Consider the following 72,089-nt stretch of genomic DNA (forward strand, 5'->3'; position numbering starts at 1 on the left):
TAAACCCACCGCCACCGCTGTGATGCACTGCCTCCGGACTTCCATTGCCAGCAAAGCACCCATTTCTGCGCTGCTGGGATTCCCCTGAGCTCCCCTCCATGGGAAACGCCACCTCTGGACTTCTGTGTTTTTGCGATGTTGCAGGGGAATCCCAGCAGCGCAAAAACAGGCGCTTCGCTGGCAACGGAAGTCCGGAAGTGGGGTTTCCCAGCGAGGGGAGCCTCAGGGAAATTGCAGCATCGCAAAAACACAGAAGTCCAGAGGTGGGGTTTCCCATGGAGGGGAGCCTCAGGGGAATCCCAGCAGTGTAAAAACGGGTGCTTCGGCTGGCAAAAGGGGTGAATTTTGGGCTTGCACGCATTAATTGCTTTTCCATTGATTCCTATGGGAAATATTGTTTCGTCTTACAAACTTTTCACCTTAAGAACCTCGTCCCAGAACCAATTAAGTTTGTAAGACAAGGTATCACTGTACTGTGTTTTCCCCAAAATAAGACATCTTCCAAAAACAAGCCCTCCCCCAAAATATTTAAACCTATGTGCAGTCGGGCCCCGTCATTTCATCTGGTTAGAGTTAGGAAATCAGGTAAGTCTTGCTCCATGTGCCTCAACATTATAAGACTTCCCCCAAAATAAGGCCAAGCACTTATTTTGGGATTCAATAAAATATAAGACAGGGTCTTGTTTTGGGGAAAACACAGTAATGATTTTTGAACCAATCATGTCAGATAGGTCATAGGTTAGAATCATAGATTCAGTGATGGGCTGCCAAAATTTTCACTACAACACTGTGGGCGTGGCTTACTTTGTCGGCATGGCTTGCTGGCCATGTGACCGGGCAGGTATGGCTTGCCAGGCATGTGGATGAGGTGGGAGTGGCTTGACAATCATGTGATCAGGGGGTGGCTTAAAGGTTATGTGACTGGGTGGGAGTGGCTTACCGACCAAGGTAAGTTTTCAAATAGGTGCTTGGACTCTTTTTCAGTTGATTAAGTCACATTAATTGAATAGCCACAAAAAGGATAAATGATAGACAGCATTATTTGTTGAGGGGCACAGTGACATTTTAAGGTTTTGTACTGAACCCACAAGGTTCAGTATGATAACAGATTAGGCAAGTAGCTCAATTTTCTTTAACTGCTATAAAAGTTCAGTTCTAGATATTGACTAAAATGATCAAAGCGTTTATGGGTAAAAACATACTATTTCATTATTTCTAATTTTAAAAGTAATTAGGGATCATACTAAGGTACTAGAGAAGGATGGGCAATAAAAAAATCTATTAAGTATTCAATAAAATACTGCATAAACTTATTACCTTCACTGGGCCCCCACCATGGAGGCAGCAGCCCATCACTGCATAGATTGTAACATAACTCCATGGTTAACAAATGCATATCTGCAGGTTTCTATTCAATACTGCAATAGCATTTGCAATAATGCCATATGAGATCGGAAAAGAAAATTAAGTTGACAAAGAGAATTTGACCATCTCTTATGAGGGAAATCATTTCCGTTCTGTAATCAAGGGTTAACCAAAGGCTGACCATTTCAATAGCTACTTCTGTTCAGTTTTCTCAAAAGACACCTTACAAAATAATACTATAGAGGGATATAGCATTGCTTCCAGCTGTACGGATTCAGCTCCAGTGATCTTAGAAGCCGATGTCTTAGAAGAACTTGAATGATTAAAGATAAATAAGGCAATGGGTCCAGATGGCATCCACCCCAGAGTTCTTAAAGAACTCAGATCTATCATTGCTACCTCCCTGACTGATTTGTTTAACCAATCCTTGTTAACAGGAGAAGTTCCTGAGGATTGGAGAATGGCCAATGTTGTGCCTACCCACAAGAAGGGCAGTAGAGAAGAAGCTGGTAACTACAGGCCAGTTAGCTTGACATCAGTGGTAGTTAAAATGATGGAGACTCTACTCAAAAAGAGGATAAATCAGCACCTAAAAAACAATAACTTATTGGACCTAAATCAGCATGGCTTTACTGAAGGCAAATCAGACTAACCTCATTGATTTCTTTGACTATGTCACAAAGGTGTTGGATGAAGGTGGTGCCGTGGATATTGCCTACCTGGACTTCAGCAAAGCCTTTGATACGGTTCCACATAAAGAGCTGATAGATAAATTAGTGAAGATTGGACTTAATCCCTGGATAGCTCAATGGATTTGCAGCTGGCTGAAGCGTAGATATCAGAGAGTTATTGTTAATGGCGAGTATTCTGAGCAGAGTCAGGTTACAAGCGGTGTGCCACAAGGGTCTGTTCTGGGTCCTATTCTTTTTAATATGTTTGTGAGTGACATAGGGGAAGGTTTGGTAGGGAAGGTTTGCCTATTTGCCGATGACTCTAAAGTGTGCAATAGGGTTGATATTCCTGGAGGCGTCTGTAATATGGTAAATGATTTAGCTTTACTAGATAAATGGTCAAAGCAATGGAAACTGCATTTTAATGTTTCCAAATGTAAAATAATGCACTTGGGGAAAAGGAATCCTCAATCTGAGTATTGTATTGGCAGTTCTGTGTTAGCAAATACTTCAGAAGAAAAGGATTTAGGGGTAGTGATTTCTGACAGTCTCAAAATGGGTGAACAGTGCAGTCAGGCGGTAGGGAAAGCAAGTAGGATGCTTGGCTGCATAGCTAGAGGTATAACAAGCAGGAAGAGGGAGATTATGATCCCGCTATATAGAATGCTGGTGAGACCACATTCAGTTCTGGAGACCTCACCTACAAAAAGATATTGACAAAATTGAATGGGTCCAAAGACGGGCTACAAGAATGGTGGAAGGTCTTAAGCATAAAACGTATCAGGAAAGACTTCATGAACTCAATCTATATAGTCTGGAGGACAGAAGGAAAAGGGGGGACATGATTGAAACATTTAAATATATTAAAGTGTTAAATAATGTCCAGGAGGGAAGTGTTTTTAATAGGAAAGTGAACACAAGAACAAGGGGACACAATCTGAAGTTAGTTGGGGGAAAGATCAAAAGCAACATGAGAAAATATTATTTTACTGAAAGAGTAGTAGATCCTTGGAACAAACTTCCAGCAGACATGGTTGATAAATCCACAGTAACTGAATTTAAACATGCCTGGGATAAACATATATCCATCCTAAGATAAAATACAGAAAATAGTATAAGGGCAGACTAGATGGACCATGAGGTCTTTTTCTGCCGTCAGTCTTCTATGTTTCTATCATTTTATTTCTCAGGACTGAAGGCAAATATTCGTGTTGCATGATTGTTTATTCTTCCAAGCTTTCATCTTGCAATGTTGCAGCCCATCCTCAGGAAACTTTTGTCTCCCCAAAAGGTGGGCACAGATTTAGCCCATGTCTGAAAGCTTGGAAAAACAAATCTACAATACCGGTGACTGACTCAGATTGGATCCCACATTTTATTACTATTTTCTCTTTTAGTTTTTCCATATCGGAAATTTATTAGCAACAACAAATTATCGTCTCAAAGTCAAAATTTAGGACAGGTATTGGTTGGTCTTATTGTTGAACTCAAGTTTTTGATGTCCTTGAAAGTGGCACAAAATGACGGGTTTTAGTGTAATTATCTGTTAGAGTAATATTATGGCTTAGAGTTTTCAGTCAAAATATTGAAGCTGTATAAGAGAATAATAGCTATGTATAAGAAACTGAAAAACAAAAGTTTAAGGTTTGTCACCTAGAATTATATAACTCAGAGAATGGACTTGTGTTTTGTGGAAATTATAAGCCTGGAAACCTGAATCTGTGGTTTGGCTGTAATCATTTTTAAAAAATTTAATATTGAAAAAGTGTAAAGTGGAACACATAGTCAGAACATTAACTAAGCTATTTTTTTCCTCACAGTTAGAACAACTTGCTTCTAGAAGTTGTGAATGCTTCAACACTGGAAGTTTTTAAGAAGCGATTGGACAGCCATTTGTCTGAAATGATATAGCGCAATGATGGTGAACCTTTTTTTCCTTGGATGCTGAAAGAACGTGGCCGCGCTCTATCAATGCCTGGGGATAGCAGTAACAGCTTCCCTACCCCACTGGAGGCCCTCTGGAGGCCGGAAAAGGCATGTTTCCCAACTTCTGGTGGGCCCAGTAGGCTTGTGTTTTGCCCTCCCTAGGTTCCAAGGGTAAAAATGCCTTCCCCATCTCCTCAGAGGCTCCCTGAAAGCCAAAAATGCCCTCCCAGAGCCTCTGTGTGAGCCAAAAATCATGCATGTTGGAGCTGAGCTAGGGCAACAGCTTGTGTGCCAACAGATATGGTTCACCATAACTGACATAGGGTTTCCTACCTAAGCAGCGAATTGAACTAGAATATTTCCTCCTCTTCCTCCTCCTTCTATTCTGTTCTGTTCTGTTCTGTTCTGTTCTATTCTATTCTACTCTACTCTACTCTATTCTATTCTATTCTATTCTATGGGTTAGCATCAGAGTTAAGTCTACAGTAGAGTTCCGGGGATACCTTTTGTACTTAACTATGTTTCTTTGGCATCTAGAGAAAATGCTACATGAATCCCATTCTTATTAAATAAGCTATAACCCTAGATAGACAATAGGGAAAAAAAGAACTAGAAAGTTTAAAAGTAGGAACTTCTCTTTTCCAAGTACAGTCCTTGACATTCTACTTAGAAGTACTTTGCCTTGACTTTTATTGTCATTCCTCTCCAGTTTAAAGGTAAAGTCTATTTTAAACTTGGCTCTGACCCTAGTGACTTAATTGATATGACCATGAACTTTTTTTTTATTCTTTTCCTTTTGGAAGAAGTCCTGAAGTCTCTACTCCAAAAATAAACTAGAATTGACTCTTCTTAACTTCCAAGCCCAGATAAGGTCAGACTTATGCTAGCTGTATAGAAATGGACAGTGAAGGTCAGAAATTGATGGTAAAGACTAGCTGATAAGAAGAAAGACTTTACAGGCCTTTGGGAAAGGTCTGTATAAAAATTGAAAACTCACATGAATTGAATTATGGAATGGCACGCCAATAACAAAAACACTGACAGTAAAGGAAGTTACACGTACAGTGATACCTCGTCTTACAAACGCCTCGTCATACAAACTTTTCGAGATACAAGCCTGGGGTTTAAGAATTTTTTGCCTCTTCTTACAAACTATTTTCACCTTACAAACCCACCACCACCACTGGGATGCCCCGCCTCTGGACTTCCATTGCCAGCAAAGCACCTGTTTTTGCGCTGCTGGGATTCCCCTTAGGCTCCCTTCCCTAGTAAACCCCACCTCTGGAATTCCATGTTTTTATGATGCTGCAGGGGAATACCAGCAGGGGAATCCCAGCAGCACAAAAACAGGTGCTTTGCTGGCAACCGAAGTCCAGAGGTGGGATTTCCCAGCGAGGGGAGCCTCAGTGAAATTGCAGCATCGCAAAAACACAGAGGTGCGGAGGTGGGGTTTCGAGGACTTCGGTGTTTTTGCGATGCTGCGATTTCACTGATGCTCCCTTCGCTGGGAAACCCCAGCTCCGGATTTCTACAGCATCGCAAAACCACAGAAGTCTGGAGGTGGGGTTTCCCATGGAGAGGAGCCTCAGGGAATCCTAGCAGCTCAAAAACTGATGCTTTGGCTGGCAAAAGGGGTGAATTTTGGGCTTGCACGCATTAATCGCTTTTCCATTGAATCCTATGGGAAACATTGTTTCGTATTACAAACTTTTCACCTTAAGAACCTCGTCCCGGAACCAATTAAGTTTGTAAGACAAGGTATCACTGTATTTGGATGGGCTAGAAGCAAACAATATTTGACATAAGCAAGTTAAAAACAAGTTCTCAGTATATTAAATGAATTAGAACAGTTTTAAAACTATAGAGGAATTTTATAACAAGATGTATAAAAGCTGTAATGGCACAGTAGTTAGAATGTAGTGTTTGCATGTTAATTCTGCCCACTTCCAACAGTTCAATCCTGAGCAGTTCAAGGTTGATTTAGCCTTCCATTATTTCCAAGGTCAATAAAATGAGGACCCAGATTATTGGGGGGCAATAATACTCGGTTGTCTCTGTAACATGTCAGGTATTATTGCTTGGATGTAAATTGAACTACACGCATTAGATTACAAGACCTACAATGTATCATGCACTGCAGCTTTTGAAAAATGGCAGAGACAATTTATATTTGCCAAGAAAAAAACAGGGTTTTGTGGTTTGTTACAGGTGAAATAAACCATGAAAGATGAAATCAGAGGTCTCAACAATTACATAAACGTGAGCCAAGAGAGGATGTTAATAAACGTCTGCAAATGAAATATTCTGGTAGTGTATAAAACTGAATAGTTACAACAGTGAATGAAAATTTGAAAAGAGAAACCAACTTGCACGATCAATATCTGAAAATAATTGAAAGAGAAACGAATAGTGGCAAAACTTAAATTGGAGCCTGCAAGATGCAGGCAGAAATAATGATATTTATAGCACAAGAATAAGCACCACAACAAATACTACAAGAATAAATAAATAAAAAAATTAAAACTGGAAATAATAACAAATGCAAATTATGCCACAAGAAAAGCAAGACTGGTGGACATGAAATGTAATTGGTGGAGATAGCAAAATTACTGAGCAGATGCTAAGGCATGATCAAAAGATAAAAATAACAGCCGAAGAGCCAAAAAGAAACTTTTAAAAAGACATAAAATATTGAGATTTAACCATTTAGATACAGAAATTATGAAACAAGCTGTTCTGTCGGGCTCTCTGGTAGAATCCTCCCAAAAATTCACAGATACAAATTTCAGACACACACACGTTTGAAAATTCAAAAAAAAGTTCTTTATAACGAAAATTCACTTAAACTAAGCCCTCTTTTGATATAGCAAAGAGCACTCGTCTCCAAACAAACTGTTAATTTGTACAAGTTCCTTATCAGTTCTGTGACACTTAGCTTGCAGCTGTGAGGCAATTCATAGTCCTTCTTCTTTCACAAAGTGAAACACACTTTGCTCTGGTTTAGTTTCAAAGTGGGGAAAAATCAGCACACAAAGGTCAAAGTCAGTAAAGCAGGAACGAAACACAATGATCAGATAATCATCCACAATGGCCAAACCCACAGGCTGCTATTTATATCAGCCTCACTAATTACCACAGCCCCACCCAACCACAGGTGGCCTCATTTTATTTGATAATAATCTCTCAGTTGTTATTGCCTATGCATCGCTCTGCGCATGTGTGGCTTTATCATTAACTCTTGTTCCGAATCCAAAGAGGAGCTAGATAATTGATCTCCTTCTGAGCTGTCTGCCACACTCTCCTCCTCCCTGTCACTCATGTCTTCTTGGTCAGAGGAGCCTTCATCATCAGATTCCACCGGGAGCAAAACAGGCCTGCGGCATGTGGATGTCTCCCCCACATCCACAGTCCTTGGGGCAGGAGCTGGGCCAGAGCTAACCACAACAATTATCAGGCCATTATGAACTATAACCATAAAAATATGTAGATTTTACCTTAAGCATTGGGTTAAGGAAAAAGCTTATTGATTCTAAATTAGGAGGAGGAGCAGGAGAAGGTAGATTTTACAGAAATGTTTAAAGATTAGAAAGAAAAATAAAACAAAGCAAATAAATAAGTAAATAACCATGTTTTCCATTCATTAAAGAGAGAATTGGTGCAAGGGGATGAAAGGAGAATAGAAACAGGAATATTTTCTAAGATGAAGACATTTTCAACAACCCCCATTGCATTCCATTGATGAATGAAGAGGCTAAAACTGTGACTAGAAACATTTAACAGCAACTGATAGGTCTCTGTGTCATATCTGTCAAATTGTCGTCTCAAGATCAACATGGCTAATATTCACCCTGTCTCCAAGTAAAATTCTTCTTTTCAGGAAGAATCTTCTGGCTTGAGATATCAGTGAAAAATAATCTAAATCCAGATGTATTTTTTCCTGGCTCGGTTAAATATTCTAGCCCTCAGATCTCCATGGTGGATAGAAAGCCAGCTCCACCAGTGTTTAGGATTAGTGATGGGCAAACTGAACCCGCACAATTCGGGTCCATACCGAATTTTGCGGTGTTCGGTATGCTGAACACGAACCCGATTTTTTTTCAAACTTTGGGCATAGTTCGGCATTGGAATCCAGGAAGTGATCACCTTGGCATCCTTAGCAACCTGCCAGTGACGTCAAAGCTTTGCCCCTGGAATCTCTTTGTGGGAGGGATTCCCCGTTCGGGTTCAACTTCGGGTTCGGTTTGGGTTCGGCCGAATTTTCCGTAAAGTTCGTCCGAACTTGCCGAACCCAAACACCATTGGGTTCGCCCATCACTATTTAGGAGATATTGAGACTGAGTTAGAGGCTATGCTCAAAGTCCTGTGCTATTAGATGCACATTCTACAACATCTGGGTACATATAATGCTAGTTTATTGATCTCAGATCACTGCAACTACTTATTTAGCTAAAAATGATTGAATACGCAATTGGCTATGAAAAGGAGGAAGTTAACTGTAGTCTACCTCGTGGCACATACTCCCGGATGCTCTTAATATTCATAATAATTTTCAGGCCTAAATATTGAAATATTTCCTTTAATTCAAGGTTGGGTTTATCTTACTTTCCTTACCAGTTTGAAGGTGCGCATTTGTAGAAGGTTAATTGCAAGCCACTTTCAAGCAGTGATGATCAGGGAAATAGTTTGGGGATGTGACAAGCCAGGTTTCACTACCTTTTTTGCCAATTGTGGCCAAATTTCCGTCACCTGTTTGCACAAACTGGTCTGAACCGATAGCAACCCATCACTGCTTTAATTCTACAAACAAAAAGCACTGCAGGTAATCAGTGTGAAACTGTTCAACCTCATACTTCCTCTCAAACTATCCTGAAGCACTCATATAGTTTCTTTAGATAGACTCCTATTACTAGAATTCTTAAAATATTCCTTAATAATTGTACTCAGCACAGTTAATGATTTTGTTTCTGCAGACATTAGTTCAGTAGATGTTAGTTCAGTTATTTCAGTAGCAACCAGTAAGTTAAATTCTTCCTCAATGGTGTGCAGCTTACTATTTATCATTTGTTGCCTGCAAAGTATAAACCCGGGTAGTTCTTGTTTTCTTTAAAAAGTAATCTACTTTCAATTTATTTATTTGTTTGTTTGTTTGTTTGTCAAATTTTTAAGCCCCCCCCCCCTCCATAAAATATCCCTGAGTTTCATCAAATGAAATTCTGGTCTTTCACCTGATTTTTCATCAGTGTCAAAATGCAGTCTGCACTGTTGCCATGAGCCCACTGGTTACAGCACAAGTACATAAGGATGAAATTTGTGAAATGCCATTACATACTGTTATTATTGCCCCATCTTCCCATGCATCCATGGTAGATCTACTTTATCGATTTACCTTTGTATTTTTTCCGATGAAAAAACTTGCAGCCTCTTCCTTGATAGCTATCTAGGCTTTTCTAAAACAAACAAACAAAAGCCAGCAATATTATTTCTTGTCTTACCTACAGACGTTTAAGCCAGTACACACAATAATTCCCACCTTCACAATAGGAAGGGACTGGACTAGCGGCAGGGTAAGGTACAGTTCTATGAACCGGTAGTAGCAGTGGCAGGAGGTGTCCACAAACCAATAGTGATGGACTGGACTTAAATTGAGTGATTAAAACCAAAGTTATATCCACAGAGCTTCTCAGCATTTGCTCCAGAACCAGATATATTTCTTTTCTCTTTCCCATTTTCCTGTGATATTTCCTATATTAGCAGGGCTGCAATACCAACAGGTAGCAAAGTTTCTCTTTCATTGATGCACTTCTCTACTGTGTTCTGTGTAGATATCAGCTGTTAGGAATCATAGTTAATTTACAGTACTATGCACCAGCTTGAATGTATAACTTTATTTTGTATACATTTCAGGCAATAACTTCCACAGCAGTTAAAATAATTAGTAGCATTCTGCAAAAAAACAAAACAAAAAACAAAAAAAAATCCCACCAAAACAAATCAATGTGGCCACTCAAGGAAAGAGGGGGAAATGTTAAATTTAAAGCTTTATGTTGCAAGTCGGCTCTTAAAACACCATCCCTCCAGATTGCTTTATAACATTTACTTTTTTTCCCTTTTTCATTTAGATTAAGATTGCTCTCCAACAAAACATTCCTGTTTTGAGCTTTCTATCATCTATCTATCTATATAGTGCTTTCTATTATCTATCTATCTATCTATCTATCTATCTATCTATCTATCTATCATCTATCTATCTACCTATCTACCTATCTACCTATCTACCTATCTACCTATCTTCCTATCTACCTATCTACCTATCTACCTATCTACCTATCTTCCTATCTACCTATCTACCTATCTACCTATCTACCTATCTACCTATCTACCTACCTTCCTACCTACCTACCTACCTACCTACCTACCTACCTACCTACCTACCTATCTACCTATCTACCTATCTACCTATCTACCTATCTACCTATCTACCTATCTACCTATCTACCTATCTACCTATCTACCTATCTACCTATCTACCTATCTACCTATCTACCTACCTACCTACCTACCTATCTATCTATCTATCATCTATATCTCATCATACTGTCTCTCTTTCTCTCCTCTCTTTCTCATCTATCTATCTATCTATCTATCTATCTATCTATCTATCTATCTATCTATCTATCTCTCCTCTATCTATCATCTATATCTCATCATACTCTCTCTTTCTCTCTCTCCTCTCTTCCTCATGTATCTATCTATCTATCTATCTATCTATCTATCTATCTATCTATCTATCTATCTATCTATCTATCTACCTACTTATCTATCTATCTATCTATCTATCTCTATCTATCTATCTATCTATCTATCTCTATCTATCATCTATCTATCTATCTATCTATCTATCTATCATCTATCTATCATCTATCTATCTATCATCTATCTATCTATCTATCTATCTATCTATCTATCATCTATCTATCTATCTATCATATATCTAATCTATCATCTGACAGAGTTTAGCAGAGTAGTAAACAATTCTTAGCATTACAACCTTAAAGCAAACATAAAAGCAGAATGCTTCAAATCCAACAATCTGAAGTGGAAGAATGGTGAATCAGAATACATTATTGATTTGAAAGAACTCAGAGTTCTGGGATTCTTTTTTTTCTTTTTTGAAAATGTTCTAGAGAATATGTTGTGGGGAAAATATGTTTATGAAATAAATGTTGCCATTCAAATAAATTACTGGACTTTACAGGAACAAAGCTCCACAGATGGCAGCTACTCTGGAAGCAACACTGAAAACGCAGTAGGACTTAACTGTTGTATAAAAAAAGGAGATTTGCAGGAACAAATAAACAAGTTGCAGAGTTCACATCCAAAATTTAGAGAATTGGCAAGAGCTTTTCTTTGCAGAAGACTTGCTTTCTGCTACAGTTTGTAAGCATCAAAGGCTGAGTTAAACTGCTAGCCACCACGGCTTGAGTCGGAAAAAAAGATGTCAGGAAATTTGCCCCATTCTCCCATAACTGATTTCTATTCAGCTACTATAACACAGAGAGAGGGGAATAATGCTGCTACATTAACTTAATTTTATGAGCCCAATTAAATATTTCTTGCAGAGTTCTTGGTGCTTTCGGAATTTAGTTGTTTGCTTTCTCAGTTTTCATTACCCATCTAGGTAACATCATCAATGTAACTGAGTGCAGAGTTTGTTACTGGTTTATGTAGAGCATGTTACCCCATCATTTTTGGCAGAGAATAGTTTTGTCCTGGGTGGCTCCTTGTCTTAGTGTCATATAATCTTTATAGATTCAAAGTGGCAGCTTTCATTCATTCATTCATTCATTCATTCATTCATTCATTCATTCATTCATTCAAAAGCAATGACACAAGAACCCATGAAAAATAATTATGCTTAAAACCTTTTAAAACTTATGTGTCTTGATTCTAGCCTTAATTCCAGTGAGAATCTATTCTAAAAACTCAGAACAAAGGAAAAAAATGCTCTTAACCGTGATTAGTTTTAATGTCTTAGAACAAAATTACCCTGGGTTTATAATCAACTGATACTTGCTGTTGTGGTTAGCTCTGGCCCAGCTCCTGCCCCAAGGACTGTGGATGTGGTGGAGACATCCACATGCTGCAGGCCTGTTTTGCCCCTGGTGGAATCTGCTGATGAAGGCTCCTCTGACCAAGAAGACATGAGTGACAGGGAGGAGGAGAGTGTGGCAGACAGCTCAGAAGGAGATCAATTATCTAGCTCCTCCTTGGATTCAGAACAAGAGTTAATGATACAGCCATGCATGAGGAGAGTGATACATAGGCAACAACAACTGAGAGATTATTATCAAAGAAAATGAGGCCACCTGTGGTTGGGTGGGGCTGTGGTAATTAGTGAGGCTGCTATAAATAGCAGCCTGTGGGTTTGGCCATTGTGGAGGATTATCTGATCGTTGTGTTTCGTGACTGATTTACTGACTTTGACCTTTTGTGTGCTGATTTTTCCCCGCTTTGAAACTAAACCAGAGCAAAGTGTGTTTCACTTTGTAAAAGAAGAAGGACTGGGAATTACCTCACAGCTGCAAGATAAGTATCACAGAACTGATAAGGGACTTGTACAAATTACCAGTTTGTTTGGAGACAAGTGCTCTTTGCTATACCAAAAAGGGCTTACTTTAAGTGACTTTTCATTATAAAGAACATTGTTTTGAATTTTCAAATGTGTGTACTTGTAAATTTTTGGGAGAAGTCTGCCAGAGAGCCCGACAGAACACTTACAGAGGCATGAGCCATCAACATGTTTTTCAAATGCTGGGTGTGCCTATATACATGGCATGAATTCTCAACAACCATAAATTTGTTTTGGTACCGTTCTGAAATTGCTGATTAATATAACACTTAGTAAGGAAAGGAGATAGGAGCATATAAGAAAAGAGCAAATAAATATAGACCACAACATTCTGTATTCAAATAAAACAATAGACTTACTATGTGACCCCCTATTTCACCTGGAAGAAATAGTGTGTCACAAGGCAGTCAACATCAGCAAGTTCTTTCTTGTGCATCAATTTCTGAGAGAAAGATGAGTGCCAGGCCAAGATTTTACAGAACTGAAACCTCTCCTCTTTTTATACACATTGTACATTGATGCAAAGAAGAAGAAAAAACAGACCTTTGCCTGCTTGTTCATGGGCATTATCTTGACATTCATTCTGATATTTTTTGTGTTTTGAATTGGTATTTGGAACACATAACTATGTTCCAATAGTTCTGTGGACTGGAAGACTCTTACATGCAAACACAATCTAGAAAAAACCATTGCAGCAGAGGCGGAGTAACGACATGGACCCAGAGCTGGATTTAAAACTGGGTCATTTTTATTAATTAAATTAGCATAATTTATTCATTAAATTAGCATAAATTTAACTAAACCTAACAAGGACCCGCAGGGTCAAACAATTACTTCCGGGGCGGAAAATGACGTCAGAAAAACTTCCGGGGCAACTTATGGGCGTAGCTCCATGCTGATCCAAGTGAAGGGCCCCGCCCTCACCTGGATCCCAGCCATGCACCTGCATGTGGGAGGTCTCGCCGTCTAACCCCTACAAGGGGATAGAAATGGGCAGGACCCAAAGGCAGGTTCCCCCCAATTGCTCAGATTGAACTAAAGGCACCATGAGCCCTCGGAGACAACCTGTCAATCATCCCCAAAGATGCCCAACGGAGAACACGCAGTTGCTAACCACCACCCAATTTCCGCCCCTAACCTGCCAACCCAAATGACCAAAGGTAAGCCAATTAGACTAATCGGGGAGCGGAGCACCCCCTAACCATCCATCCGTCACCACAGTGTGGAATAGGCGAAAAAACAATCGCAGAAAATACCAAGACCGCCAAAAATTCCTATTCGGCCCCCTAAGGGTGACCCACAGTGGCACACTGAAAGATAGGGAGGGCGGGTGGGTGTTTACCTGCTCGTTGTCGGGGCGAAAAGGAGGCCCCAAGCCTGCGCAGCTTCTTTTATAGGGCTGGCAGGCTCCGCCCCCCCCAACGACGTCATCGGCCAGGGCCAATGACCAAAGATGGCTGGGATCTCGCGAAATCTCACGAGATCCTTGCCCTCAAAATGGCGGCTACGCCAAGGGCCGTGTCTCCCTGGCCCTGCAGTAAATCCGGGCCGGTGATAATTCACCGGCCATGCAATTTAGAAGTTCAGGTGCTTTTCCAAAGCTCCTGAGGCAAGACAAAAAGCAATGGATGGAAACTAACCAAGGAAAGAAATAACCTAGAACTAAGGAGAAATTTCCTGAAAGTTAGAACGACTTACCTCCAAAAGCTGTTTATGCTCCAATACTGGAGGTCTCTCTTCTTAGAGATTGGACAACGACTTGTCTGAAATGGTATATATTTTCTTCCTTGACCATATAGCTGGATTCGAAAACCTCAAAGATCTCTTCGAACTTTGTTATTCTGTTAACTGACTGATTCATATGCACAAAGTCAACAGGGAATTTTCAGTGTTGTAAAGGCCAGTTGAAAAATGAAGTATATCAAAAGTGTTTACATGTATACTAATAATTTAAATTTGTAACCTTTGTTCATAACATGCCGCTCATTATATGCCAAGGCTATTTCATCAAGACTCTTTCTTTGTTTTAAAAGATGTTTTCAATCTGCAGTGAAATGTTATTGCATCAAATAAATTTGCTTATTAGAGAATCAATTGAGTCTTTAGTGGTTTTTCCCCATTTTTTCAAAAAAGCAAGGTCAAATTGTTTTATAATATACCTTTCCTATTTCAAAAATCATTCATTAAATCATTAAAACAAAATCTCTAATGATACATAAACTTCAAGAAGAAGAAAAGGCATTCATTATAAAAATAGTATAGTTGACTTGGTTATTTTAATTGGAAAACAATACTAATAACATGATTGGCTAATCAACTGCAAAATATAACAAGCATCAGTAGGAACATCAGTAGAAGCTTTGTGCAAAGATTAATAGCACAATGGAAGACATGCTTGCTGTTGAATAGTGACAGACTGGTAGAGGTTAATATCAAGGGAGGAATCTTTCAAGGAAACTGACTATCAACTGTTATGACCCAGGATTGGTGCACAAGCAGGCAGAAATTTGTCAAATTTCTGCCTACGGCGCCTAAAACACTATTTGAGTATTGCCCACAAGATCATATGCAGCAACGTCCTACTTCAGCTTCAACCGCAACAACACAAGAGCACATAACAGATTCAAACTTAATACGAACCGCTCCAAACTTGACTGCAAAAAATATGATTTCAACAATTGAATTATTGAAGTGTGGAACTCATTGCTGGACTCAATTGTGTCAACCCCTAATCCCCAACATTTCTCCCTTAGACTCTCCACGATTGACCTCTCCAGGTTCCTAAGAGGCCAGTAAGGGGCGTACATAAGTGCACTGGTGTGCCTTTCATCCACTGTCCAATTGTCTTTCCTTTCTCTCACTTATCATATATATTTTCTTTCTTTCATATATCCTCTCCTCTAAGTTCACTTTACCCTTATATATATTACTACATGTCTATTTTTCTTCCTATGTATTTGTGTATTGGATGAATGAATGAATGAATGAATGAATGAATAAATAAATAAATAAATAAATAATTTTTATTCAACCACCGTTTCTCACAATTCCCATACCATAATGCAACAATTCCCAATCCATTCTCCAAGGTCTATGTCCCCAGATTACCCTTACAGTCTAACAGCAAGATTTGAACACACACATGCTTTGTGCAACTTCTTGGCATTGAAAGTCCACAGGAGTCAGCACCACTCCGGGGCAAGACAGGCTCTCAAACTTGACAAAGTTCACAATGAATGTCAAAGCCAATTATCAAACCTCAGTCCACACCAGCAAGGATTCTGGAGCAAAGTTCTTCTCAGAACTGCGAAGTGTGTGGCCATGAAATACAATATTTGTTCTTGAATAAAACCCCTCCTAATGCTGTCTCCTTAAGAGCATCCTCAGGAGGAAAGGTGGGGTGCCTTCAGGGGTGGGCTGCTGCCCAGATGGGGGGGATGACACAGTTAGGTAGCGAAAATGGAGCTCCAATCCAGAGCACCCAATTTGCACTGAAAGATGAAAGAAAATGCAGGGCATCCTGCCTAAGTCATGTCCAAAGTGTGGTAGTAAAAATGTTGGTAGCCCTTCATTGGTGCCTTCCTCTGGAATAGTCAGGTCACCCTGTGCTGATTCTGCCTCCTGTCCATTCTCTGCACTTGGGATCAGGTGGGGCAGGCATTTGCTCATATCTAGAGCCCCACACCTTTTCTGCTCTACTCTTTCTCCTTTCCAAATCCCCCCCTCTTCCTCAATTAATCTGTACCCTCTGTTCTTCACTGTCTAGTCTTCTGAAGCCTGGGGGACCTGGGACTTCCTCATCCTCATCCCCTGGTCATTCCTCAGGGGCATAGGGACTGTGCCCACCCCCTCCATCAGCCCAGCTCCTCCTCCTCCTCCTCCTCCTCCTCCTCCTCCCCGGACCACACTCTCTATCAATAGTTGTCATTGCACTGATTTATCTCTCAACAATATCAACCAATATTGGGCCATTGAACATCAAAAACATCTGCCAAGCTATCCCACCTCTTTTAACTGTACAATCTGAAACGGTATGGAAAAACAGCATCTGAAATAGAAGAACTACTTGACACTGTCTGTTCATACAGCCAAGATATTGCAGTGGATTTGGGAATGGACAAATGTGTCACACTTGCTATCAATAAGATAAAAACAGTGAAATCTCATGATCCCCTATAAATCTGGATGACGATGATCAATACAAATGCCTGGGCATCCTTCAAGTGACTACATCAAGCATGCTGAGGTTAGAAGTACTGTATTTTTTGCACTGTAAGACACTCCAGACTATAACATGCACATTAGTTTTAGAGGAGGAAAACAAGGGGGGAAAACTGGTTCTGCTGCCCAGCATCTATCTGATATTCATCTATTGTCCTTGCAACAAACAGCAAACAGCTTGGTCAGCTTCAGCATGGTATCACAGTCCCAGCCTATGACTTGTCAGGGCTCTGATCCATTGTACCCACCAGTGGTCAACTGAGCTAAACTGCTGCTGCTGCCAGAGAATACTGGAGCTTTTGCTCCTGAGCAGTTGATTGGTGTGTTTCTCTTTCTGTCCCTTTCTGTCTCTCTCTCTCTCCATGATAGGAAGATAAATACCAAATGCAGTCTAAACATCTAAGCATCTACATGCAAAGCAAATGCAAAATATTTCCCACCCCTATGAACTTTACTCTCTGACATGGCCCCTTTTTTTCTTCCTGCTCTTCTTTGTTCCTACATCTAATGAAGGAGTTTAATTTTTTTATCCTCATTCAGCAAGATGCAAAGAGCAGCAAGTGCCTAATATTCCATGCCTATTTAAATAGCAGGTAAAAACAAAAGGTTTCTGAGGCACCAACTGTGCTGTCATTTGAAACCAATGATATAACATAAATTGTCTCCCTTAGTCTCCCTTGATTTTAAAATTTCAGCAAAAGACATGTGAGATACTGTAGCCTAGAGAATAATTCTCTGCCTTACAAGGCAAAGGTGGCAGGTTCAAGTCCCAGTGGGTATGGCTAGCTGATGAGGCCAAAATAAGGCCGAAATAGATCTATCCTAATCTCCCTTAATTTTCAAATTCAGCAAAAAAAACCATATGACACATACAGATAGAATTGTCGGCTATCAATAAAATTAACTGCCTTGGAAATGGCCCTGGGTTGGGCCAAGAGGCAAATAAGGAGCTGTGATGTTCCTTCAACACACCAGGGTGTTTCGACACAAAAATATGTAACCCTTCCCTGGTGTTCGGGTTCAGCCGAACTTTGCGTGAAGTTCATCCGAACCTGCTTAACCCGAACATCGTTGTGTTCTCCCATCACTACTCAGGTTTCATCCTTCTGAGGTTGGTAAAATGAGGACCCAGATTGTTGGGGGCAATATGCTTGCTCTCTGTAAATCGCTTAGAGAGGGCTGTAAAGCACTGTGAAACAGTATATGTCTAAATGCTATTGCTATTGCTGTAGAATTCAGCCTATATCAAGTTCATCCATCTTGCTACTGACCGTCCTTTTCTTCTTTTTCCTTCCATATTCCCCAGCAAAATGGACTTCTCAAGAATTTTGGGTCTTTGCATAATATGCACAAAATGTGACAATTTGAGACGGGTTCTGAAACACACCCACATACACTGTTCCAAGATGCTTCCAAATTGTCCTTTCTTGCATCCACTTTCCCTTCTTCCTGGTGGAAAATCTAATGCTTTCTAAATACTTTCCCTATCATTTCCTTTTCTTCCTTACATGTTGGTTGTCTCCAAAAAATTACCCTTAACCTGGCCTACCCCCAATTCAAATTTATTATGATCCTTATAATTCTCACTAATTTTCTCCATTTTTATCATATCCAAATGATTCATAGCTTTCTTTTTTGCGTGCTTTAAAACATTTAAGGCCATGAAACTGAAATTTCAGATTATAATGTAATTAATGCAAGTTGCACAAAGAGGCAATTTGTTGACACACATATACAATATTAGACTAATTACTTGTAGAAAATTGTTGGCACACAGGATAGGTGATTCACTTTTCTTTCTCTGAAGTATAGATATTAGCTCTTCTCTTGCTGATCCCTGTACGCTGAAATGTCTCCAGCACAAGGGGAGCCAAATAACTTGCTTTACTATGCATGACTGCTTTGTATATTTAATATTTTCCACATTTAGCAATAGGGGAAGACAGTAAGAATCAAACCACTGATCTGGAAAATCAGTAGGCCTATTTGGAGTATAATCCTTTAGTCCAGTGTGGCTTTTATTAGTAACATGCAATTAAAACACACCCACGCAAACACCTACACAGAGAAAAGCATGATTGAAGGTGCATAGAGGGATTTGATGACCGTCAATGACATAGTCATCAGACTTAACTGGATTCTTTCTCAAAGTTTCTACTTTTGGAAAAACCTATTGTATAAATCTGAAGTTTAGAAACATAGTGATATTGTGCACCATCACTCTGCTAAACAAATAATTCACTCACCATTGTCAAACTAGTCACTCTATATGATACAGGGATATCTAACATGCCCAAGTATATCAGCGCTTTACTGCTCATCCTTGCTGATCTCAAGCACTAACAAGGAAAAGTATTACCTTAAATTCAGACACCACAGTATAGTTGAGTAACTGTTAATTGACAAAATTGATTGATAATAGACTAATATTAGATGAAATTGAATGATAATTGTTTGATAATTGATGAAAACTATGATGGATAGATATTTGATAAAAATGATAGATAATTGATCGATGTTTGATGAAACTGATTAATAATTGATTGATTGATTATCAGCTAGTAAAAAACAAAACAGGCTATGTAGCTAACTTCAAAAACTGCCACAAAAATATATATATAACCAAATAAAGATGAAATGTTCCAACTATCACAACAAACAAGAAGAAAACCTTCTGCGCACAAAATCCAACCACATCTTCTACAACTTCATAAATAACAAACTCGAGGACTCAAGACCCCTCCCACCACTAAAAAGACCCAACAACGAAGAATGCTATGATGAAACAGTCAAAGCTAACCTGTTCAACACTGGCTCAGTCTTTGTAAACAGCAACAGCTCATGGCCAAAATTCTCTAGTCCTACTACAAATACTCACAATGATTTAACACAAATAGACTTCACTGAACACAACATTGAAAAAGAAGTGTGCAGCCTAAAACCTTATCTGTCAATTGGATCTGATGGACTATGTGCGTACTTCCTAAAAAAGCTGTCCACAATCAGTGAAGGGCTGCAAAAAGTTTGCTACCACACTGTGGGTGTGACTTATTTTGTGGGTGTGGCTTGCCAGCCATGTGACTCGGTGGGAATGGCTTGACAATCATGTGACCCAGGGGTGGCTTAAAGGTAATGTGACTGGCTTAAAGGTGGCCAACTTGACATCCCTCACGTCAAATGTATAGACATACATAAGGAAGAGAACATCATCCTTAAATAACCAAGCACTTTCATGATTATTATCTCTTTACAGTATGTGTAAATTTGGTGATGTATCCTGGAAAAAAACAGCTGCTTCAAAACTGCTTGCAGTCAGATACTTCATTTCTCTTCTGTCTCTAACAAAAGACCTTCTAAAAGTTCTGATCAGGGGGGAGGGCATCGGACCAGAATATCTCCAGGACCGCCTTCTGCCGCACAAATCCCAGCAACCGATTAGGTCCCACAGAATTGGCCTTCTCCGGGTCCCATCGACGAAACAATGTCATCTGGTGGGCCCCAGGGGAAGATCCTTCTCTGTAGTGGCCCTGACCCTCTGGAATCAACTTCCCCCGGAGATCAGGACTGTCCCCCCCCTCCTCACCTTTTGCAAACTCCTTAAAACCCACCTCTGCCATCAAGCATGGGGAAATTGATTCCCCCAGGCCGTTCCATTTTGTTTGGGATGTATGACTGTTTTATATATGAGGCCAAAATAAGGCCGAAATAGATCTATCCTGGTCTCCCTTAATTTTCAAATTCAGCAAAAAAATCATGTGACATATATATGTTTTAAACTGTTTTTAATCATTAGATTTGTACTGTATTTTGTTGCTGTGAGCCGCTCCGAGTCTCCGGAGAGGGGCAGCATACAAATCTAACAAATAATAATAATAAAGTGCTATTATGGTTGGTTGCACAGTCAGCCAAAAGTTTAGACTAGATTTGGCATTTTTATCCACCCAAGCACTTCCAAGCATCTTGGAGAGGCAAATGTTGCTATTTGATGATGTTAAAAATATTTTTGCAGGATGTAAGAGATCTGCTGGATCCTAAATTGCCATGAGATTGTAACTCACTCATTTTCCAAATCTCATCTCTTGATGGCTGTACTAATTTTCAATACCTTAGATTCCACTCCTGTGGCAAAGTTCTTAAAGGATAATTTTGGCAACTTTGGTCATGAACCTATTTAAGAAATATAAGTGCAGTTACTAATAAAATGATTAGTTACTTTATTGCAAGTCAGCATTTGCTGTCATTTGTTACACGTTGAATGTTTACCTTTGTGCAATTAGTTGACAAAGTTTGTTCTGATTAATATAATCCCTTCTGTTTCTTTCTTCAACACTCCTGATCTTAACAAACTCCATATGTGTTTTTAAATGTTTTCCCCCTCTTCTATATCCTTCAAGCATTGACCATGCATTGACTCGTTCTTCCAATTAACAAATTGATTTTCAGTTGTTTCTTTTCTATACAAACCTTTCACCTTTGTTGTTTTCAACAACTTTTCATGATTGACTTCCTTTAGCAACAGTTCCTGGCTTTTGTTAATGAAGTTATTCAGGCCATTATGATTTACCTGAAGGAATCATAAATCCATACCACTTTTTGGGTGCAATTCATTAGTTTTCTTCTGATCCGAGATTTCTAGTTTCATCTGAAGCCAATCAACAATTCTTACTTATTGACTAACAGAAACAATCCAGGTATTGATTCCTTTAATGATGTTTCCAGCAATTAGCTGATTTCAAAATTTCCTGAACACATTTGGCAAGTTTTGGGAGATGTAATTTCATAGACTCGATTCTGTAATAAATTGGAACCTTCCAAAATTCCCAAACATTTGCAGCCTTCTTTGAGTGCCTCTGCCTTTATCAAACTTCCATTGCTAAGCTGTATTCCATCATCTTCAGTAATTTTGTCTGGCCTTATTCCTGTAGTTATACACTTGTGAATGAGACTGAGTGACTAGCCTGCTCACCTCACCACTCAGGTTGTTTACCATCAATAACTCTGAACGGAGTAGCATACCTCAGACACAGCTGGTGCAGCTTGCCAAGGAACAGGTAACAGGAAGCCTTTGGCCACTGGCTTTTTGTATGCTCATTCCTAGTTTGGTGAGCATAATTTGCTCAAGTTTTTGTCACCTCCGAATTAGATATATAGAATGAGCTGGGGTGGCACAGCAGGTAGAGTGCTGTACTGCAGGCCACTGAAGCTGACTGTAGATCTGAAGGTCAGCGGTTCAAATCTCATCACCGGCTCAAGGTTGACTCAGCCTTCCCTCCTTCTGAGGTGGGTAAAATGAGGACCCGGATTGTGGGGGCAATATGCTGGCTCTGATAAGAAGTGATATTGCTAACATGTTGTAAGCCGCCCTGAGTCTAAGGAGAAGGGCGGCATAAAAAAATCAAATAAATAAATAAACAAACCAACCAACCAACCAACCAACCAACCAACCAACCAACCAACGAATGAATGAATGAATGAATGAATCAATCAATCAATATTACAAGGGTTGCCTAGAAAGTAATGGACCACATTTTTTTCAACAATTATTTATTGAACACAGTAAAACTTACAAACAAGAAAGAATGATGTTTCTTCTACACTCCCTATTTTTCCACATAATCTCTGTCCCATTCTATGGCCTTCCTCCAGCGAGACAAAAGGGCATGTATGCCCTGTCGGTACCATTCCTTGTTCTGGTCACAAAGCCATTTCTGCACTGTACCACTCCTTGTTCTGCCGCACGAATCCCAGCGACCGGTCAGGTCCCACAAAGTTGGTCTTCTCTGGGTTCTGTCGACTAAACAATGTCGTCTGGCAGGACCCAGGGGAAGAGCCTTCTCTGTGGCGGCTCCGACCCTCTGGAATCAGCTCCCTCTAGAGATTAGAACTGCTCCTACCCTCCTTGCCTTTTGTAAACTCCTTAAAACCCACCTCTGTCATCAAGCGTGGGGGAACTGAGACATCTCCCCCTGCCTATGTAGTTTTAGTGCATGATATGATTGTATGTATGTTTTTTTATATTGGGGTTCCTTGCTTTTAGATTTTTTTAATGTACAATTGTTATTTTAGATTTTAAATTATTAGATTTGTCAATATAGATTGTTTTTATCACTGTTGTGAGCCGCCCGGAGTCTGCGGAGAGAGGCGGCATACAAATCTAATAAATAATAATAATAATAATAATAATAATAATAATAATAATAATAATAATAATAATAATAATAATAATAAATCCCTTCTTGGCCTCACCCTCTGTGCCCAGTGACTAACTGTACTTCTGTTGACTGCAGATTCTCCATAAACTGTACACAAACATTTGTGAATGTTCCCAATAGTTTCTTTCTCCGCAGTGAGAAATTCAATGATGACACACTGCTTGTAACATACATCACATACACAGGCCATTTTGAAACACTGCTGCAGCTGTGCTATCTGTCTGAAGAAATACAAAATTTACACATACACTCCTGACAATTCAAATAATGGATATCTAAAGTTTTGCATTCATACCATTATTGTGGGCTGAGAAAAAAAATGTGGTGCATTACTTTCTGGGCGACCCTTCTACATGTGGTCCTCAATGTACAACAGTTAATTTAGTGATCGTTCGAAGTTACAACGGTGCTGAAAAAAACTTATGACCATTTTTCATGCTTAGGACTATTGCAGCATCACTGTGGCCACATGATTTACATTTGGAAGCTTAACAACTGATTTCTATCATGTGACCTGGGGTCATGTGATTCCTTTTTGCACCATTCTGACAAGCAAAAATAAATAAGGAAACAACTATGCTACTAATTTATGAACAAATGTGGTGATAAAAGTTGTAAACTGGATGATATGCTCATGGCCCAGATTATAATTGGATAGATGGTTGGCCAAATTTGATAAATAATTAAATTTGTAATAATTTGTAACAATTACAAATTTGATAAATAATTAAATAATTCACAGTTGTCTTGAAAATCTTTCAAAAGGATATTGGTAAGATTTTTTTTAAAAAAACAACAACATCCAAGTTCTGTCTATAAGAGATTTATATATGTAACTCCAGCTTTCAAACCACAAGAAACCTCTAAAGAATGGAAGGAAAGTAATAATCACACTACTTGCCAAACAGAATTTCATTACAGTAGCACAGGTTGGCAAATGCTTTTTCTTGGAGCAGGAAACGTGATGTAACAAGGCAGCAGGCTTTTAAGTAATCATAGGCAACTTTTCAATAACATGGGAAGTCATTGTTAAAACCTTGCACAAAAGCTACAGTAGATGACTGATGGCATGTCAAAGAATCCATTAGATAGTACCTGAAATGTATGTGTACTGCTCTTTAGCAAAAATGGATAACTCTTCAAAATCAATTACTTTTCATTCAATCTCCTTGATTAAACTTTGACCAACTACCCAGCTTTGGAACTCAAAAGGCTGCATAAGTGTGTGTTTTCCTGCAGTTTCCAGAGATGATTACACACTGTTGTGCAGCATTGTCCTAGCCTACTGTTAAAAGGAAGGGTAGCTCAGCATTAAAAGGTTTTATTTTACTTAAGACTGTAGGGTTTCAGAGAATACCACATTGAGTTCGCAGGGAGTAAAGTTAAGGACCTGCATAAATCTTAGAAAGATTGGGAGTTTACATTTAGAAGCCTGAGAGGCACAGTTGATTGTTACAGGGAAGGAGAATAAATACAGAAGCTTTATAGTTCCAGTTGTGTAATATATCAGAACTGAAACACAGCCTGGTAATAGACAGGCTGATTCATTTTCCCATTCTTCCATTTCATATTGAAATGGAGTAAATATTCGTTTTACAAACCTACCTATTAAAATAGAGGTATAACAAGCAGGAAGAGGGAGATTATGATCCCGCTATATAGAATGCTGGTGAGACCACATTTGGAATAGTGTGTTCAGTTCTGGAGACCTCACCTACAAAAAGATATTGACAAAATTGAACGGGTCCAAAGACGGGCTACAAGAATGGTGGAAGGTCTTAAGCATAAAACGTATCAGGAAAGACTTAATGAACTCAATCTGTATAGTCTGGAGGACAGAAGGAAAAGGGGGGGACATGATCGAAACATTTAAATATGTTAAAGGGTTAAATAGGGTCCAGGAGGGAAGTGTTTTTAATAGGAAAGTGAACACAAGGACAAGGGGACACAATCTGAAGTTAGTTGGGGGAAAGATCAAAAGCAACATGAGAAAATATTATTTTACTGAAAGAGTAGTAGATCCTTGGAACAAACTTCCAGCAGATGTGGTAGATAAATCCACAGTAACTGAATTTAAACATGCCTGGGATAAACATATATCCATCCTAAGATAAAATACAGAAAATAGTATAAGGGCAGACTAGATGAACCATGAGGTCTTTTTCTGCCATCAGACTTCTATGTTTCTATGTTTCTAATATTACATTGTCTCTTGACAAAAATCCAAAAGCCTTAAGAATGTGCAGATTCCACTTGAAAGAGTCCATATTTCTGCAGCGTTTTCTTAGGTTCAGTCCTTGACCAAATGACACACTAGCGCAAATCTAACCCAATTCCTAAGGAGGCAGCATTAGATTAATAATATACAGTGGTCCCTCGATTTTCGCGAGTTCGAACTTCGCGAAACGGCTATACCACGGTTTTTCAAAAATATTAATTAAAAAATACTTTGCTGTTTTTTCCCCTATACCACGATTTTTCCTGCCCGATGACGTCATACGCCATTGCCAAACTTTCATCCGCCTTTAATAAATATTTTTTTTAATAAACTTTAATAAATAAACATGGTGAGTAATAATCTGAATGGTTGCTAAGGGAATAGAAAATTGCAATTTATGGGTTTAAAGGATTAAGGGAAGGCTTGTGATACTGTTCATAGCCAAAAATAGTGTATTTACTTCTGCATCTCTACTTCGCGGAAATTTGACTTTCCCGGGCGGTCTCGGAACGCATCCCCTGCGAAAATCGAGGGAACACTGTATACCTATAATAAAGGCATACATGTATAGAAATGATACAAAAAAATATGATTTTTGAAGAGACACCTACGGTATTTTTCGGAGTATAAGACATACCATTTTCCTCCCTAAAAGAGGCTAAACATTTGGGTGTGTCTTATATACCCACTAAAACCCTCATTGTGTATTGGACAAATAAATAAATAAAAATAAAGAAACAAAACTTTCTTGGGCTCCTCTGGCAGACTTCCCCCTCCCAAATCCCAACACCTACCCCCACCCCCATTTCTTATGACAGCTGAAGCGCAGTTGAAGGATGAAACACAGCAAGACTGACAAAGTGACTATTTTGGGATAAATTCGGGATAAACCTTCATGCTTCTATCAATTATTGTTATTTTTCCCTTTCCAAGCTCTGAATCATGATTTCTATTTCCTCTCTGGCATATATCTGCAGGATAGAGAATATGCATGCCACCTGACTTCAAACCAGTGGGAGACTTTTGTTAGCAGCATCATGTAATTGTTATCAACAGAGCACACAGAGAAAAAAAAACTCAGTCCCAGCTTGCACTGGAATTATCAAAGTTAGATCTCTTCCACTGCACCTACACTGACTGTTTACTCAGTTAAAACAATGCTTCGTGAAGAAATTCATGGGTGATATTCAGTGGCATGACCCGTACAAATATATCCTTTCTCTCCATTACTTTCCCGCTGAGTAACACATATTTAGGCTGCACACAGTGCCACATCTCCTGAACATCAACACTAAACGGCCATATAAAATAAAAATAAAGCCAAGCCGGAGATAAATAACAGAACATTCAGTACAAGTAGGCAATAGATAGAAAACAGGATTAAGGATTAAAGGAATGTTTCGTGGACATTAAAAAGAAATCCTTCCTACAAATGAAAAGCAGTAAAGCTCTTCTACTTCTGCAGCTATAAAACATCCTTGATTATTCTAAAAGCAAAAATGAAGTATGGAGGTCAGCAGGTTAGTCCTCAGTGATGTACCTCGAGTGAGCACAATGGATAATATCCTGGGGGACATTTTTTAAAATATATATATATATTTTATTGGTTTTTAAATGTTACACACAGATTGCACATCATACAACAAAAAACAGTGCCCTGTGATGATGCACCCACCACCTGACAACATACATACCCCACCACCAATTGGAGGGTCTGCACAAACATCTTTGACATTCTTCTAAGCTAGGATCTGCATTTTATTTACATATCAAAGAGTGATTCTAATTTATTCTTTATGGCTAGATCACAAATTCTACTTGTCATATAACCTCTCACCATATCCCATCGTTCCATCAGTTTCTTCAATTTATTTTCATTGTACATATTCATCCTTACCTCCATAATTTGGTCCACCATGTACCGATACCAATTCTGTATTTTGCTGCTTCTTTCCAACCCAATACAATTACTGCTCGAGCGCTTTAGAATGCTGCTACTTTTATTTTTCTAAATTCTCTTATATCTCCCTTTTTTACTAGTACTGCCATCTCTTTTGTGATTGTCCAGTTAATGTTTTTTTTTATTATTTTATTTTATTTTATTTTATTTTATTTTATTTTATTTTATTTTATTTTATTTTATTTTATTTTATTTTATTTTATTTTATTTTATTTTATTTTATTTTATTTTATTTTATTTTATTTTATTTTATTTTATTTTATTTTATTTTATTTTATTTTATTTTATTTTATTTTATTTTATTTTATTTTATTATTTTATTTTATTTTATTTTATTTTATTTTATTTTATTTTATTTTATTTTATTTTATTTTATTTATTTTATTTTATTTTATTTTATTTTATTTTATTTTATTTTATTTTATTTTATTTTATTTTATTTTATTTTATTTTATTTTATTTTATTTTATTTTATTTTATTTTATTTTATTTTATTTTATTTTATTTTATTTTATTTTATTTTATTTTATTTTATTTTATTTTATTTTATTTTATTTTATTTTATTTTATTTTATTTTATTTTATTTTATTTTATTTTATTTTATTTTATTTTATTTTATTTTATTTTATTTTATTTTATTTTATTTTATTTGTATGCCGCCCCTCTCCGTAGACTCGGGGCGGCTCACAAGACAATAAAAACAGTTCGTGACAAATCTAATAATTTATAATTTAAAATTTAAAATAGTTTAAAAAAAACATTAAGCAGACATACCTACAAACGTACCATACATAAATTATATAGGCCCGGGGGAGATATCTCAGTTACCCCATGCCTGACGACAAAGGTGGGTTTTAAGGAGTTTGCGAAAGGCAAGGAGGGTAGGGGCAGTTCTAATCTCTGGGGGGAGCTGGTTCCAGAGAGTCGGGGCTGCCACAGAGAAGGCTCTTCCCCTAGGGCCCACCAACCGACATTGTTTAGTTGACGGGACCCGGAGAAGGCCCACTCTGTGGGACCTAATCGGTCACTGGGATTTGTGCAGCAGAAGGCGGTCTCAGAGATATTCTGGTCCGATACCATGAAGGGCTTTATAGGTCATTTAACATCCTATTCATTTCATCTTGCACTTCTTTCCAAAATTTCTGTACTACTGAAGGCTCCCAGAACATATGCATAAAAACTCCTCTCTCTTGACATCCAAGCGAACAGGTGCCCTTCCCCTTCTTCTGAAAATATGCAAGTTGTGTTGGTGCATAGTACCACTTATCCTGGGGGACATGAAGTTGCAGATCAGCCTGTATTGCAGGTGTCCAATATTGGAGCATGTAGGTTGCAGAAATTAAAAATGGAAACAGCACAGATTCTCCTTCTATTGTATAGTTAAAGTATACCATGCTTTGCCATAGCAAAAGGCAGAAAAAGCTGAAAAATAGCAACGCTTGAAAAGAAGGAGTGTTTCCTTCACTAGTATTGACCTGCATAGTATAGATAATAATAGTTTTTACTATCAATCTTCCCTTAAATCAATCCACACAGTAAGCTTGATTGTAGAGGCTACTGAATGATTTTCAAGTTCCTCAACTAAGAGAAGCCTGAATAGTACTTTAAGTATGCCTGTCATTTCCATCAAGATATGCCTGTCACAAGGACGGCATCTGACGAAAAGCAGACTATTTCACAGTTTAAAGTAATGACAATATAATGAGTGAAAGTGGAAAGTTTATGACTCATGTTAAGAATGGAGTTCCTCTTCTTTGATTCCATGATTCATCGGATCAAGAGAAATCTAATGGCCCAAGACCAACTTCCAATTTGCAGAACTGTAAGCTTGCTTTTATCTTGTGTTCTCAAACATAGAGAATCCGGTAGCTTATTTACTCTTCAACAGAACATGAAATAGAAGCAGTAAGAAGGAGGAATAGCAATAACAATAGCACTTTGACTTATGCCATTTTATTGTGCTTTGCAGAATTAGTGGGCATAAGTGGTGTGTTCAGAAGTGCAGTGTTTCCCAACCTTGGCAACTTGAAGATATTTGGACTTCAACTCCCAGAATTCCCCAGCCAGCATTAGCCGCCCCGAGTCTTCGGAGAGGGGCGGCATACAAATCCAAATAATAAATAAATAAATAAATAAATTTGCTGGCTGGGGGATTCTTGGAGTTGAAGTTCAAATATCTCCAAGTTGCCAAGGTTGGGAAACACTGCATAAGTGGACCAGTGTGCCTACCATTCCTGTTGTAATGTTTCCCTCTTATTAGTACCCATCTCATGCATATAAACATAGTTATATCTATGTATACTACCAATACATACTTGACACAATAAAAATAAATTATTACTCTTAACAATCTGGGTCCTCATTTTATTGACCTTGGAAGGATGGAAGTCGGAGTCAACTTTGAACCACTCGGGATTAAACTCTTGGCAGAAAGAATAATCAGCCTGCAATACTGCATTCTAACCACTGTATCGCCAAGACTCTTCCTCAAGGAAGGAAGGAAGGAAGGAAGGAAGGAAGGAAGGAAGGAGGGAAGAAGGGAAGGAGGGAAGGAGGGGAGGAGGGGAGGAGGAGAGGAGGAGAGGGAGGGAGGAAAGAGGAAGAGGAAGGATAGGAGGGAGAGGAAGAAGACAATTATTGTTTTTGCTGAACATTTTGATGTCCTAAAAATCTGTTGAAGTTAAACATGCAAAGATAAAGCCTGCAGTATGTTTCAGTTTAAGTTCCATTTGGAAGCATAATTTAGGAAATACAGATTGTAGAAGTAGTTCTACAACAATGGTATTGAAAATACATTCACCCATGTTAGTACAAGGTACATGGTTGTTAGGGTTTGCCATTGTAAACTACCTATTGTAGTCTCTTGTACTATCACTTTAAATATTTTGGGCTGGTTCGCCATAAGAGGGCGCCAGTACTCCTTCCCTCAATGATGCTTTAACACTCATTCGCTTTTGCTTTGCCTTGAGGGGGGAGTGTATTTGCTTAGTGCTTATTATATTGGATGGCTTAGTGCTTGTTATGGATTGTTTCTATTTTGTATATATGTAAATAGTACTTATTAAGCATAACTAAGTCTGTGTCTTTTTCTTTGGCTTTACCACACATCCACCTTGTTAAAATTCTCTGCTCAGTGTATGTCAAAGGTCTCATAGCCTAGCTATACCGAGACATACCAGAAACCAAGCAGAAATGTATATGGTTGGCTGAAGACCAAATTCTCTACTTGCTAAAACATGGTTCAAAATAGAGTAAAATTTAAGAGCAGGCATTGTAGAAATTAAGAATGATCTGAAAATTTCCTTCCTCCCTACATTGCAAAAACATATTCAGTAAGATGGTGAATAAGCTCAACCTCCACTTTTAATGTTCCACCCCTTGCAACCTAGAGGGCTGCTCAGTGAGTTGATTCCAACTGGAATCATTAACCTGCACATTACAGGGCTGCTTCAAGATCACTGTGAAGTGATCTTCCCAATGGACACAATCTTGAAAAGAAAAGAGCATACATGACAGTAGAATCACACTGACAGCTGCCACTTTCTGGTTCATTTTTAACCGAGGTAACTCAAATACCCTGACCCCAAAATACACCCAAGATTCCTCCCAGTGGCAAGATGAAATATGGTATGATAAAATATTGAAGAACTAGGCAAGTGCAGCAGCCTCCAGCTCTTCTGTTGTCTCACAGAAATGCCACAGAATTTTCAATGATATTGTCTCTATTCTCAAGGAGCAGCAAATAAAACAATATCCCATTCGGGATTTGATCAGACATTGTTATATGCTATTTTTATGATGGATAACTTTACACGTAAACATTATAATAAGATTTTATTATGATAGTATGGGTGATGATGGCGATAACTTTTATTTATTTATTTATTTATTTATTTATTTATTTATCTTTCTTACTTACTTACTTACTTACTTACTTACTTACTTACTTACTTATTTATTTATTTATTTATTTATTTATTTTGTCCAATACACAATGAGGGTTTTAGTGGGTATATATCTATATACACATAGTAAAATACATGATGAAGGTTATAGAGGAGATACTCATAGTAAAATATACCTAAGAAATAATAGAAAAGAAGGTATAGTAATAGAACATATCAATGAAAGAATAGAAGAAGAGATATAGGGATAGAAGAAAGGTATAGGAGATATAGGAGACCAATAGGACAGGGGACAGAAGGCACTCTAGTGCACTTGTACTTGCCCCTTACTGACCTCTTAGGAATCTGGATAGGTCAACCGTAGATAATCTAAGGGTAAAGTGTTGGGGGTTTGGGGATGACACTATGGAGTCCGGTAATGAGTTCCAAGCTTCGACAATTTGGTTACTGAAGTCATACTTTTTACAGTCAAGTTTGGAGCGGTTAATATTAAGTTTATATCTGTTGTGTGCTCTTGTGTTGTTGTGGTTGAAGCTGAAGTAGTCGCCGACAGGCAGGACGTTGTAGCACATGATCTTGTGGACAATATTTAGATCTTGTTTAAGGCGTCATAGTTCTAAACTTTCTAGGCCCAGGATTGAAAGTCTAGTCTCATAGGGTATTCTGTTTCAAGTGGAGGAGTGAAGGGCTCTTCTGGTGAAGTATCTTTGGACATTTTCAAGGGTGTTAATGTCTGAGATGCGATATGGGTTCCAAACAGATGAGCTGTATTCGAGGATGGGTCTGGCAAAAGTTTTGTAAGCTCTGGTATGTAGTGTGAGATTGCCAGAGCAGAAGCTACGTAGGATTAGGTTTACAACTCTTGAAGCCTTCTTGGCTATATTGTTGCAGTAGGCTTTGGCACTTAAATCTTTTGTTATTAGTATACCAAGGTCTTTAACCGAGTGGGGATTATCTGTGATAATTTGATTATTCAGTTCGTATTTGGAGTTCAGATTCTTCTTCCCAATGTGTAGGACAGAGCATTTGCTAGTTGAGATTTGGAGTTGCCATGTGTTAGACCAATGATAATGGTAGACGGTTACCAAATAATTCATCAACTATGATTAAAATGTGTTTTTTTTAAGAAATACCCTTTTTGTATGAGCCTTTTCCATGTTCAGTCAGAACAAAATAGGGATGACAGATACTGTTGTGGTTTGGAACAGTATTAAGTGAAACAGTCCTTATGAATGCATTCATTATTATGTCAAACCAGAACATTTTTGGGATCCAGAAGGAGGCAGGAAATTATAGCCCCAGGTCAAGCAGAACAGACTTTGCCGGCTTTCTTTCCCTTGAGCATAAAGATTATGAGGGATCATATGGACTTCAGGGAAGCAGGGGTTGAATGACTTATCTAATCAGTCTTGCTCAAATGCATTTAAAGCTAATTTTGCCTGGCTGGTATAAGAGCTATTCATTTGGTTGAAGAAAAACAGCATTACATAGATTGTAGTTTCTGAGTCCACAATAACCCTAACCCCCAACATTTCTCCCTTAGACTATCCACGATTGACCTCTCCAGGTTCCTAAGAGGTCAGTAAGGGCCGTACATAAGTGCACTAGCCTGCCTTTCGTCCCCTGTCCAATTGTCTCTCCTTATCTCATATATCATATATATTTTCTCCCTTTCATATATCTTCTCCTCTACTTTTACATCTTTTCTTTATATATAATACTTCATGTCTATCCTCTTCAATATGTATTGTGTATTGGACAAAATAAATAAATGCAATAAATACGATAGGACTAGCACTACCATTAGCACTAAGACATATTAGCACTTAGATCCTTCATAGTTCTCTACAGCACACTGTGAGCAGTTTACAAATGTCAGCATATTTTCCCCAACAATCTGGGTCTCCCTTTTTACCGACTTCAGAAGGATGGAAGACTAAATCAACCTTGAGCCCATCAGTATCAAACTCGTGGCAGTGGACAGAGTTAGCCTGAAATACTGCACAACGATTGAGCCTTTTATCTCATCTCATCTCATATACCATACCACACTGCTATAACTGGGCTTCATGTCTCTTAGAATATTGAATCCTACAGCTGGAAGGGATCTTAGAGGTTTTCTAGTCCATCCTCCTCTCTGTTCTCCCTGTCTCTCCATCTCCCTCCCTCCCTCCATCTCTCTCCCTCTCTCTCTCCCGCCTTCTCCCTCCCCTTCACTGTCTCCCTCCCTCTCCCTATCTCTCTCCCCCTCCCTCTCTCCCCCTCCCCTCTCCATCTCTGACCCTCTCCCTCTCTATGTCTGTTCCTCCCACTTTCTCCCTCCCTCCCCTCCCCCTCTGTCCTTGTCCCCCTCCCTCCCCATGTCCATCCCTCCCCCCCTCTCCCTCCCTTCTGCTCCCTCTCTCCATCCCTCTCCCTCCCTATATCTCTCTCTCCCCCTCTCTCCATAGTTTCCCATTTGTTTTATGTACTTCCCCATCCTTACATGTCTTCTGGTTATTAAAAACATTTAATAAGCATGTAAACTTCACATGACTTACTCCACACAGTCTGTATTGAACCATTCATTGTTGTGAGCCACCCCGAGTCTACGGAGAGGGGCGGCATACAAATCTAATAAATTGAATTGAATTGAATTTAGTACATGGTCCATTTATTCTCAGTCATACTTTATTTCCATCCTATAGATGTTAAATAGGAATGTGAAAAGAATAAACCTCTGGGCTCCTCAAAAAACAAGAGCCTGGCATAGACTAGTTCAATTATATTGATAACTCTGTGCTTAAATTTTAACATGCCTCCCTGTTGAATATTAGCCTAAAGCAGATCAGAAAAAATATGTAAAGATGTTGTATCTATGTGATGTTCATCCACGGTGTTCAAAGAGGACCTTGACATCTAACAGCTTGTACACTGTCCACAATATGTCCGTAGGTGGCTGGAAAGTCTTATACGGGTACAAAATACTCTACCACATGTTGGGAAGACATGTGTGGGCACCATTGTTGCAGCATTTGCAGCTCTGGCTTTGCAGAGTGCTGGCTTCTCTTCTATTATGATTGTTTTTCTGTCCTCAGATGTCTGGCAGCCTTGGTGGATTAGCATGCACCATGTTAATCAATCTTTTGCCAGGGTTTCCCAGGAGGTGGTGTCGATATCAAAGGAGGCCTTCAACGTGTCTTTGTATTGTTTCCTTTGTCCGCCATGCAATCAGTTTCTTTTAGACATATCATCATTGAGGAGCTGTTTAGGGATGTAATGGTCTGATATCCTTGCAACATGACCTGCCCAGCATTTCTGGGCTTTCAACAGCAGGTTGTGAATTGATGGCAGGCCTGCTCTGGAGAGGACTTCTGTGTCTGGCACTTTATCCTGCCACTGGATCCTCAGAATTCTATGGAGACAGGTCATATGGAAGTGGTTCAATTGCCTAGCATGTCTCCTGCATACAGTCCAAATCTCACTAGCATACATCAGTGTAGTTAGCAATACTGCTCAGTGGACTTTGAGTTTTGTAGCAAAGCTTATTCGACACTATATGTATTGTCCCATATGACAACCAATAAGCACTGTGAGCCCACCATCACAGTGAAGGGAAGCATTGTCCCTTCACTGTGACAGAGGGTTGTTGGTATTTGGCTTTCAGAGCTGGCTGATGCATCACTTTGGTCTTCTTTATGTTGATAAGGAGACCAAATTTGTTGCATGCTATATCTATATAGAGATAGAAAGAATACAAAGGAAAACTATGCAGCTAAGATTCAAGAAGCTTGTTCAGTGTCTTATTTTGTCAGAAGAAACCTAAAACTAAGTTCAATAGAGTGGGAAAGGAATATTTCAGAAGTGCAATGGAGAGTGCCTACCGTCCCCTGCCCTATAGTCTCTCCTATATCTCCTATATTGTCTCTTCTATCTCTTCTATCTCTTCTATCCACCATCTATTATATCTCTTTTATCTCTTATATTTTCTGCTATTCTCTCTAGTTATATTTTACTCCTATATTTCTTTTCTATACTCTCTTTGATACATTCTACTCATATATGAGCCGGGGTGGCGCAGCAGGTAGAGTGCTGTACTGCAGGCCACTGAAGCTGACTTGTAGCTCTGAAGGTCAGCGGTTCAAATCTCATCACTGGCTCAAGGTTGACTCAGCCTTCTATCCTTCCGAGGTGGGTAAAATGAGGACCCGGATTGTGGGGGCAATAGCCTAGCTCTGTAAAGTGCTATTGCTAACCTGTTGTAAGCCGCCCTGAGTCTAAAGAGAAGGGTGGCATAAAAATCGAATAAATAAAATAAAATAAATAAATAAATAAATATATCCTCTATAACCTTCATTGTGTATTATTGTGTATTGGACAAAACAAATAAATAAATAAAAAATAAATAAAGAATGTATGGGCATTGAATGAATGTGTATTGTGTATAAACATGAATGACCAGTATGAAATTATGTTGAGTAGTTTGGTTGAATTGACAGAATGAATGAGGCTAATTGTAAGACAAACAATGTATAAAGAATAAATAGAGTAAGAAGGAGACGACAAAAATGTTTTGTTGGAGGGACAAGAACCTCAAAATCAAAGTCAAATAATAGAAATATTTTATGACTTGAAGTGTAGAAATCAAGAAAACAAGAGTATTTTCAAAGATCACAAATTAGATATAGGTATAGAAATTGGGTTTGTGTAAACCACTTTTAGCTGTGGTTCTTTTCCTTTTTATTATCTGATACTCTAATTACTGCAGAGTCCTTGGTGTTCTCTGAAGTCCTTTGCTTGTATGCAGATATTTCATTACCGAAATACATCACCAGTGTTGTAGATAATGAAACATGTGCATGAAAACAACTAAGCTTAGAGAGCACTTAGGATTCACCATTTCAATTCTGAGCTACAAATGTTCTCTTGTTTGGAACTTTAATTACTTTAGCTTAGTCTTTCATACTCCAGTGTATGCATACTCTGTCATTGTCCGTTTTTTCATAATGTATAAATTGATGAGTTGAAAGATGGATAATGAATTAAGGTTTAAAATATATTTTGCCACAAAATGTCCAGATGAAATATAGAAATTCTGCATCATAAGGTAAACATGAAGAAGATTGGCGGATCACCGTAACCATTTCTGTCCGACCAATGTCATTTTGTTAATGTGTCCATGTCTAAAACTTGATTGGTAGGATTCGAAATAACATTTGGAAGGGTGGAAGGGTGGATAACAGTTAGGGTCTGGATGGGTGTCAACAGACTTAAATTCAACCCTGATAAGACAGAGTGGCTGTGGGTTTTGCCTCCCAGGGACAATTCCATCTGTCCATCCATCACCCTGGGGGGGGGAATCATTGACCCCCCTCAGAGAGGGTCCGCAACTTGGGCATCCTCCTCGAACCACAGCTCACATTAGAGAAACATCTTTCAGCTGTGGTGAGGGGGGCGTTTGCCCAGGTTCGCCTAGTGCAACAGTTGCAGCCCTATTTGGACTGGGAGTCACTGCTCACAGTCACTCATGCCCTCATCACCTCGAGGCTCGACTACTGTAATGCTCTCTACATGGGGCTACCTTTGCAAAGTGTTCGGAAACTTCAGATTGTGCAGAATGCAGCTGCAAGAGCAATCATGGGCTTTCCTAAATATGCCCATGTTACACCAACACTCCACAGTCTGCATTGGTTGCCGATCAGTTTCCGGTCACAATTCAAAGTGTTGGTTATGACCTATACAGCCCTTCATGGCATTGGACCAGAATATCTCTGGGACCGTCTTTTGGCGCACGTATCCCAGCGACCTTCTCCGGGTCCCGTCGACAAAACAATGTCGATTTGCAGGACCCAGGGGAAAAGCCTTCTCTGTGGCAGCCCTGGCCCTCTGGAACCATCTCCCCCCAGAGATCAGAATTGCCCCCACCCTCCTCGCCTTTCATAAGCTCCTTAAAACCCACCTCTGTCGTCAGGCATGGGGGGACTGAGATATCCTTTCCCCCTAAGCCTATACAATTTATACATGGTATGTTTGTGTGTGTGCTTGTTTGGTTTTTAATAAAGGTTTTTTAGTTATTTAAAATATTAGATTTGTTATATGCTGTTTTTATTATTGTTGTTAGCCACCCCGAGTCTATGGAGAGGGGCGGCATACAAATCTAATAAATAAATAAATAAATTTCCTCCCTAAAGCTGTACCCAACCACCTTCTCAATAAATGACTCAGGAAAGATCTTTGGAGATTGGTTGGAAATTATTCAACACCATTGAGACTGCCAATGGCTCATTAAACAGGTGACATTTATCTCATCCTTTAGCATAAGTGGATTCTATTACTACTTGCACCAAACCATGTAGCAGTTTCCAAGAGACCTTAATGGAGATCATGCATCTAATACAGAGGTGGCCATGGTCCCTGAGCTGAGGTCATTTGATAAGCAAAGTTAAAAATACTTGTTAGCATGTTTCACTTTAGCCTGCAATAAAATTAATACACATATTCAAAATACTATTAATCCAGGTATCCCTAGTATGAGCAATTTGGTTCATTCTTTTCTCATAGTTTACAAAAGTAAGACATAGTATACAACTGGGTTTTAATCCCACTTTTGAAATGTCTTCACAGTTACAGTATAATAGTATTGCCTATTTTGCGTAGAGATAATTATGATATGACCCAAAGTAATAAATGACTATATTATTTTTCAACAGCAAAAGTTATAAAAATGCATGAAATCTGATATTCTTGGGCTGTCTTGTCTTCAAAGAATTGCTTGAATAAGCTTCTTGAAACTTGGCTGCCTCATCTCCCTCTATATTTTTTCTCGATTTCTATATAGATACAGTATAGTTTTTTTCTGGTTTGTTTTAGAGTAATTTTTAACAGGTGGGTATGTAAAAAATTAAGCCAATGTTTTGTATCGATGTACACTGGGCATGACTGTCTTAGATCATTGCAGTTTTTAGGCATTTCGATATTTTATTATTTTCCTATTTCCATCTATATGAAGGAAATAAAGTAAATGGAATGTGTATTAAATGGTTCAATATCTACTATATGGAGCAAGACAAGTATGTGTGAAATTTGCATGATTATTAAATATAGACTATAGATCAGCAGTGAAATCTACTTACCTTCCCTGCCAGTTGTTCTGCGAGCTCTCTGGTAGAATCCTCCCAAAAATTCACAGGTACAAATTTCAGACACACACACACATTTGAAAAATTCAAAACAATGTTCTTTATAATGAAAATTAACTTAAACCAAGCCCTCTTTTGGTATAGCAAAGAGCACTTGTCTCCAAACAAACTGGTAATTTGTACAAGTCCCTTATCAGTTCTGGGATACTTAGCTTGCAGCTGTGAGGCAATTCCCAGTCCTTCTTCTTTCACAAAGTGAAACACGCTTTGCTCTGGTTTAGTTTCAAAGCGGGGAAAAATCAGCACACAAAAAGTCAAAGTCAGTAAAGCAGTCACGAAACACAACGGTCAGATAATCCTCCACAATGGCCAAACCCACAGGCTGCTATTTATAGCAGCCTCACTAATTACCACAGCCCCACCCAACCACAGGGGCCCTCATTTTCTTTGATAATAATCTCTCAGTTGTTGTTGCCTATGCATCGCTCTCCGCATGCGTGGCTGTATCATTAACTCTTGTTCTGAATCCAGGGAGGAGCTAGATAATTGATCTCCTTCTGAGCTGTCTGCCACACTCTCCTCCCCCCTGCCACTCATGTCTTCTTGGTCAGAGGAGCCTTCATCAGCAGATTCCACCCGGGGCAAAACAGGCCTGCAGCATGTGGATGTCTCCCCCACATCCACAGTCCTTGGGGCAGGAGCATGGCCAGAGCTAACCACAACACCAGTTTGGAAGCTCATGCTTTGCGTGCATGCGCTTTGCATTTTGTGTACATACTTTGCACATGCCACCATCGTGGGCATGTTATCACCCTATGAGAAATGCATAGAAGGCTTTATCTATGCACAGAGGGTTAAAACCAAGAAAATTGTGATGCCGTGTGGGTGGACAGAGCCTTGCACTGCCACTGCTACCAGTTCTCCGAACCACCAGCAGCAACTGCTACCGGTATGTCCGAACCAAGCTGAACCAGTAGCATTTCACCCCTGATATATACTTTTGTGATGTTAGAAGGAATTCTTGCAGTCAGTTAATGAAAAAGTACCCAAGTAACTGAAGACACCACAGCTGCTTTATAATTAACTAAGTGCAAGAATGTCATGTTCCAATCATAAGAACGTCTTCATAAGTCTCATCTGACAGAGTTTGTAAAGCAACTAGTTCGTCTCATTGAATAAGAAATGGAACATGAAAGGAAATTTCCCAGCCTTACATTAATGTTTTACGTAGTCTGAGAAGCAGTTAACCGAAGAGATGTCTTCATTGATAACTGCCCTATCTAACATGGTACATAGCTCCTGATGCTGAACTTAAATGTCCACCTGTGAGGGCAGCTATGGCAGGCAAAATAGGAAGAAATTTTATTGGCAGTGACTAAATATTTGTCAACTGCTGTGCCAACAGCAGCACGCCAGGTTTCTTCTCTCCAGGCTTTTATAAAGCCATTGTGGAGTTGGAGACTTATAAAGTGCCTGCCACACTTTATAAATTAGAATGTATTCTTGTTGTGGGAATTTGGGAGGGGCTGTTGCATGAGGGTTGTAGAGATGTAGCCATAACAAATTCCTTCTAGCTTCTTATCTTTTGTTCAGCACCTGGCCAGAAGCTGATGGGACTAACAGACACATTGGCAGAAGAAGACTGGTCAATGTGACGAACCTATTGGAATGGAAACAAGGGAATGGATTTTAGCTTGGGTGGAAAAACCCTTGAAGCTTTAGAATAGGGTTTCTTATAGATGTGCTAACATGACTGCAAATACTTTGGAATTTATCTATCTATCTATCTATCTTTCTATCTAACATCCATCCACCCACCCACCCACCCACCCACCCACCCACCCACCCACCCATCTATCTATCTATCTATCTATCTATCTATCTATCTATCTATCTATCTATCTATCTATTTATTAGATTTGTATGCCACCCCTCTCTGTAGACTCAGGGAGGCTAACAACAATAATAAAAACAGCATATAACAAATCTAATATTTAAAATAACTAAAAAAAACCTTATTAAAAACCAAACAAGCACACACACAAACACAACATATATAGGCCTAGGGGGAAAGGATATCTCAGTTCCCCCATGCCTGATGACAGAGGTGGGTTTTAAGGAGCTTACGAAAGGCGAGGAGGGTGGGGGCAACTCTGATCTCTGGGGGGAGCTGGTTTCAGAGGGCCAGGGCTGCCACAGAGAAGGCTCTTCCCCTGGGACCCGCCAATCGACATTGTCGATGGGACCCGGAGAAGACCAACTCTGTGGGACCTAACTGGTTGCTGGGATTCATGCGGCAGAAGGCGGTCCCGAATATATTCTGGTCTGATGCCATGAAGGGCTTTATAGGTCATAACCAACACTTTGAATTGTGACCGGAAACTGATCGGCAACCAATGCAGACTGCGGAGTGTTGGTGTAACATGGGCATATTTAGGAAAGCCCATGATTGCTCTCGCAGCTGCATTCTGCACGATCTGAAGTTTCCGAACACTTTGCAAAGGTAGCCCCATGTAGAGAGCGGAATGCTACTTTGAGGAATGCTATTCCTCAGACTCTGATTTAGCTTTGGGTGCTATTTGGAACCCTGACATCTTCTGTTACAAGTGTGCTCTTATTTCAACTCATGGTCAGTCACTTACACATATATTCACAGCCCTGGAAAATAGCCGCACTCAAATGTCTATGGAGTTTCTCAGTCATCTAGGTCATGGTTGTCCCAAAGGTGCTTTTTCAAAAGGCAACTGGACTTTCTGTTGTTGTTGTTTTCCCTTTCATTCAAGAAGCTTCTTCAGGTCTGACTGGACCATTTCCTGCCATGCAATCAAAGCTGAAGAAGCTTCTTGGATGAGAAGTGAAACATCTTCGGTGAAAACACAGAAAGTTGACTCTTGAAAAAGCATCTTGTGGACAACCACACTCAAATCATTTTCAACTAGAGTCATAAATGGTTCTTTAGAATACATGGAGATCTGGTTTATTTAAAAATAATAAAACTTGTAGTTATTTTAAATTCACTGGAATTAATGCATGCATTCTATACATTTGCTCCTTTTCAAATACACACACCTGTTCATTTACACTTTACCCACCTCCTTTTCAACTAGCCTGGCAGGCATTACTCAGAGGTATGGAAACCCACCAAGTCCGGATCCAATGATTATTCAAAGAGTGAGCAAGCTTGAGGACCACTTTGATCTCCAAAGTCCTTACTTTGTTGATTCTCAAATCTGATACCACTTAATGGAACTTGGGTTTGGTTTTCCATGTGCTCAGGCCCAATTTCTTTCCTCTGTTTCAGATGAATTTTTTCTTCTTTCATTTCCTTAACAAGTTGATTCCTTGTTCATTACTTCATCTAAAGCACAGGTGTCGAACTCGCAGTATCACATTGCCATCATATGACATGTCGTGACTTTTTTTTCTTCCCTTTGTGAAGCTGGGGTGGATGTGGTGTGCAAATGGCACATCTGGCCCATGGGCTGCCAGTTTGACACCCCTTCCCTAAAGGATCTTTTCCTGGCTTTTATCCATCCCGATTACATACTTGCTTTATCTTTAGGTATCTTCAGATTAGTGCAATACACCATGCAGATTTCTGCCTTCAATGATATTCAATCACATTCACTTAAAAATAAAATTAATCAGATTGCTGATTCAAAATACTGTTTTAGATAAAATTCATCATTAGATTTTATTGATTTAATGGGCTCATTTATGGATGCGTGGGCTTACGTACTGCTCGATTTTTAACTTGTATCATTACAGTACAGGCTTTCAAAATACAGAGATATAAATAAATATGCTACACATGTCTATAAAGATAGATTTGTGAGACACGCCAAGCAGTTCCTCTGTGCAATGGAGAAAGACATTATAGAAGCTTCGTATTATTTTCAAAATTCTGTAATAAATAAATACATTTATATTAATAATATTGCAGACAAGTATGTATGAATGACATGGATGAAAAATGGATGTCATAACAAATTTGATAAAAATAGCTATTGAATTATGAAGACATATTAGTTTAAAATGTATATTGATCTCTATACCTTCATCCCATGATATCCACACACGGGGACATATATCAGCAATAGGAAAGGTTAAACAGGAAGAAAGGTGTTTCTAAATGCTCAGAACAGACACACTTGCTTTTTGAACTACGCTTATAGCAAGAATAAAATCTACCAAGTGTGTTTTGGGGTAAAGAAATGATTAAATTTTGATTGATCTAGTCATAAAGTCAGTATTAAGTCTTAGTGGCCCCATATACAGGTCTTCTCCGGGATGCATTGGCTGCTGATCAGTTTCCGGTCACAATTCAAAGTGTTGGTCATGACCTTTAAAGCCCTACATGACATTGGACCAGAGTACCTCTGGAACCGCCTGCGACCACACGAATCCCAGTGGTTGATAAGGTCCCACAGAGTTGGCCTTCTCCGGGTCCCGTCGACTAAACAATGTCATCTGGGGAAGAGCCTTCTCTGTGGCGGCCCCGGCCCTCTGGAGTCAACTCCCCCTGGAGATTAGAACTGCTCCTACCCTCCTTGTCTTCCGTAAACTACTTAAGACCCACCTATACCGCCAGGCATGGGGGATTTGAGACATCTTTCCCCCAGGCCTATTATAATTTATGTTTGGTATGTATGTGCTGTTTGGTTTTTAATTATGATAGGGTTTTTAGTTTTTTTAATATTAGATTTGTGCCATTATAATATTGATTTTATCGTTGTTGTGAGCCGCCCTGAGTCTTCGGAGAGGGGCGGCATACAAATCTAATAAATTATTATTATTAAATTATTATTATTATGATCTATTCTGCCACCCAATCTGGTACTTCAGATCTTTTAAGTAGCATACCTTTCATTCCTATAATTGAGATAACCTACCTTATCCCTGATTATCCTCTTCTTCTTTTTCCTTCACCTTTCCCAGCAAGATAATTTCTTCAAAGAGTTCGGTTTTTGCATAATGTGTCCAAAATATGATAATTTCACCTTAGTCACTGTGCCTCCACTGAAAATTCTGGATTGATTTGTTTGATGATCCCTTGGCTTGTTTTCTTGGCTACCCATAGTATTCTCAGGAGGCTTTATAAAAAAAAACTTCAAAAGCATCACTATTCTTTCGATCTTGTTTCTTCAAAGTGCAAACTTCACTTCCATAGAGTGCTACTGGTAAAACTACTCCCTGCGTGATTCCAGTCTTTGGCGGTTGAGACATATCAAAGCATCAGAGGATCTTTTTCAAAGTTTCAGTTCTACTTTACCAAGTGTTAGTCTGTGGTGTGTTTCCTGATGCTTCTTCTTTTACTGTTGATAGTCAGTCCTAAAAGACAGAAAGTATCCTTCACTTTGATATCTCCATTGTCAGTTCTAAGGGCTATTTCTGTACTTTTTGTCATTAGTTTGGTCTCTATATTTAATTTTACAACCATTTTTTTCCACTGTCCTCCTTGACATTTGTTCTGTCTGGGTCACTCCGGAAGCCAAGACCAACCCAAAAAGAGAAGCCAGACACACCGGTAAAAGGCAAAGGCAGTTTATAAAATTCAAGAAAAACACAGGTAACAGAAAATGTCCTTACAAACATGAAAATGCTGTATCTTCAAATATATCCACGAATGCAAAAGTCCATGCAGCAATACAGGATTCTTGCTGCCAAGACGAGGCTGTAGATAGCAGACCTACACCTCCCACGGGTCTTCCAAACTACTGGGCCACAAGCCAGGAACAGAGACGTCGAGAACAAAGCAGGTCACCGTAACTCCAACTGATAACACTCTACATGGCTTCAAGGGCTTGCCTGCCTTTTAAACCCAGCTAAGGAGGACCACACCCAAGCCCAGCTGTTCCTACTTCAGTGCTGATAATACTTCTTTAATTGCTCCTTTCTTTGATTTGAATGTCTCTGTCGCATGTCAATGACGGCTTGTGCTTCATCACCTAATGACTCCAAGCTACTGGCTGGGGAGAGCCCCCCCCCCGGGGCTCTCCTGCTGTTCTCTTTCGTCCCATTCCTGACTTTCCTCTCCCCCATCCGACTGCTCAGCCCCCTCCTCTTCGCTGTCATCCTCCTCCGGGCATGGAGCCAGCAGAGACACAGCCGTTCCCTGAACAGCCTCAGGCTGAACCACAAAAACATTTATTATCAAAGCTTCCAGATCATTCAGCATGCAGGTTAAATGAATAACAAAAACAGTACACAACCATATCACATTCCTGTTATGCCTGTAAAAAGAAAATAAACAGTTAAATCGCTGATTGGTTAAGACGCAGCTTAAGTTAGAAAGGCCGCCAAAAATAAACGGTTGTCAGAAAATGTTCCTGCGTAAAAGAACTGTATAAAGAGGGCAACAGATTAGCCTTTGCCCTTGTTGGGAGTTGATTGTTGGAGAGAGCTGTTCCGTTGGTTATGCCTAACGAAATAAACCTGTTGAACTGAAGCAGTCTCGGAGCACTGATTTAACAATTCCTGTTTTACTGCTATATTGTTTTATTATTGTTGTGAGCCGTCCCAAGTCTTCGGAGAGGGGTGGCATACAAGTCCAATAAATAATAATAATAATAATAATAATAATAATAATAATAATAATAATAATAATAATAATAATTATTATTATTATTATTATTATTATTATTATTATTATTATTATTATTATTATATTTCTATGAAGAACCTGGCCTACTGCTATGGAAGATCTGGTCCCAGCTGCTACTATCCTTCCTGGATGAAGCATGGATGGACCCAGATTATTAAGATCTTTAAAGGTTGTATCTTTGATACTGCACATTGAGCTGATTTGTTCTTATGAAAAATAAATGTTTCATTGATGTAAAATTGTTGATGGTTTACCCTTGGAATGTGTTATGTAACTCTTAGAAATCAGGTGATCCTTTGACTGTCTGGAATCAATTTCTCTAATGGGCTAGGAAAATAAATTTGGAAAGTATAAGGAAGTACCTCAGTCTAGACCATGGTCTGATAAAAGAAATCTGAATCCAAAGATAGGGGAGAGATATGATTCCCTCAGAGGACAATAGGACTGCAGTTTTAACATGCATTTTGGCAGTAAGACTGGTATTCCTATATGCACCCATCTTAAACTTTCAGAAATGTCTGTGTATCAGAAGTAATACATATAAATCAAGACTTTGTATGGGTGGAAGACAAATTGTGAAAGGAAGAGTTATCTCTTGTATTTTGAGAGACAGCTTCTCCTTGATTACGCTTGTCTATTCCATCAAACTCAGCAAAGATGGCTGTCAAGCTTGGAAACCATCTTCTGCGTTGGATCTTTAGGCCTGCCACATTTAGTGCTGTAGGAAACTAGGAGTGGGAGATTGTGTGAATGGGAAACTACAGTCAAACTATCATTCCTTTCTCTAAGAGTCTTAAAAAGGCCAAGGTGGTGCAGTGGTTAGAGTGCAGCACTGCAGGCTACTTCACTAACCGCTAGCAGTTCAAATCTCACCACTGGCTCAAAGTTGACTCAGCCTTCCATCCTTCAGAGATGGGTAAAATGAGGGCCCAGATTGTTGGGGGCAATATGCTAATTCTGTAAACTGTTTAGAGAGGGCTATAAAAGTACTATGAAATGGTATATAAGTCTAACTGCTACTGCTATTCTGCTCTGCACCTGGGAAGGTGTGCCCAGGAGGCATCTATAGTTGGGACAGTGCATTGATCTGGCAATATGATGGACATGTGGATGCTGGGGCAAGGACTTGAGCTTTCTTTTGGGTGTGGAAAACTGATTGAAACATTTAAATATGTTAAAGGGTTGAATAAGGTTCAGGAGGGAAGTATTTTTAATAGGAAAGTGAACACAAGAACATGGGGACACAATCTGAAGTTAGTTGGGGGAAAGATTAAAAGTAACATGAGAAAATATTATTTTAATGAAAGAGTAGTAGATGCTTGGAACAAACTTCCAGCAGACGTGGTTGGTAAATCCATAGTAACTGAATTTAAACATGCCTGGGACAAACATATATCCATCTTAAGATAAAAATACAGGAAATGGTATAAGGGCAGACTAGATGGACCATGAGGTCTTTTTCTGCCGTCAGTCTTCTATGTTTCTATGAAAGCTTTCATATTCAGGTTTTTCCAGATGTGCCAATATGACATCTCTAATAAAATGAAACTTTGAGGAGTTTTATTTCATTGGGAATATTACTTGGAATCCTCCCAACAGTGGCGGGCTGCTATCTCGCCTAATTGGGCTCACCTTTGCACCTCTGGAGGTACTGTGAGTTTGAGTGTTATTATGCTTCTCCACCCATGCAGGTAGAAAAATCGCACACAGAGACGCAGATGCGCAGATGTTCTAGTGAGTTTTTTTGCTTCTATGCATGCATGGAAGGAAAAAACCTTGCTGGAACACGGACTTACCTGCATCTCCATGAGTGATTTTGCTACCTGCATGAATGCAGAAGCATAATTCCACTCAAACTCGCTGTACCTCCAGAGCCGCAGAGGCGAGCCCAATTAGATGTTCCGACTAGCAGCCCACCGCTACCTCATAATGACATATTGTGGGGCTGGTTGACTAGGGAGTTTCATAGGGTATTAGATGATGAGCCTATTCTGCTATGCCTCCCACTTTATGGAACATCGTTATCCTTCATCCTTATTAGCTTATTGGGGGAGCCTCAAAATCTAAATGTGTTAGCTGCATTCATGACCCCAGATGACTGGAAAGACATTGTAATAAGTCCACTGTAATTCATAACTATTCTTTGCCCATATTGTTTTTTTTCTTTTGTTCCTTTTTAAATTTTAAGTTTTAATACTAACAATAAATACTACTTTGATGTGGTTGTGGGTTTTTTGTCCTCTTAGGAAAATGAGAGCTATGCCAGACTTTCAGCCATAGTAGACACACCTCATCAGAGGACACAGAAAGACAAAGAGTGTTTCTCCCAAAACTGTATGGTAAAACATAATTTATAGAAACCCTTGCAGGATAGGTCATTGCTCGGGTCAACAAGGACTATACTAGACTTTGAAATTCCTGGACATCTCAAGGCAAGTGGGCTATACGACTCATGATTATTGGTCAGCAGCTGAAGGGCTACTAGAAGAAAATGTGTTTACCTGTTGCAAATCTACAAAAATTGGGAGAAAAAAGGGAAAAAAAGAAAATACACAGCAATGTTAATAATATTACTACATTTAAACATGCCATTTTTAACGTTGTCATATGCTGCCCAGAATCACTTGTTTGTAAAATGAGTGGCCACATAAAAATGACAAATGACATCTATGGTTGATGCTAGACTTTAACCTGGTGTCCTAAAACCTATAAAAATATCTTATGACTGACTGTTCACAGAAAAAAATTACCAAACTCTACTTGAACACAATAGAATCCTTTCTTTAAATTCTCTCTCTTTCTCTCTCTCTCTCTGAATAATGAGAAAACCTGAAGCCTTGACAATGCTCATAAAAAGATATCTCAGCCCACAGAAGAAAGGAAAATCTTAGAGGAGAGACTTCCTTGTTCTCTGGAAAGTGAAGGCAAGAAATGAAACAAGTCCTTTCAGGCTTGCAGGTTTCTTGCAATAAAGGTAGCACACTCATGGTTTGTGCTTCTGATCTGGACTGCCAGAGAAAAGATGGTATACATGTATGTATATGTTCTGTCTGGGTCACTCCGGAGGCTATGACCAACCCAAAAAGATAAGCCAGACACACTGGTTGAATCCAAACACAGTTTTATAATGATAAAGAGAAAAGAAGCCAACAAAAAATGTCCTTACAAATCAGGAAAACACTGGAACTCCAAATAGATACACGAAGGCAATTGTTCATACAGGAACACAGGATTCTTAATGCCAGATGAAGCTGTTGAGCTAACAAACACACACACCTCCCACCAGTCTTCAAGGCTGCTGGGCCACGAGCCAGGAACAAAAACGCTGAGAGAAAAGGCAGATAACTCCAACTCTCCTTTGATAACACTCCACGCTGCCGAAAGGGTTTGCATGCCTTATAAACCCTTCCCTGCTAATGAGGACCACACCTCATTCAGCACTGATAATATCTGCACAGTTGATTTCTCCTTTGATCTTTGCGTCTCTGTCACATACTGATGATAGCTTGTGCTTCGTCATCCAGAGACTCCAAGGAATCCAGAGAATCCAAGCTACTTGCTTGAGAGACACCTTCCCCAGGGCTCTCAGGCCTTGCATCACCTTCACTTTCGTGACTGCTGTCTGACTGCCAAGAACTCTCCTCTCCGCTCTCAGCCTCCCCTGGGCATGGAGCCAGCAGAGACGCAGCTGGTCTTTGAACTGGCTCAGGCTGAACCACAACAGTATATATAAAAGGTAAAGGTTCCCCTTGCACATATGTGCTAGTTGTTCCCAAATCTAGGGGGCGGTGCTGATCTCCGCTTCTAAGCCAAAAATTCAGCACTTTCTGATGATGATTCTGTGGCCATGTGGCCATCATGACTAAATGCCATGACAGAATACTGTTACCTTCCCACCAAAATGGTCCTTATTATTCTACTTGCATTTTTACATGTTTTCAAACTGCTAGGTTGGCAGAAACTGGGACAAGTCATGGGAGCTCACTCCATTACGCAGTGCTAGGGATTTGAACTGCTGAACTGCCGACCTTTTGATCGGCAGGCTCAGTATCTTAGCCACTGAGCCATCATCACACCCAGTTTGTGTGTGTGTGTGTGTGTGTGTATGTGTATGTATGTATAAATGTATGTATGTATGTATGTATCACATGTTTTTGCTGAATTTTTAAAATTTTAAAAACATATGATACATACAGAATATAGTTTGTCGGTTATGAATAAATTAACTGCCTTGAAATGGCCCTGGGATGGGCCTAGAGGTAAAAAGGAGCTGTGACGTTCCTTCAATATACCAGGGTGATCCGACATAAAAAACATATAGCCCCTCCCTGGTACAGAGCTGAAAGGTATCAGATCTGGTGGCCTAGAGGTTAATTCTCTGCCTTACAAGGCAGAAGCTGCCAGATCAAATCCCAGTTAAGGGTGTGGCTAGCTGATGAGGCCAGAACAAGGCCGAAATGGTGCCATCCTAGTCTCCCTTAATTTTAAAAATTCAGCAAAAAAATATGTGATACATACACACACACACACACACATATATATATATATGTATGTATGTATGTATGTATGTATGTATGTATGTACACATACATACATACATACATATATACATATATATACATACATATATATATAATCGTTTATAATCAATTCACTCAATTGTTAAAAGCTGTTTTTTATTGTTTGGAAGTTATTTCACCTTATGTTGAATTAGAATCTGTTTTCATATAATGTTTGACCATTATTCTACATCGTCCATTCTGAGATGGTAACGTCCTTTTTCTGTTTGAAAGCTCTTTAGTTATTTGAAGGGTACTACTCTCTCTCTCTCTCTCCCCCCTCTCTCTCCCTCTCTCTTTTTCCTTTCTCAAGGGCAAATCTGCCTAGCTTTCTTATTATCACCTTAAATATCCCACTTTATTTTCAGTTCACTAGTAATCTCAGTTGACTTTCTTTGAACCTCTTCCAATTTGCTTGAATCCTTCATGAAGTATGGTGCCAGGTGGCTTCTCTAAGGATTGGTCTTTCTATAATACTAAGTAGTGTGAAGAACTTGACTCTGTGTGTGTGTGTATATATACATATATATTTTTAAAAATTATCATAGGAATTTAATCAAATCAAAAATGAGGAGGCTGGGTGGAAAAGAGAGAGAGAGATAGAAATTGCCTATTTTTGATCTTAAAATTGTGTCCTCCAATTGTGTCAGTTTATGGGTGTTGTCTTCTCCTGGATAATGAGAAAATGGATTCATAACAGGTTGGTATGCTAGTGCCACCAATTTTTGAAGAGAAGATATAAGGTGATTTATTTCGTATAGGCATTATTGAAGTGTCATTGATAGTGATAAATGAGTTTCTTGTGAAAGCCTCTTCGAATATTGAGATGAAAAAAAAGTTAATATTTCCCTTGATACAGTATCCTTAGCAGTATCGTCTTAACACAGTGAATTAAAATGTGAACAAGGGCCTTATATTTCATACTTTACAAACATCTACATGGAATTAGGAAGTATTTAAAAGCTCCATATTGGTCCTAATGAGCCAATATATGAATCTAATCTTGAATTAAAAAGCAATGCATGTTTTAAAGACCTATAGTAGTTGAAATCATCTTAGTGATGGTTGTAAAGAGATGAACCCCTTCCAAAAAGTCATTTATTTTTCATATGAAATCAGTTTTCAGTGTGTTACTTTTAATGTATTTCTTAGCTATGTTTGTTGGTGACACAATACCTGTAGAAAGAACTGAATTAGACTAGCAGTCCTTTATATTCAAATAGATACAATAAATATATAGCATCAGCAAAAGTTCATTCTATTCATAGGGCTGAAAATTTGTAGACATTGACAGCTTTGTACACTCAGCAAATGTATAGGGCTGAAAAAGCAGGTTCTCATTATACTTCAAATATCTTTGAAGGTTTGATGAAATGTGAACATCTACCAAGGTACAAAGTTCATCGATGGTGAAATATTATTTCACAATTTTATTTTACTATTTTTAAGCTGCCTAGAAGCAATTTTATTTTTCATGAAGTATTTAGAAAATTGTGATTATGCAGCAATGACCAAATGGCAACATCCATAGAATACCAGAAAGAAAATTGAAGCAAAGGACACAAATTATTGGACTATTAAAATATTAATTTATTGTAAGTCTTCTAGTCATCATTAGGATAATATTTTTAGAAGCTCATTCAACCAAAAATAATGAGAATAGTACATTATTAAATTACAAATTAATGGTGTAATTTACTAACATTTTCCATACTGTGGTACTAAATGTGTCTTAATTTTAATTTTACCAGCTGCAGTGAATTATCTATTTCTAAAAGTTAAACAACTTACTCAGTAGATGCTAAACACATACTGTATGTTTTCAAGAGAAATGTTGTTTTATAGGGTTCATTGATACAGAATCTTTGATTACAGTGTAAATAGTCAACTGTTTACACGATGATATGTACAGCAAATATTATGAAACAAACCCAATTTAACACATTTCTAATGATATGCTGGTATAAATATACAGTAGATGTAAAGCTCCATAATAGGAACAATACAATAATAAGTGTTCCACTAACTGTTTCTCCTATCATAATAGTTTTAGAGTCCTGGCTGCCAAGATCTAAAATTGAAGGGTATATCATAAGCTTTGTTTGGAACAACTTCATTAGGGTTAGTCTAGGTAGCTAAAATAATGGTCTTATCCAAGGATTTTGAAAGTGTAGCTATTGTCCATAACAATATTTATTAATGAAAAATGGCATTAAGGACATATCCAAGCATGGACAAATTTGTTTGAAATAATGTAGACTCTGCCAGATCACAATTGGCCATAATCATTAAAGGCATAAACTAAAAGAACATATTACAACTATGCTACTAACTTGGCTTTAAGACTTTAACATGCCATGAACATAAAATGTTCACTGCCTTAAAGTGGAAACACTGCCCAATGCATTTTTTTTATAATTAATGCCTGCTTTTCACGTGCCTGCAGATTTGCCAGCTAGACCCTGGGCTGTCTTTGCTAGTACTATCAGAATCTGTTGCAGAAAAAACAACTTACAACTTAAACAACTTTATTCATGCATGAATAAAAGAGATGATACGTCCCGCCTACCAGAGATTTGGAAACCAGCCTTAAACAAAAAAACATATCAGAATAATCACCATATCAATCTTTCAAGTAAGTGTGATTCCACCAACCAATCAAATCACTAAACATAGTCACCCAATCTATTTGCTACATTCAAACCAAATCTCCACCCCCAACACTATATATAAGGAAGAAATGGCAGTTACAAACATTCCATATTTACAGCAACACAAAGCTTAAAACTTCAGCCTGATGATGGTGAATGTGATTTCACCGAAACGTCGCATAGACATGCAAAATATTACACAGGGCAAAACCCGAACTCAGAACAATCTATATACAATGTAGCAACAGTTATAAGCAGTTTAATTTCAGCAGAGCAGACAAGCACAGAGTATGCAAGAGTGTAGAGTAGACAGAATGGAGTAAGACAAGCCCAGCCGTAAGCTTAAATTTTCAATTTCAATTCTTTACCCAGACTCAGAAGTGTTTAGCTCCCATTGGCTGACTTAGTTGCTATGCCTATTCATTGGCTGAACTTGTTAACATGGCTCTCCCAGTTCATGAATATCTTTTTTTCTATTAATAATTTTTATTGATTTTTTTAAAAATATGAAACAAGACAAGACAAACAACATTTAACATGTAGAGGATCTACCATTGCTCTGCTAAGCATAGAAGTCATACTAATACAGAAAAAAAATCTAGTTATAATATAGATTCGTACAGAAAAGTAAAAATTGTTAATAACTATTTCTTAACATATTACTATAGCATAAAATCTCTGTGTTTCATCATTTTCGTTATAAGATTGTAATTAAAATAATTAAAATCAGTTAATAAAGCTAAATCTTATCCATTAAATCACCGTATCAGTTCATGAATATCTTAACAAGTACAACATCGTATGATTTCTGTTAAAAAGTTCTGCCTTATTGTAGACACTAGATTCATGAAAAGACTTTTCAAATCAAGAGAACTTATAGAAGGTCATTTGTATGTTGTAGAACAATGAAAGTCTTTCAAATAAAGGAGGATTTAAAAAGCATATCATTGATGGTTTCAACTATGGTTGTCTGTATTTATTAGTTCATTTCACCTCACCTCGACAACCAATCAAAATGTTTATCACAGTACTGTATAGAGAAGCAAGATTCTTCATTCTAGCATGTTGGATTGTATCCAGAAACAGGTTCATGAAAAGCTTAACAATCATAGACTTTTTGAGTTGATGGGTTGCTTTGGATTCTACCATGGGTAAGCATTCTGTTTAATCCTGCTCTTTCTCCTAATGTTCCTGCTGGCATCAGGTCACAATACATAGCCAACCATATCTCATCTTCAAAAAGCTAAGTAGGGTTGGACATGATTAATACCTGGAAGAGTGACTACTACTAAATCTATCCCAATGCTGTAACCAAGTTAGATTTATAAAAGAAAAAAAACACATGCTGAAAAAGGACACTTCTTTATTGTTGCCAAGAAAGTAACACATATTTCTTTGTGTAATTAGTCATAAGGGAAGAAGCTTATTGCACCTGTCAACATCACTCAAATGTCTTTCATTTCCAGGTGTATGGATGCTTCTATGAAGTTCTCATCATTTGATCATTTCTGATGGAATGTGGAAATTCCCCTGATAAAAGCTCTGGATTTCATAATATCCAGGGAGCTATTGCAGGGGTCCCCAAACTTTGGGACACTACCAGGCCTTGACTCATTTGGAACCAGGCTTGCATGTCCATCACTCACACGAATAGAATAGAATAGAATAGAATAGAATAGAATTTTATTGGCCAAGTGTGATTTGACACACAAGGAATTTGTCTTGGTGCATATGCTCTCAGCGTACATAAAATAAAATATACATTTGTCAAGAATCATGTGGTACGACACTTAATGATTGTCATAGGGGTCAAATAAGCAATGAAGAAGCAGTATTAATAAAAATCTTAGGATATAAGCAACAAGTTACAGTCAACATGGAAATGGGTGATAGGAATGATGAGAAAAACTAGTAGAATAGAAGTGCAGATTTAGTAGAAAGTCTGACAGTGTTGAGGGAATTATTTGTTTAGTAGAGTGATGGCGTTCGAAAAAAACCCCCTGTTCTTGTGTCTAGTTGAAGGTGGCACTGTGCATGCTTGCCCATCGGTTGCATGGAACTATTCCCTCTCCACTGCCTATAAGTGTTGTGACCTGTCAGCTGCTGGTCCCTCCAGCAGCCGAATCATTGGAGGAAAATGAGATGTGGGGATCAGGGTCAGCATCAATGGCAACCTGTGAGCTCCAAGGGAGAATGAGGAATGAAGCTGGCAGACAGACAGACGGACGGACGGACGGACAGACAGACAGACATGAAACCTGATTCATCCATCAGCACTCAGATGAAGAGTCAACATGCCCCAGGCCTAGAGGTGGTTGATAATGAAGAAGAAGAGGAACAGCTGGGTCCAGTGCCTGGCATGGGGCAGAGAAGGAGAGGCAGAAGGCAGAAAAGGACAGAGTAGTGTCCCAAACAATGTTGTCTGGCAGGACCCAGGGGAAGAGCCTTCTCTGTGGTGGCTCCGACCCTCTGGAACCAGCTCCCCCCAGAGATTAGGATTGCCCCCACCTTCCTTGCCTTTCGGAAACTCCTTAAAACCCACCTCTGCCGTCAGGCATGGGGAAATTGAAACATCTCCCCCTTGCCCATGTAGTTTCTGTGTATGATTGGACTGTGTGCTTGTTTTTTTATATATTGGGGTTTCTTTTGGATTTTTTAACTTAAAACTGTAATTTAGATTGCTAAATATTAGATTTGTTACTATGTATTGTTTACCATTGTTGTGAGCCGCCCCGAGTCTACGGAGAGGGGCGGCATATAAATCCAATAAATCTAATCTAAATCTAATCTAGTGGAAAGCTGTGAGTTGATCCTGGGGAAGGAGGAGCCACCATTGCTATCAAAGCCCACCCTCATTCTGGGGATAAAAGTCAGGGGGCAGAGATGAATAGGTGCGGCAGACAACTATTCATCTTCTGGCCTGATGGGCTTGTTAGCCTGTGAGATGAAACTTTTTTCCAGAGCTGCCAGCTTTCCTAATAAAGGAATCTTTTGAGTTCACACCAGAGGATTTGTTATGTTTGGGGAGCTAGGTCAAAACAGCCAGTCTGCAAAAACAGAAAGATTGAGGAACTCTGAGTTTGCAAAAATTGATATATTTGATAAATTGGTGCAGGCCAATTTTACCCAATTCTACAATGTAGTTAGGAAGCATATATTGACCAAAAAAACCCCTGATTTAAGGCATTAAATAAAATACAGTAGTACCTCTAGATACGAGCTGCTCCACATGCGAGTATTCCAAGTTACGAGCCGAGACGCGAGCAAAATTTCTGTTCGACACCTGAGCTCAAATTTGGGATACGAGCCGAGCTTCCACTAGGTGGCGCAAGAATTCCTTGCTTCCAGTTATCTCAGCGCGAAAAACAAAGTCTAAAGGCATTCGTTCGAGATGCAAGTTGATCGACATACAAGCTCGGGTCTGGAACGAATTAGACTCATATGTCGAGGTACCACTGTACTTCTATTTTTATTTATTTGTTTGTTTTGTCAAATACATATTGGTGGTGTACAAAGATATAACAATGTTTATATACATGATGCTAGTAAGAGAGAAACATTAGGACAGGGGCTAGAAGGTACTCTGGCGCATTTATGCATGCCCCTTATTGACCTCTTAGGAATTGGGAGAGGTCAACAATGGATAGTCTAAGGGCAAGGTTTTGGGGGTTAGGTTCTACAGAGTCATATAGTGAGTTCTATGCATCAACTACTCAATTACTAAAGTCGTATTTCCTGCAGTCGAGTTTGGTGTGGTTTACTTTAAGTTTGTATCTGTTGTGTGCTCATTTAATATTGTGGTTGAAGCTGAAGTAGTCGTTGACTGGAAGGACATTGTAGCAGATGATTTTATGGGCTGTTTGTTTGTTTGTTTGTTTATCTATCTATCTATCTATCTATCTATTTATTTATTTATTTATTTATTTATTTATTTAATTTGCATGCCGCCCCTCTCCGTAGACTATGCTTAGGTCATGTTTAAGGTGACGTAGCTCTAAGCTTTCTAAACCTAGGATTGTAAGTCTAGTTCCGTAGGGTATTCTGCAGCGAGTGGAGGGCTCTTCTAGTAAAGTATCTCTGGACATTTTCTAGAGTGTTTATGTCTGAAATGTGGTGTGAGTTCCAGACAGATGAGCTGTATTCGAGGATTGGTCTGGCAAAAGTTTTGTATGCTCTGGTTAGTAGTGTGAGATTACCAGAGCAGAAGCTATGTAGGATTAGGTTAACAACTCTTGAAGCCTTTTTGGTGATGTTGTTGCAGTGGAATTTAGCAGTGGACATTAGCACCCAAGATCTGCCTTATCTGCACGATTCCTCAAACTGTGTGAAACAATAAAAACAGACACTGTTTTCTAATTTCCAATATTAGTAAGTAGTAAGTTTGAAACTTTAATTTCATGAAGCATGAATTAAATTTGCTTCTCCATTGGAGTCTGTTGCTAAACATTGACTGTATCAAAAGGCCAAACTTAGGTTGTTTCATAACTGGTTCTACCCCTCTATTATTTGCATCATGACATTGTGCTTTTGTGCATTAGAACATTTTACAGTGTAATGTCTATTCCCCATCACTTGTTGCTTTCCTGAAGGACATCAAAGTCTTCCTTCTCCAGATTAATGTCTTTCTCTCAATCAAGTCTTCACTTTTAAAATTTACATTAAAAAAGAAACAATTTAGCTGATACCCATCTCTTTAAGAAAAGCAAGACTGTACAAATCCTTTGGAAAAGGTGCTTTGAAAATTGCAAAACAAAGCTAATGTCCATAAATATGAGGAGACAGCTGGAAAAAGCTTCCAAAGCAGTTGTGTCATCCTGGAGAAAAAATGTGACTACATTAATTATTCAAAATAACTGCTTTATTAATGCTTCTGTGCATTGTTCAAAATATTTGCTCAGCTGTAATGACCATGCTATAATAATATAGTAATGGGGATGCAGTGGCTCAGTGGCTAAGACAATGAGCTTATCAATCAGAAAGGTTGGCAATTTGGTGGTTTGAATACCTACAGCCACGTAAAGGAGTGAGCTCCCATTACTTGTCCCAGCTTCTGCCAACCTAACAGTTTGAATGCAAGTAAAACAATAAGGACCACTTTGGTGGGAAGGTAACAGTATTGCAGCAGAAGTGGAATAACAATACGGACACAGAGCTGGATTTAAACTGGGTCATTTTTATTAAGTAAATAAAATTAATTTAATTCAAACTAACATGGACCTGCAGAGGTCAACTGAAACATCCGGGGCGGAAATGACATAATAAAAACTTCCTGGGCAACTTGGGCATAGCTCCATGCTGATCCAGGTGAAGGGGCCACGCCCTCACCTGAATCCCAGCCATGCCAGGCATGTGGGAGGTCTCGCCATCCAATCCCTGAAAGGGAATTGAAATGGGCGAGACCCAGAGACAAGTTCTCCCCAATTGCTCAGGCCGGTTTAAAAGCCACCATGAGCCCTTGGAGAGAGTCTGCCAATCATCCCCAAGGATGCCCAATGGAGAACACGCAGTTGCTAAACCCCTCCCAATTTCCGTCCCTAACCTGCCAACCCAAATGACCAAAGGTAAGCCAATTAGAACTAATTGGGGGACAAACACCCCCTAACCATCCATCCCACACCGCAGTGTAGAATAGGTGAAAAAACGGTCGCAGAAAATGCCGAAACCACCAAAAATTCCTATTCGGCCCCCTAAGGGCGACCCTTATAGCACACTGTAAGATAGGAAGGGTGGGCGGGTGTTTGACTGCTCGTTGCTGGGGCGAAAAGGAAGCCCCAAGCCTGCACAGCCCTTTATAAGGGCCGGCAGGCCATGCCCCCAGCAACGTCATCGAGCGACGCCAATGACAGGCATGGCCGGGATCTTGCGAGTCCGAGGATAACGTCACCGGCAGGGCATTCTATGCACCTTTGGCATTTAGTCATGCTGGCCACATGACCACAGAATTGTTATCAGAGAGCGCTGACTCTTTTTGGCTTAGAAACGGAGATGAGCACCGCCCCCTAGAGTTGAGAACAACTAACACATACGTGCAAGGAGAACCTTTACCTTTAATGACCATGCCTTATAAACAGTGGTTCTATTATATTATCAAATAATGTGTATGTTCTGAATCTACCACTTATCAATATCTTCCTAAAAATTGAGCTACTGTTTATAAGAAAGACTGCAGATTTTCTCTACCAATTTTTCTCCAAAACAATTTATAATATTATAAATCTCCTAACAGCTTGAATCTGAAAGAAAATATATTCTAAATCTTTAAGCTTTGACTTTTTCCCGTGGAAAGCTTTTCAATTCCTTGACAGTTTTGTGGTTGTTGTTTTTCCAAATCAGCTCCATGGAACGGTTTACATGTTTTCATTTTTCCAAACACAGCTCAAATTTATGTTTCATCTGATTAGTTGAAAAAGTAATTTCAGAGATCAGTAGTAAGATCAGAGGTACTATGGCCTAGGGGTGGAGCTGTTGCTTCACAATCAGGAGGTTGTGAGTTAAATCCTAGGTAGAGGAAAATGTAGGGTCTCCTGCTTGGGCCGGAGGGGGGGTTGACTAGAGCAGTGTTTCCCAACCTTGGCAACTTGAAGATATTTGGACTTCAACTCCCAGAATTCCCCAGCCAGCGAATGCTGGCTGGGGAATTCTGGGAGTTGAAGTCCAGATATCTTCAAGTTGCCAAGGTTGGGAAACACTGGACTAGAGGTCCTGCAAGGTCCCTTCCAACTCTGTTAATATGTTAATAGCTAATTCTAATTACAGTGAGGTAGACGAGCATCTAATATCAGTGAGGTAGACAAGGCATCTTCCTGGAATGGTTTCTCAGTGTCTAATAATAGTTCTGTTCTGGGTCACACGACCAGTGTGAAAAGGAGTACTGAAAATGGAGGACTAAGCAAATTTCCGGATGTTTGCCCAGAAGTGTTTGGGACAATTTTTTTCCCCAGTTTTTTTTCTCTTGTCTTCAGCCCCCAATTCAGCCTACCTGTTTTTAAATTTAATCTTTACAATATTTTTGCCAGCATCTCCTCCTCCAGGAAAAATACATATACATATATATACATAGTAAAATACATGATGAAGGTTATAGAGGAGATACTCATAGTCAAATATATCTAAGATATAATAGAAAAGAAGGTATAGTAATAGAACATATCAATGAAAGAATAGAAGAAGAGATATAGGAATAGAAGAAAGGTATAGGAGATATAGGAGAGCAATGGGACAGGGGACGGAAGGCACTCTAGTGCACTTGTACTCGCTCCTTACTGACCTCTTAGGAATCTGGATAGGTCAACCGTAGATAATCTAAGGGTAAAGTGTTGGGGGTTTGAGGATGGAGTCCGGTAATGAGTTCCACGCTTCGACAACTCGGTTTTTATGGTCCAATCCCCCTTGCTCAGGGCGAACCTGTGGAGCCCAGAGTGCCTCCTTGCAGCCAGACCTTCGGCCATCGGCCGTCGGAGGTGGTGCTCCTCCCAGCCAACGTCTCCAAAGCTCTAGACCATCGCAGATTGGCCTGACCCTTCCCCTTCGCGTAAGGTGACCAGACATCCAATTTTTAAAAAATTGGGAGTTTTTGAAAACATCACAGGATGCAGGACAAATCACCCAAAATTGGAACGTCTGGTCACCTTCTGCTATTATAAACTGGAGTGCCATCCTCCAATTCAAAAAATATATAGAAAGTATTGTTTCAAATGTCCTTAGAGACAAAAAAAAATCTATCATGAAAATGAATGGATTTCAGCAATCCTGGTTAAAACATATTTATTTTTACTCAAAATTTATAGAGGAACTAAACTTGGTTACATGCTAAACATATGCACAACTTATTTTACCTTAAGGACTTTCACTTTAATCAACACCTTACATTAAACAGTTTTTAGAACTGCATAAGCCAACAAAATGCATTTATGATGATTAAGTCAGAAAATAAACATTATTATGTTGATTTAATGTAATTAGCAAGTTCATTTTAGTTTCTCCAAAGCTGGTGTTTCAAATCTGTTCTTTCATTTTGGAAATGTGTTTTATTCTGATAATGTTTCTTCACTCTGCTCTAATTTTCCTATGCCCTATGCAGGCATTTCCACAACTTTCTATCAAACAGACGACGTACATTCTTCTTGAGCACAGCTGGTTTTTTTCTGCTTCTTGTTTTCTGATTTGTTCTATTCCATGTTTACAGATTGGCTGAAGAGTTATAAAATAAGGAGCCCTTTATTTGCCCTTCAAATTGAGCTTTACTCCTTGGACTTGATGGACAAAAATCATTTGCCATTTTGACGGTCCTCTTGGTCTTCATACAGAAATAATTTGCCCCCCAGTATCATAAAGGATATAAACTTCTATTCTACCCAGATCCCTACAATTTTATGATGTTTCCCAAGAACTAAGCAAGTTCTTAGTTCATTCTGCTTAGGTTTTGGGAGGGAGTGTCAGTCAAAGTTCGCTGAGTTCTGCTTCCTGGTTTATGTTCCATAAATGAAATTACAGATACAGATCTTGTTCTGAATTTATTTCCTTTTCTGCTTACCATTATAAGCAAAGTGAATGAAATAATTAGTTTTAATTTCCTTGTCAATATCACACTCCTGATACTTCTTGACATTGTATATTGCTCATGTAATTGTAAAGGAACAAAATCCTAAAATTACCAGATTCTTTTTTAAAAAATATGTTTATTGGTTATATACATTAAAAACAGGGTACAGAAAAGGGAATATATATAATGTACGTTCTAGCAATTATAGTTTACTTATATAGCATACATGATTGGGGAAAGAGAGGGAAAGAAAGGGAAAGGGATTTAGAAAGAAGGGAAAGAAATACAAGAGGAGGACGAATAGAAAAACAGAGCAAGAAAAGAGTAGTAAGAAGAGGGGGGGCAGCATTTTAGCAGTGGCTTCTATGTTTTGCAGCCTGTGGTTTAAGCATATAGGTGGTATAGATTTTCCTGAAGTTTTATCCATATGTATTTGAGATAGTTGCTAGTGCCATCATTTATCGGTGATTTATGAGTTTGTTCATTCAGTTTCTTTGTAGTTCAAAATTTGTGTCGATCGATGTTTACATTTTATCGTTTCAATTTGGTATTATGATTCATGTCGTTGTTTACTGGTTTTACACGTTGTTTTAGTTGGACATTTTTCTTGATGTATAATTTTTAAGTAATTTTTAAGTAATTTTTAAGTAATTTCTTTTTTTTTTAACCAATGGTACCATTTGTCCCATGCTTTGTAGAAATCTGTCTCATCCTTGTTTTGCAGTTCCATTGTTAGCTTGGACATTTCTGCAAATTACCAGATTCTTAAGTGTTAACGAAATACAGAATACAGACTTAGTCCATCACTTCCCTCCCTCCCCCTGGAAATTCTGCCTTGTGACATTTCCTTGCAAATTTCACAAGTAAAATAATAGTTGATTTCTATGCCTCTTTTGCATGTGACTTGTCTGATACAATTACTGGAAATATGGAATTATGGACATATTTTCTGCCCTATTATACATATTCCAAACTTCAATCTTGAGCCTCATTAATTTATATAACCAATCAAAGTAAATTCACAGATCAAGGAATATTAAAATATATCAAAACGTTTCTGAAACCTTTGTTTAGAAAGTTTTTAAACATGAAGTAAATGATTACAATCATTTTTTTTAAATAGGAAAGCAGTCAAACATAATTTTAAAAGCAATAAATTGTTCTGTACGTTTGTTGTTAAGTCTGTATTCCTACCCTTCTTTGAAATTAAAAGGAGGAGGAGGAGGAGGAGGAGGAAATAATATTCTCATATTTCGTAAACAGTTCATTTCCTATTGTTGTGGTTGGCTCTGGCCCAGCTCCTGCCCCAAGGAAACATCAACATGTCATAGGCCTGTTTTATTGCCGACAGAGTCAGGTAATGAAGTTTCCTCGGATGAAGAAGAAGGTGGGGGTGACTTGGAAGAGGGGGGCTTGGCACACAGCCCAGGAAGTCCATCTCCGTTATCTTCGGTCGATTCGGATGAGGAAGTGTTAGACCCAAGCAGGCGCAGAATTATGCATAGAAGAGACCAATTGAAGAAATATTACAGGAGATAAGAGAGGCCACCTGTGTTTGGGTGGAGTTCCAACAATTAGAGCTGCTGATATAAATAGCAGTGTGCTGGCTTGGCCGTTGTGGAAGATTATCTGATTGTTGTTTCTTCAGGACCGTGCCTTGCTGTTTCCGGACTTTGTTTGTTGATTTTTCACAACTTTGAAACCAAAGCAGAGCAAAGTGTGTGTGTCTCACTTCGTGGAAGAAGGAGGGCTGTGACGTTTCTTCACAGCTGCTAGCTAAGTACTTAAGGACTGATTAAGGGGATTGTACAGCCTACAAGATTGTTTTGGGACGAGTGCTCTTTGCAATACAAAAAGGGTGCTTTGTTTGTGATAAAGAACATTGTTTTTGAACTTTCAAGTGTGTGTGCGTCTGAAATTTTTACCCTTGAATTTTCAGGAGACTCATACCACGGCAGAACACCTATAAAGTCCACAGAAGGTTGATGCAATGTAATAGCGTCTAATGCTTTTTCCAAAATGTAATGCAAACTTCACCTGCATTGCTATACATTCTCCTTCTCAATAAAGAAGTAGCAAAAATGCCCCCAGACTGTCACAGGGGATTAAAGTATCTGCATAAGTGCAGGGTTATTTTCTAACGCTTTCAGAGAATGATGTGCAAGAAAGCAGTTTATTCTGCTTTATTTTTTTCCACCCAGAAGCCAATTAGATGTTCTTCTGCTGACATTTCCATATTTGCTTGTTCAGAACTTCCACAGCGGTAGATGTTTAAGGCAGATCTGAGGCTGTATTTGCTTCAGGCAGATGCATGGAGTTTTGAACAGCTCCCAAGCTAAATAGCGGAAGCAGAGAGCTTCTTCTTATGCCCAGTAATGTTATGAAGTCTTTTGTTAAAATGAAACAGCGTCACTACATCTGAGAATATACCAGATTATAAACTCCCAAGAGGGGTAACTGCCTTCCACAATCTCTGGCAGTTGGCCTGAGGACTTTTAGAAACATAGAAACATAGAAGACTGACAGCAGAAAAAGACCTCATGGTCCATCTAGTCTGCCCTTATACTATTTCCTGTATTTTATCTTAGGATGGATATATGTTTATCCCAGGCATGCTTAAATTCAGCTACTGTGGATTTACCGACCACGTCTGCTGGAAGTTTGTTCCAAGAATCTACTACTCTTTCAGTGAAATAATATTTTCTCACGTTGCTTTTGATCTTTCCTCCAACTAACTTCAGATTGTGTCCCCTTGTTCTTGTATTCACTTTCCTATTAAAAACACTTCCCTCCTGAACCTTATTTAACCCTTTAACATATTTAAATGTTTCGATCATGTCCCCCCTTTTCCTTCTGTCCTCCAGACTATACAGATTGAGTTCATGAAGTCTTTCCTGATACATTTTATGCTTAAGATCTTCCACCATTCTTGTAGCCCGTCTTTGGACCCGTTCAATTTTGTCAATATCTTTTTGTAGATGAGGTCTCCAGAACTGAACACAGTATTCCAAATGTGGTCTCACCAGCACTCTATATAGCGGGATCATAATCTCCCTCTTCCTGCTTGTTATACCTCTAGCTATGCAGCCAAGCATCCTACTTGCTTTTCCTACTGCCCGACCACACTGCTCACCCATTTTGAGACTGTTAAAAATCACTACCCCTAAATCCTTCTCTTCTGAAGTTTTTGCTATCCCAGAACTGCCAATGCAATACTCAGATTGAGGATTCCTTTTCCCCAAGTGCATTATTTTACATTTAGAAACATTAAACCTTTGGCTCTCATGCTTCTTTGGCTTCACCCTCCAGCTCTCTGTGTTTTCCTTTATAATGAGTATAATGTTCATCGCTTCTGTCTCACCTAGCTCAAGGCCATCCACAGCATATGAAGATGAATTCCACGAAGGCCAGGAAGGAAATGTGCTTCTTGCAAAAAATCTGTCTTTGTCTTTTTTTAGGACCCACTAACAGAATAAGAATCAATTCAGCAGAGTGAAAACCCCAAACCCCCAACACTTTACCCTTAGATTATCCATGGTTGACCTCTCCAGATTCCTAAGAGGTCAGTAAGGGGCGAGTACTAGTGCACTAGAGTGCTTTCCATCCCCTGTCCTTTTGCTCTCCTATACTGTATCTCCTATATCATTCTTCTTTTCCTATATCTCTTCTATTATTTCATTGATATATTTTATTCCTATACCTTCTGTTCTATTCTTTCTTAGATATATTTTTCTATGAGTATATCCTCTATTTATTTATTTTATTTATTTATTAGATTTGTATGCCTCTCCGAAGACTCAGGCGGGCTCACAACAATAAAAACAGTACAAATCCAATAGTTAAAAGAATTTAAAACTCTTAATATAAAATCAATCATACATCTCATACAAACCATGCAAAAAATGGAACGGTCCAGGGGAATCAATTTCCCCATTCTGGATGACAGAGGTGTGTTTTAAGAAGCTTGCGAAAGGCAAGGAGGGTGGGGGCAATCCTAATCTCCAGGGGGAGTTGATTCCAGAGGGTCAGGGCCGCCACACAGAAGGCTCTTCCTCTGGGTCCCACCAGACGACATTGTTTCATCGACAGGACCCAGAGAAGGCCAACTCTGTGGGACCTAACCAGTCGCTGGGATTTGTGCGGCAGAATCTTCATTATGTATCTATAATCTATAATCTTCATTATGTATCTATAATCTATAATCTTCATTATGTATCTATAATCTTCTTTATGTACTTTACTATGTATATATCCACTATAACCCTCATTGTATTTGTATATTTGTATTTATTAGATTTGTATGCCGCCCCTCTCTGAAGACTTGGGGCGGCTAACAACAATATAAAAAGACAATGTAAACAAATCTAATATTAAAAACAATCTAAAAAACCCCAAATTAAAGAATCACTCATACATACAAGCATACCATGTATAAATTCTATAAGCCTAGGGGGAAGGGAAATTTCAATTCCCCCATGCCTGATGACAGAGGTGGGTTTTAAGGAGCTTGCGAAAGGCAAGGAGGGTGGGGGCAACTCTGATATCTGGGGGGAGCTGGTTCCAGAGGGTCGGGGCTGCCACAGAGAAGGCTCTTCTTCTGGGTCCCACCAAACGACATTGCTTAGTCGACGGGACCCGGAGAAGGCCAACTCTGTGGGACCTAACCGGTCGCTGCGATTCGTGTGGCAGAAGGCGGTCTCGGAGATAATCTGGTCCTATGCCATGTAGGGCTTTATAGGTCATAACCAACACTTTGACTTGTGTCCAGAAACCAATTGGCAGCCAATGCAGTCCGTGGAGCGATGATAAAATATGGGCATGCCTTGAAAGGCCCATAACTGCTCACGTGGCTGCATTTTGAACGATTTGAAGTTTCCGAATACTCTTCAAAGGTAGCCCCATGTAGAGAACATTGCAGTGATATACCAGTCATGGTCTATGCCTCCACAGGCCATCAGAGATAGAATGTAGATCTTGCATTACAGTAGTTCCACTTTTATTTGCAGGATATTGTTGTTGGAGATTATCTTTCTGCCTGCTGGCAACTGGGTTGTATAATGTTCCACTTTCTCACCTATGCTTTTTAAATATCTAAATGAAACTTTTGGGAGAGGGCATTGGGAAATAGGGATGGATATGTCATCAGTATGAGCTCCATCTATCATTTTAATCTAAAATATCTGAGACAGTTTGTTTTCTGAATGAGGACTCAGCAAATTTAATGGGCTACATAAATAGTCTAAAAAAGATGGTGATACTTGTTTTGGATGATACATATGTCCTAAGAAATTGTGTGCTCCGTCTATCCTGGAAAGAGCTACATTCATTCTAAAAGACCATTTTTACCAGGTTCTTTTTATCAGCTTCTGCTGATTTACCAACTTTGACATTATCTCAACAGATAAATATCTAACAGTTATTCATGCTATGTAACTTCCCACTTGCAATACTGCAATGTGTTGAACAGCAAGCTGTTTTTGAAACCAATAGTCCAGAAGTTCAGAAACAGTCTAGAACAGTTAGACTGCACATTGGGTCTGGCCATATTTATTTATTTTATTTTATTTATTTATTTTGTCCAATACACAATGAGGATTTTAGCGGGTATATATCTATATGCACATAGTAAAATGCATGATATAAGCAGGAGGAGGATTATTTCTGTTTCTGGGGAAATTTAGAAATGGAATATTTTGAAGAGGAAAAATATATAAGGTGTTCCGTCGGGCTCTCTGGTAGAATCCTCCCGAAAATTCACAGGTACAAATTTCACACACACACACGTTTGAAAATTCAAAATAATGTTCTTTATAATGAAAAGTCACTTAAACTAAGCCCTCTTTTGGTATAGCAAAGAGCACTTGTCTCCAAACAAACTGGTAATTTGTACAAGTCCCTTATCAGTTCTGTGATACTTAGCTTGCAGCTGTGAGGCAATTCACAGTCCTTCTTCTTTCACAAAGTGAAACACACTTTGCTCTGGTTTAGTTTCAAAGCGGGTAAAAAGCAACACACCAAGGTTGAAGTCAGCAAGGCAGGCACAAAACACAACGATCAGATAATCCTCCACAATGGCCAAACCCACACGCTGCTCTTTATAGCAGCCTCACTAATTAGCACAGCCCCACCCAACCACAGGTGGACTCATTTTCTTTGATAATACTCTCTCAGTTTTTGCTGCCTATGCATCGCTCTCCGCATGCGTGGCTGTATCATTGACTCGTGTTCCGAATCCAAGGAGGAGAGAGATAATTGATCTCCTTCTGAGCTGTCTGCCACACTCTCCTCCTCCCTGTCACTCATGTCTTCTTGGTCAGAGGAGCCTTCATCAGCAGATTCCACTGGGAGCAAAACAGGCCTGCGGCATGTGGATGTCTCCCCCACATCCACATTCCTTGGGGCAGGAGCTGGGCCAGAGCTAACCACAACATAACGTAAGCCTTATAACCCAACATACTGAGCAGGCAAACCCTCATGATCTATCTGACTACTTGAGTCATGGTGGCACAGTGATTAGAGTGAAGTACTGCAGGCTATTTCTGCTGACTGCCAGCTGCCTGCAATTTGGCAGTTCAAATCTCACTAGGCTCAAGGTTGACTCAGCTTTCTTGCCTTCCAGGATGGGTAAAATGAGGACCCAAATCGTTGGGGGCAATATGCTGACTCTGTAAACTGCTTAGAGAGGGCTGTAGAAATTTTAAATTTTAAAATAGATAGATAGATAAAGTAGATAGAGTAGGTAGGTAGGTAGGTAGGTAGGTAGATAGATAGATAGATAGATAGATAGATAGATAGATAGATAGATAGATAGATAGATAGATAGATAGATAGATAGATAGATAGATAGAGTAGATAGAATAGATAGATCACTGTAAAGCAGGTATGTAAGTCTAAGTGCTATTACTATTACTAGGGGTTTGCTTTGGAAAGTAAATTGTAAATTCCTGTTTTTGACCTTTAAAGCCTTAAATGGATGGGAACAAGGCTTCTTAGAACCAAGTTATTTTTCTTACATGTATGTATCTGCTCTGTGAAGATTTGGCTCACTAAATGAAATTGCATCCTATTTATGGAATTTTCTCCCTAGAATGGCCTTAGTGGCACTAACATTAGCATAATTCCATTGCCAGATGAAGATCTTCCTTCCATTTTCCCATGTGTCTAATTTGAGTTTTTTAAATTATATCAAAATTATGTTTAATTCCCAATGTTTTAGGTTTTGAATCATCAACCTGTTTAATGTATATGGTGTTTTAATTTTATATTTGATTTGATTCTATACATTTTTATTGAAACTGTGCTTGTATGATAAATCACCCAGGCAGCTTCAGTTTTTGGAATATTTTTTTTAAAAATGTAAATGAATAAATAAACAGCACTAAAGGCGCTGAGAGGTATCAGTTTAAAAGCTTGTTCATTCGTTCTTGCTTTTAAAATGTATAGTTCCATCAAAAAGACGCTAGAGAATTGTTCCTATTACTGCAATAGCTTTCAAGAAAAAACATATAACAGATTTACTTTTGAAGCTTCCTCTCTTTTACTTTTTTAAAAACCAAAGAAGAAAGACATATTATATCTAAAGACATGTTTCTGATTACCATGCTATTAAGATATTTGTGATGGGGACAAATCTACTTCCTAAATTTGATTGCTAAACCTGCTCAGTATGTTGGGTTATAAGGCTTACCTTATATATATTTTTCCTCTTCAAAATATTCCATTTCTTTGGTGCCAAGTACAGTTTATTTTGAAATCTAACTAAATTTCCCCAGAAACAGAAATAATCCTCTTATCTTTCAAAAATACTACCTAAGCCTGTTGTCAGCGTGCCATCTATACATAATTTCTTTCTTAATACTGTGAATTTTCCCATCTTTAAAAACAATGAAGAGGGAGGGAGGAAATTCAAGAAAAGAAAGCCTTGTTGATGTGAAAATTTGCATTTTCCAATATACCAGGAAATGACTACATGCAGAAAGAAAGAAATAGGATTTACATGTAATGAAAATCAAAGGAAACATGGTGCTGAGAGCTTAGCCGTGATGATCTCGAGCTAAGATTCCGCATCTCTGGATTGAAATGGAGCAACAATATAATTTTATAAATATTTGTCTCATAGTAAAGGCATGCAGCAAGGTTCAAAATTACTATGGCTGGTCTGGACTGGATTTGACATTTGTGCCCACTGAAAGCGAAATTTGGCTCTAGACTCCTCCCTCAGTTTACCTTCTCAATAAACAATTGAGTCGCAAGATCATTTAAAGGTAATTTATTATGGTACCCTGAAAAAGTGGGTTCTCTCTATGTAAAAGGGAGAGGGTACCTCAAGCCCCACGTTTCCCTTCTTTTTATAGTTAACACAACAAAAGATAATGCAAGAGGAAAATATACAGTGATACCTCGTCTTATAAACGCCTCGTCATACAAACTTTTCGAGATACAAACCCGGGGTTTAAGATTTTTTTGCCTCTTCTTACAAACTATTTTCACCTTACAAACCCACCGCTGCCGCTGGGATGCCCCACCTCCGGACTTCCGTTGCCAGCGAAGCACCCTTTTTTGCACTGCTGGGATTCCCATGAAGCTCCCCTCCATGGGAAACTCCACTTCTGGACTTCTGTGTTTTTGTGATGCTGCAGGGGAATCTCAGCAGCGCAAAAATGGGTGCTTCGCTGGCAACGGAGGTCCGGAGGTGGGGTTTCCCAACGAGGGGAGCCTCAGTGAAATCGCAGCATCATAAAAACACAGAGGTCTGGACATGTGGTTTTGAGGACTTTGGTGTTTTGCAATGCTGCGATTTCAAAATGCTCCCTTCACTGGGAAACCCCACCCCTGGACTTCCGTTGCCAGTGAAGCACCCGTTTTTGCGATGCTGGGATTCCCCTGCTGGGATTTCCCTGCAGCATCACAAAAACACAGATGTCCGGAGATGGGGTTTCCTATGGAGGGAACCTCAGGGGAATCCCAGCAGCACAAAAACAGGTGCTTCAGCTGGCAAAAGGGGTGAATTGCATGCATTAATCGCTTTTCCATTGATTCCTATGGGAAACACTGTTTCATCTTACAAACTTTTCACCTTAAGAACCTCATCCCGGAACCAATTAAGTTTGTAAGACAAGGTATCACTGTATTAGACAGAATAAAAGTAAGTTCTGCTTTGCATAGGAAATCAGTTACATGTGCTCAAACATGTTATATATTTGCATTCCATAAATGGAATGCAAATTCATTAAAAGGAGGTCTGATGTCAGAGGGGGATGTAATTGTAAGGGAAATGGTTGTTTGGAGTTCACAAAAGAAATAAGCCACACTCCAAGTTGGACTAACAAACCTTTCTTATCTGGGTTTAGTCTTGATCAGTTTAGGAATGTTAAAAGCTAATGAATCTGAACATCATTTTAAAAGAGAGAAAATAAATCAATTTAAATACAAGGTACCACATTTTTCGGAGTATAAGACACACCTTTTTCCTCCCTAAAAGAGGCTGATAATTTGGGTGCGTCTTATACTCTGAATGCAGCATTTTTTTCCTGCGCTAACTAGCTGCTAACAAAATTCCCACCTCTTACCTTGCAGGCTCTTTCATTGTTAGTCTCTGCAAAGAATGTTTTCCAAGCTCCAGGGTTTTTTCATTGCTCTAACTTGCTCTGAATAAGTTTCTTTCCAGCCCTAACCTGGTGCTGACAATGTTCCCAGCTCTTACCAGCTTGCAAGGTCTTTCATTGTTACTCTCTGTGAAAAATGTTTTCCAAGCCCTATGTCTTTCAAGGATTTTTTCCATTGCTCTACTTGCTCCGAATGTTTCTTTCCCGGTGCTAATGATGTTCACAGCTCTTACTGGCTTTCATTGTTACTCTCTCTGAATAAAGTTTTTTTAAAGCCCTAACCAGCGGATAAAATAATGTGCTGCAGCTGACCAGACTAAGGACACTAGCCAGATGAATACCTGGTAAGCAGATTCTTTTCCCTATTTTCCTCCCCAAAATCTAAGGTGTGTCTTATACTCCCATGCATATTATACTCTGAAAAGTATGCTGACCATGTTAGTTAACAAATAACAGAACCCATGTTATTTGCCCCTCACAAACTATCAAGGGCCTGGGTCAGGCAAGTGTTGTTCTTTAATGACAGAGGAAGTTGGGGGAAAGATCAAAAGCAACGTGAGAAAATATTATTTCACTGAAAAAGTAGTAGATTCTTGGAACAAACTTACAGCAGACGTGGTTGGTAAATCCACAGTAACTGAATTTAAACATGCCTGGGATAAACATAGATCCATCCTAAGATAAAATACAGGAAATAGTATAAGGGCAGACTAGATGGACCATGAGGTCTTTTTCTGCCATCAGTCTTCTATGTTTCTATGACTAGTGTTGGGCGAACCGAAACTGCAAAGTTCGGGTTCGTACCGAACTTTGCGCGGTTCGTACTGAAATTTGCGCGGTTCGGTATACCAAACCCAAGCCCAAATTTTTGAAAAAGTTCAGCAAAAGTCTGGGTTCGGGTTCAGGTTCAGGAGAGCGCCAGGAAGCGCTGCCATCCCGCTGTCACCTTACGAAACAGCCAGGGTGCTTCCCGGCACTCTCCCGAACCCGAACTTTTGCCGAACTGTTTCTGAAGGTGAAAGCTGGACGGTGGCGCTTCCCAGAACAGCGGGGGAGCTGTCGGCCAATCGGGAGGCGAAAAAGGAGGTGGGGAATCCCACAAGGAGATTCCAGGGGCAGAGCTTTGACGTCACTGAGACATCCTTCCTGGCCGGCTGAAACGGGGACTCCAGGAAGGACATCTCAGTGACGTCAAAGCTCCTATTGACAATTACTAAAACTAAGCTGTTAAATGGCAGGTGCTTATTGGTTTGAATTCTAAATTCCCAGAGCACTTTTAACTTCTTCATTTTATTATTATTTTGTCTATTTTGTGGTCCCACCAGTTCTTGCTTGCGGGCAAATGGTATTTCTTGCAGATATTCCTAAGCACCATTGTTACTACTTATTATAATTATAATTTCGAAAAGCTGCAATTTTAAATGTCATTGTCTGCATATAATGTTGCTGATTTCATATAATTTATAACGAACTAGGGATGTTAATACAGTTGGAAGTCAATCCACCGGGTGTTGTCTCAGCCTAATCTTTTCCCCATTTTCGTATTTTTGCTTATAATTGTTGGGTTTTTCCCCGCTGTTGAAATATACTGGAAATATACTTGTTTTGTCTGAGTAGTTTTCTCGGTAAAACTGTCTAACCAGACTAGGGTAAAACAAATGTTTGGCAAAGGTTTTATTCTGCGGCAATTCAGAGAAGAGGGAGGAAGCCAATCTGGCAAGCGAAAAACTTGGCTGATGTCAACCAAAATTACATATAAGCCTACTAAATCTTTCACTGTTGGTCTTATTTATCCCCTGAATTCCACAGTTTTTCCCCCATTAAATGAGATGGTTTATGACACTGATAAGACAAACACAAGGGATCAGTAAATGGATTCCCTTGAGTAATTACAGCTGTCAA

The sequence above is a fragment of the Erythrolamprus reginae genome, chromosome 4 (genome assembly GCF_031021105.1).
Source record: "Erythrolamprus reginae isolate rEryReg1 chromosome 4, rEryReg1.hap1, whole genome shotgun sequence".
NCBI classification, from domain to species: Eukaryota; Metazoa; Chordata; class Lepidosauria; order Squamata; family Dipsadidae; genus Erythrolamprus; species Erythrolamprus reginae.